This window comes from Hippoglossus stenolepis, chromosome 8 (assembly GCF_022539355.2).
Source record: "Hippoglossus stenolepis isolate QCI-W04-F060 chromosome 8, HSTE1.2, whole genome shotgun sequence".
NCBI lineage: Eukaryota > Metazoa > Chordata > Actinopteri > Pleuronectiformes > Pleuronectidae > Hippoglossus > Hippoglossus stenolepis.
In genome coordinates, this window is record NC_061490.1 from 22,223,362 (window position 1) to 22,293,798 (window position 70,437).

Genomic DNA, 70,437 nt, shown 5'->3' on the forward strand with positions numbered 1-70,437 from the left:
CCAGATCCGCCATGACAGATCTAAAACCACTGAAGATGCATATAACATGTAAACTGTACTGAATTGTCTCAGCAGCACAATGGTAACAGCTTTCTAACCGTTTCTTATTGTACACTGGCTGAAAAAGGTTTTTTTGTAAATCCACTTGGCAAAAACACGGGTGAAACCGTAACCTCCTTGGTTGAGGCTAAGATCTAAAGGTAAACTGGTTAAGTTAATTCAAATTATGATAACCTGCCATCTCATCCTTTCTACTGCTCACACGAATACAACAATCTCCACGATGTTAAGTGTAAATATGGCTTCAGGAGTGTTTACACAGTTACATGGTGCTGTGAACCCCCCCATCCCTCCTCCTCACACAGGAGCCATTGTCTCCCAAGGCCTTCTGGGAAAAGAGCAGCTCAGCTCGAGCCTGACACCGCGCCACACTGGGAAGTCGATGTGCACAGATAATTGTCTTTTAATCACAACAATCCCTTTTTCTCTGGCCCACACTCGTTTGTCTCTGGTTCGACCTTTGTCTCACGGCTGTAGCTCCTCCGCTGGTTAAAGTTCCACCGGCCACAGACCGTGAGCCGGGGATTTTGTGATGGCAGCTCGCGAAGGGGCCTCATAGAGGGAGGAACTTTATTAAAACAGATCTTTGTCCACAGCTCAATGACGTGCAATCATCAAGCCTGTCCCTGAATTTCCAGCTGCTAATTATACGATTTTCGTTGGTTGATCTTGTCTAGAAAATCCTCATCAGCGAACCCACGTGCAAATGGGGAGTTTGGACCAGCTCTTTTGTTCTGCTGCTGCAAGGCCTAGATTGTCAGGGGCCACATGACACATGGAGCCTCTCTCTCTCTCTCTTCATCACACTTAACGTCTCATGTCATGTTATTCACTTGACTTCTTTCCCTGAGTCCTCGTGCTCTATCGTTCGCAGATCCAGGATCACGGCTGCGGCCACATCGTTCATCGTGGTGGCCGCTGATCCTGGATTATGATTACAACAGATGCCTGCTCACTAATTCTTTTAATATTAAGGACGGAGGATGTTGCACCTTGTTAAGCCTTATGAGGCAAATTATGATTTTTCGAAATTGGGCTCGAGAAATACAATTTGATTGATTTACTCTCCTCTTGAATCTGGTGGAAAAACCAGCGGCCTCTCAGTGTCAGAACCACTCAGACCCTGGAAACATTTAAATCCTCGATGGAGACCCACTTCTTCTCCCTGGCTTTCAATTCAAGTTGACTTTGAGACGTTTACTTCATCTGCTACAGTGGAATATTTTTAATTCTCAAATATTTATGATGTTTCTATTTTTTTTTCTATTTTTAGATTTGTTTTTATATTCTTTAGGTTTGGATTTTACCTGCTGTGTGAATAAACTCTGACTTTGACTTGACACTTTGGTCTGTAATACAAAGTGACTTCAACATGAAACAAACATCCTGTCTCCCTCTATCAGTTTGGCTTCTTTTAACATCGCCATCCTCTTGTGAATATTACACATAATTAAATCTTTTAGAGGCCTCATGCAGGACTCCTCTGAAATATATTACATGCATTGTCCAGCAGCTTAACACACGACTGTTTATTCTAGTTTATGAGTTTAATATAAATGTTTTTTTCAGTGATGATCTGCCGCTAAACTTAAACGAGTAAAGTTGCAAATTCAAAGCAGCTAAATTTAAACTTTGTAAGACTGAGAACTTTATCACTGTCCGGGGGCAACAACTTTCTAATACACAGCATCTGTTTGCTTTTTCCAACACCTGGCAAACCATTATTGTTTCTGTGGTCGGAGTGAAACATTCACAGTGTGAACACACACACACACACACACACACACACACACACACACACACACAAGCTGCTTTTCCAGTAGTGTGGCGTAGATGTGGAGCGCTGTGTGGGGAGAGAGGGTGTGTGGGTGGGTAAGGGGGCGTTGGGATTGTGCTGGACAGAGACGGGTGACAGAACAACACAATGACAATGGATCCATTGTCCCTCTGCCTCCCTACTGGACAGAAGCAGGGGATTGGCTGCCATTTGCAAACAGACCAACAGTTAGAGAAACGCTCAAACTTGGTGTTTTTATTGTTCACACTTTTCTTTCTGAAGACAGGATCTCGATCTCAAGAACTTAGTCCTGAAAAGCTTTTACTGGTTGTGTGGAAAGGGATGGATAGAAATGACTAACCTCAGTTGAATATTAGGACAATGTTCCTGCTACTTAGATTTTTAGTCATGCGCTTCTTTGCCTCTCCCAATCGGTGCAGTTTCAGTCTACATACTTTTTTTCCAGCCCTTTATGAGGTCACTGTGACCTTTGACCTCTGTTCATCTTTGAGTCCAAGTGACAACTGGTCAAAATTTGAAAAAATAAATCCCTATTGGCAGAAATAAGAGATCATGTTTGAGGCCAAACACGTGTTTGGTGAGGCGACAGTGACCTTGACCTTTAACCTTTGACCATCAAAATGTAATCGGTTGATCCTTGAGTCAAACTAAAGGCTTGCAGCAAATTTGAAGAAATTCCCTCTAGGCGTTCTTGAGATATCGTGTTCACAAAAAAGGGGACGGACTAACAGACAATCTGAAAACATTACGTTTCCGACCACTGGTTCTTTGAGGAATGAAAAAAGAGGAAAATAATGTCCTGAGTTAAATTCCGTCCCAGAAACTTAGGAAAGATACGTGAGAATTTACAACTTATACTATCTCAAGAGATCTTACAATATTAAAGAAGAACCCAACAGTTCCCACAACGAGCAAAACATTGGAAATGATTTTATTATGTTTAATTAAATTCAGATTTACCATTAAAGGGAATATGATGGAGAGAATATGAAGTATCACGTTAAAAATCTATAATGAGCCCATTAAGGTCATTGATCCACAGCCGCCTCCTGTCCTGCTGCTGTCCCTGTGTCACATGGGGCTTTTATTCCCAAAGGTGAAACTAATCTGAAGTCTGTCCCACTTGGCTTTGGTTTCCACACTGGACCCCAACTGTCATTGTGCGGTTTGGATTTGTGAGTGTGTTTAATATGCAGGTCACTTTGTGTCACTGCAGACTTTGGATTTAAATCTACTCTCAAACCACAGAATTTTCCAGTTATATTGGATTTAGCATTGTGCTTTGAAGAAGTTGGTTGTAATCGCTGAAAAAAAACAGTGTTTGGATAAACACAGCCACAAACTGCAGACTGTTAAAACGTCCGTTGACGAGGGTGTGATATAAAAAAATGTGAATGATTCGATGATAATTTGTCAAAAACAAAATGAAACCCAACGTTTGTGTTTGTTTGTGCAACAAATTCTGATTTATTCTAGTTACTTTGGGTTCTTATGTCAGTTCACATTCAACTGAATATAAAATGCAGTTATCAAACCAAACGGGCGCCCATTACAAATATCAATCATTACCTGCAATCCTTTTAAATCTGTCCTAGGACGATTAAATATAAACTGTATTAATAGAACGATGTGGAGGAGCCAATAACAATTGTCCAGTCACTGCCATTCTGTTGCAAATAAATGATTTTTCAGGGAACATTTTAACACCAAAAAGCAGCATGTTCAGGGTTTAAATATGAAGTACAAGTATGAATATATGAAGTAAAGTAATAATAATCGCAGATCAGACAGCAGCAGAGCTCTTACCTTATCAGCTGATCTGGAGCCAGTGAGGAGCTCAGCCGTCTTCTCTCAGTCGGCATTTGTTTCCTCTCCTGCTCTCCCTCCTCCCTCCCTCTCAGCTGATTGGATCTTTGGCATTCAGAACCTGTGATGTACGGCCAGTCGACTCTTTCACACTGCGCTCAGGCTTCAGATTTTCATTTCTGTAATGATAACGCATAAATAATCAGTTCTCCTTTTTCTTTAAATTTGTAGTTCGGTCATCTTTTTTCATTATCACAGGGTTTTCTGTGATCTGGTAACATGGAGAGCAACATTAAAGTGACATTAACGAAGACACGATCAATCAGATGATCAGACAGCTTCTAAACTGTTCTGCCTGGTTATCAAAGGCACTTGGAGATAAAACTGAAAGTACATCCGAAGTGTCCCCGGCAACCTTTCATCTGTGCACAGGCATCACTGTTCTGGTGTCATGGCGTCAAGTTCTGGCCAAATATTAATATGAATATTGGTGAATATCCAGTCTTTAACTTCTTTAACGTTAAAAATGAACTAAAAAAAAAAAGGGATAAATCTAAATAAAATTAGATTTCAGCAACTAACTCAGAGCTTTGGAAAGAGGATGGAAACATTGTATTATTGATTAGATCAGTAAGTTAATACTTGTTTGGCCTGTGGCCATCGTTTGGGTCTATCTTCAGCCAATTAATACATCACTGGTGCAATAACTTTCAAAGTGGGATGGTTGAACTTGTTTATTGAGCTGAAATGTCTCACAGGCTGAAGTCTTCAAAGTTGGCTTCCTTATTACTCAATGAGAAACCAAATTTAGCAACAGATTAACTTGTAATTGCTACATCCACCTTTGTGTGGGAGTGTGGAGATGATTTGCACAAACCTCGGTCACGGTCACCGCCCTGAGGACGTGCAGCTGGAGGAAGGCACAGAGAAGAAGATGGCCTTCTCATGTTAATATACACCCTTAATATTAGTGAAGTACAACAGTTATTAAATTTACCCTTAAACCTTTTGTAGAATCACACCTCACACTCTTTTATTAAACACTGTATGTAATAGTGTGCAGTGAAGCCAGTGGAAACACAAACATTTTATAAAATACGACGTAGTAAAAGAAGGAAGAAATCACCTCAGGGAAGTTTACAATTATTAAAGGTTTATGTTGAAACTATCATGGAAGCGTTGATTGAACTCAACAGTAGTTTATGAAGCTGTAATTTATTATTAGGATATTTGAAATAAATCCTTAAAACTGAACTCTAAATAACAGAAATACCTCTGAGTCTAACTAATCATGATACACTCAGTGGTTTCGTGCTCCAATGAATGATTGTTACAATTTCCGTTTCCCTGCTGACACAATAAATTGTTCACTGTTCCATAAAATCACAGACCAGCATGATGGTGTCCTCTAGTGGTAAAACTCTGCAAGTCACATACAGTAAATGACCTGGCAAAGGAGGCATTTATTGTAAAATCAGATTTCATCACATTACAATTCACATTTGCATATTACAAGAATACTACTGCTGGGCTGTACAATAAACTGGAGCTTAAAACTGAAATTCAGAGTAAAAAGGTAAATACAACTATTTTGTTCCCCCAGTTTTCTAAAAAGACTGAATGAACAAACTAAAAAACCACAGGTTTTCTTATAAAAACTGTTTTTTCACAATCAAAAAATTAAAATTAATAAGACAAAACCCCATTAACCCCTAAAATTCTACATCTCTTCCTGTATCACGGCCAAAGTTGAAACAAATCAGCTTTATGTGTTAACATTAACACCTTTACACGGATTTATAAATCAACTCAAATCGACATGTTAAATTCTGTACACGCTAAGGCACTTGTGGCAGCCATAATCGTTTATACATGAAAAGGCACAAAGTATTTAGTTTGTTCACCTCTTCCCTTCTGGAAAAGTATACATACACATTCAATTTGTGATAAGTTTGTTAAGCATTATAAAAATCAGCATAGCAAATTAGCGATGTGACTAATATTTACAGTTTAAAAAAAAAAAAAATCAACTGGTCCTTTTCTTAAGGCGGATTAAAGCTGCATTATCGGACACGATGTCCACATCATGGTTTACACGACCAGGCTCTCCCGACTCACAGCTCCATTCTGTAAGACAAGAGAAGTGATGTCCAGTTGAAAATGAACTCATAAATACAAAGATGAATCTTCATTTTAACTCATTTTAGGTGCTTCACTCAGGGTTTAGGAAAAAGCCTGGTAACATTTTGTATTTTTCTTATTGACAAGGCCCACACGTTAATAGGTGACCTGTCTGTAGCACTCTAACGGATGATATCTTAAAGCTAATGACAAGTGACAAAATAATCTTTTTTAAATGGCAAAAACATCATTGGTGCACTAAGTTTACATTTAAAGAACCTGTCTCAACACAGACAGAAAACACAGAAACACTTTCTCTTTCACACACACGTTGTTTTTATGTTGAATGCAAGATTCATAAAGTTGATCATCTATGTCGATCATCATATTCTCAGTTGGCCTAGCTTTACTCTGATACAGTTTTCATAAATGAAATGTGTTTCTTTTTTCGCTGTGACTCACTTTACGGAGGTTGCTTTTCTTTGAAGAGGACACACTTTCATCTTCGCTGTAAGGTGGAGGTGGAGGAGGAGGGTAGTCATCACGGCGACCAGGGTACCCAGAGGGCGGGCTCACAGGAAGAGGTGGGGGCCCGCGAGGTGCCCTCCCCCGGTCCGAGCGGTCACTCTCGCTGTCCAGGCGTTCCCGGCTGCGTGCCCGCTGCTGCTCGCCCATCTTCTTCCTCTCCATAGCCTCTCGCAATAAGCCGTCATCGTAATCCTCCCGACCGCCCCTGGCACGACCAGCGTAATGCCGATCCCTCTCCATGTCCATCAGATCATCGCGGCTGCGGCTGCGTTTCCCAGATAGGTCACTGGGAGCTCCTCCCGGTCCTCTTCGCCGATCTTCAGGGGAGTAGTCACGACGCCTGCGGTCATCAAAGTCGCGGCCGTGGCCACCGCCGCCGCCGCCGCCGCGGGCACTGGTGCTCCACTCATCATCCGAACTGCAGAGACAAGGCAGCAAATTTAGAGGAAACAGAAGATACCAGGGCTACTGTGTCATTTGATCTGCTACCGAATTGAGTTTAAGACAAGTTACAGTTGATATTAAAAAATACCAGAGCTCTTTATTTAGCTGCTATTTAGCTAACTTATCAAGCCAGTTGTCAAACTCCCTCAACATGACTGTGTTCACAAACATCATTTGTTGTTTGAATGAAACATGGAAGAACTTTAGGTCGTTTCTAAAGAACATGCTGTAAATGAGGTGATGCTGATAATATAGAGGTCTTGTTCTTACAGGACAACACGTCAAATTAAATTCTCTCTATCATTTATTATGTTTAATAAAAAATGAACTAAAAAGGGTGGTAATGAGAAGATCTGGGACCTATGACTCACCCTCTCCTTCCTCTGGGATCACGGTGGGGGGAGTTGTTGTCTCGGTTGTAGTGGCGTCCGATGTCGTCGAGGTTGTCCATGGAGCGGGCACGTGTATGATCCCCCATGTATCCTCCACCGTGCCGTGGGTAGTCGTCACGGCGACGGCCTTGCTGCGAAACACTGCTGATGGTGCTCATGGCTTCATCACGGTCGTAGACCGTGGCCAAAGGTGGCGGCTGGGATCGACCCCCGCGGCCTCTAGCCTCCACGCTATCATGCAGGGAAGTGACTTCACTCATATTGTCCACTGAGGAAGGAAAAGAAAGAAGCAGAGATGATAAGAAGAACAGAATAAAAGAAATGGTGTCTGGTTGAAGGATACATAAACTACGGCGCTATCTAAAAGGCACTAGAGTCATTTAGTCTTTATTTCTCTGTGGGCGCAGCTGGCATGTAACTGTGACGTGAAGAGTGTGAAGTGATCGGTCACTCACTGCGGTTGAAGTTTGATCTGGATGGGTCCAATTTTGCCAGCTCCCGCTCCATGTAGTAAATGGCACGTGTGGCGTTCCCATCAGGGTCCACCTGGATACGATACCCACTGCGAGCTGAGGAGCGGAGGAGAGGGGGTGAGATTTCTGCAGCCTCATGTAAATAAAAGTGAATCATTGGGATTCATGCAACAACATTTTAATGTTAACTTATCCTAAACCTGCTCATACGAGTGTTCACAGTAAGATTCACCAAACCCGGCTGGTGAAACTTCTCTTTAGCACAAAATACCTCACTCATACAAATACCACAACCATGAGGATGTGGCTGTGTTTTTACTCACTGTGGTCCCCTCCACCATCTTGGTCATGCAGCAAAGGCACCTGGGAGCCGTGTCCAACTGCACAGACAAAACAGAGCACATTTTAACAAGTATTGAACTATTTTCAAAGTAGGATTTTATGAAACTTGGGTTTTCAGTTAAGCTGGTTCTCTGGATAATGGATGAGCGCTGGGTGGATGATAGAAATGATTCATCAGGCCTTTTTTTAAGTAAAGTTCAGTAATTCTCACCTGAGCTGGCACCATCGTAATCCCGCCCGTAACCGTTGTGTAGAGGCGGGGGTCCAGCTCCATTGGGAAGAGGAAGCATGGGCATCGAAGGCTGCATAGGACCACCGTACGCTGGCTGAGCATACATACTGGGAGCGTAGAGGGTGGGAGCATAGTGATTGGAGATGCCTTTCTTCACTGCTTTACCTGCCTCATACACTGTGAAATAATAGAAGACAATTAGTTGCAGTGGAGTGAAATGTAAAATCTTACTCTTAAAAATTAAATACACTTATTAACTGTAATCATTCTGTTGGCTTCATGAACTCTGTGGGTAGCTCTACTGCACATGCTCGGTGCTCGAGAACAAAAGTACAATCTACACATGGTGATATACTGTCGTTATTCATTGTTAATTTGCAACAGCACAACAATAAAAAAAAAAATAGAGAATGCAATTATCTCGGGATGAAAAAGAGGTGCCATTCACGTCAACACTATCACCGTGCATTCCGCAATGTAATTATACATCATGGCACGCTTCCTGCATGCTCTACCCAGAACCTGTCTGAAAATCTCCTGCTACATTCTACATGTGTGAGAGGAAAACAGTCCGGAGTTCATATCCCAAAAAACGGCCCAAGTATGTTTCAATCTAATCGATCGAGTTTAGCTTGATTAAAATCCATAATAGACACTACTTTGACGATTATAATTATAGATTGTTTGCTAAAAAAAGTATCAAAATTAGCCAAAAGCAAGCTGCACTAACATTAGCACAATTCAAATTTAAATTAGATTCGATGTAAACCTTTGGTTGTAAACCTCAGTTTCCACTGCTACATGCTTCTGGCACTTTTCTTTAGTAGTGGTACTTACATGCCCGTGGGCAGCAGCAGCGGTCGGGGCAGCAGGGGCAGCTGACGTAGCAGCAGCAGGTATGTGGACAGCACTGACACCAGCAGATCCCAATCATGAGCAGCAGCAACAGGAACCCCAAAACCACCAGTACAACCAAGAGCCAGTCTGTGTGGACCAAAAGGGAGTGTATTATTAATATTACTATACATACATATATATTATCCTATATATTACTACAATTAAAGAACATAGGCATTACACTTGTGTTAGTTTTTTGGACCAGAGCTCTGTTTCACTAACTGGGTCTGTTGAAAACGTTTGTGAAGCCAGACATATGTGAAACTCTGGGTTTTCTGTTCCAGACACTGACACAGGACGTAAACTCTGAGTCTGTTACAACAGAAACTAATGTGTAACCCTAACCAGCTTGTTTCTCTCTGTCTCCTCGTGAAGAAGCTGCCTGACACGAGGCTTTATTTCCTCGTTCATACTGTCGATATGAAACTGCAAAACTGTAAAACTGTGTGCCTAAACCTGAAGAGGGCACGCAGTGTCGACATGCTGACACGCGTCACAGCTGCTGTGATCCCATCTCCAGATGGTCTCTACTTCGATGTTTTGTCAAACCGGTAAAGCCAGTTCATTCAAGACAAGATTTCACTCTGCATGTTCGCTCAGGCAGCTCATGCCACAAACATAAAATACAAAAACAAAAAGAGCAAAGAGAGAAGAGATACTGTGTGTTTAACCGTATTAACTCTAATGGAAACTGGGTTAGCAAAGCACAGGAAGAAAAAGAAAACAGTATTTGGCTGTGTATACTGATATGGAGTTATGTGCCGAGTGTTCTTTTGTTGCAGCTGGACATCCACACACTATCTGCAGTCACTACTGAAAGTCACACATGGGAGCCGAGCCATATTAAAGAAAGATAAACAGAGGTATAGTCTACAATGAGAGAGTGTGAGGAAGAGAAAGTTAAGGATGGAAGTGAGCAGAACAGTTTGGTTACAGAGGGGTGGGACGTGACAAAAATAAGACTCCATTACATTTTGGGGCAGATCCGGATCAGGGGACTGAAATTATTTTTTTTACTTTCTTTAATCTGGCATTTTTCAACATTTTTTGTCGATTTCTCAAAGAGTATTTCCTGGACCTTGATAACCAAATCAGATGGAGCTTGTTGAATTAGATTAATTTTTTACCCCACAACAGGATATTTAGCTTATATTCAGGGGATAGTTCATAGCTACTTCTTTGTTATTGTGCATATAAAGTACAATACTGGCCTGTAGTTCTGATGTGTAAGACACGTTTGCCAATTCCACCGCCTTATCAACTAAATCTCACCCACCCCCATTCCTGTGGTAAATCATGGCTGAGCTATATCAAGGGGCTTGTAATACCTTCCATTACCAGCAACTCAATCCCAGGCAGAAGGTCAGAATTATTTGACTTTCTCTCTGTGAAAGAAAGATAAAGCGACAATTACTTTAAAGTGCCCCGTGTTATCGGTCTAATTTTTACCGCCTACAAATTATGACTTAAGATTTCTTTAAAACCGGCTGGTGGCTAGTGTCACCTCTCTTGACTGGAATTCTGCCCACAAGGGAGTTCTGCTACTTTCAGAATGTGTCATGCCAAATGTAGCTTAAACAATCGCTCTGTTGTTTTAAAAAACAAGTGTGTAATTGCAGGTGTGCGTGAATGGTGTAAACGAGAAGAAAAGAGGAAGCACAGACAGGAAAAGAAGCAGCAAACTGTCACACTTTCATGCCACATCCGTCGGGTCTTGCACTTACCAAGAACAATTAGCTCTGTGTAGTCTTCACCATTTCCTGAAAGGTCCTGGGAAGAGATCACAGAACAAACGTAGACGCCGCTGTCGCCCCATGCCGTCTGTGCGATGTTCAGGTCTGCATCTGTGACAAACAACAGATGAACGGGTTTGATACAATCTTATAATGGTGGGCTCTTAAAAGTACACTGGTTAAGTATATTAGACTGGGGCATCTTTGCCCTCCAACTACATTGCAGCTTAACTACATATTAAATACAAAATTGTGGCATCATTGTGGTGCTGGTCTTGATGGACTCTCGACTCACTTCCTCGGTTCTTAGCTTACCTTTATTTTGATAAATAAACAGTGATGAGCAATCCAGAGATCATGTTATGTGGCCTCGTACAAATCTTCTTTCACAACAGTATTTCTTTGCTTGGTTCACAAAACAAAAAAGCCATTTTTAACAAATTTGTAAAAGAGAATTTTAATTGACGCGAACAAACACTCAATCTGATTCAGAACCTGACACTTGCACACACAACAACTCGTCCTAAACCCACTGGTCTCTGTAGGTCGCCTCCACATTTTGCTCCATGCACTGAAACTAGGAGAGTGACAAATAAATCATTGAAGCTTGACTCTTACATCTTTATTTATCAAGCATAGATTTTATTTAAAGATGGATGACACTTCTCCACTTCCTCCCACCAGCCAGAAATGAAGGCCTAGTAATTACCCCAGCGTCTGCAAAGTAGCCATCTGGGGAATTGAGCCTTGTCAATAAGTAAGTTTCAACCCATTTTTACAGCCCTAAATAACTAATTAAAACCAAACTTAACTGATAGAAACCATCTCTGAGAAAAACCCATCAGGGTTCATGAACTATACTGCTGCCAACCAGCCAGAGGGAGGGGGACGCTTTTCACCTCACGGGAGTTGTCATGACGTCCATCTTTAAATACAGTGTGTAGTAAAAAGTCAGAAGAAGCTCTGATTTAGTGTTAATTGTTAAACTGTTGACTGAATAAAAAGGTGCAGTTATAATAACTTTTACGAATATCAATTTGTTTTTAGATTACAATAACACATTTTAAATATATCTGTCAATTCAACACCCAGTTGCTTCCATTCATGTGAGTGGGCCTTCACAGTGTACGTTTGAGTGTAACTCACTGTTTATGATGCTGATCTTGCGGCCCTGATACTCTGTACCGAGAGTAACCGCATTGCCTTGTTTGGAGGCCACTATGCGCACCGTCCTCTGGCTGTCGGCACACTCGATGTTGGCGTCGTAGTTGGGGTTGTTCTGAGACAGGATGTTCTCTGCGCTGCTGGGGTTCATCGCGGCCTGGATGGGGTCCCGGCAATACGATTTGTACTTCCATGTGATTACAGGCGGCTGAGTGGCGGTCGTCTGGAAGTTACAGGTGAGGGTGACAGGCTGGAAGAGGATAGCGATGTACCTCTTGGTGGGGCACTGGACAGAGATGGCCATGGTGGACTCTACAAAAAAATAAAAAACAATGAAGATTTACATGAATGAGACTTGGTGGTAGATGATTATTATAACTATTATTAAAATGTTACTCATATTTATAATATTGGGTAAAGGCTCATAATTAGTCTGAAATACCCCTTTGGGTGTGGTACATGACAAACAATATTTCTTCACCACTACTAGTATCTACGAAGAGTGGGTGTGATGAGTCACCTCAGACAGGCTTTGTGTTTTACAGCCAAGTAAATAAAAATACTTGAAATTTTCTGAGAGTGGAGGAACAATTTGAACACTTGAAACCAACGACTTTGGACCGGAACAAAAACACACTGTCTCCAGGGAATCAGGTCACTGGAGACGCTCCCCTGTGACAATTTATCTGCTCTGATTTAACTAACCTTACTCACTAAGCAACTTTGCCCATGTAGCTATTTTTAAATGTAAAAGCCCTAAAGGAACCATATGACACAGCAACACAAGATGTGCGATAAGTGTTGTTTCAAGGTGGAATGTTCATCTTGCAAATTTGATAAATAACTTAATAAATACATAAATAAAAAGGGACAGGAATTAAGTTTGACACTGGATTAACTACAGATATTTGTGTAGAAATGCATAAATATTTGTTTCATTTTCACTAATTGCATAGAACTATTTTCAAATACTGAGTGAGTTGGATTATAACAGAAACAAAACTATAAATTTTGTTACTATAACATGTCATTTAATTCACAAACATTTATTATCTATGCTTATGGGTATTAGTTATAGTTTGTGTTATATATATATATATATATTTTCATCCAATGTCAATGTCCACAAACTACGATTGTAAATAGTTTTATAGTAAAAACTTGTAAATTGTGATGATTGTTTTTGTGCTGCATTTTGTGATTTATTTTATTTAGATACTGATATGATCTGAAAAAAAAGTCTTAACTAAGTAAAATTACATTTGTCTGTAAGAAAAACAACTATCGACCGGAAGAAGCGATTTTATTTTGAAGTAACAGGTGTTTACGACGTGTTTATTTGGTAATTGCATTAATATCCAAACCAATAACTTGTTTATAAAAAAAAGTTGCGCAGACAGTGACTCTACAATAACAACAGAGTCAACATTTAGAGAAACTGGAGAAAACGCAGCGGTGTTTATCAGCGGACTTTTCCCGGAAGCGGGCCCACCCTGTTTGAGAGGGCGAGAGAAGAACAGGCGAACTTACCTGTTGCCATTAAAGCGGCGACTATCAACGTCCAAAACATTTTAATCCTCGTTTCTCTTGGTCTCCGTCGACGCGACTACCGTTAATGCATCAGATACACGAGCGAGGTCTTCAGCTGGAGCAGAATATTTCATCACAGACGCACTTTCACCTCAGCCAGGTAGCGTCGCATCCATTTTGTGTCCGTGAGCGCTGCGGGGCGGAGGGCGGGGCCTACCTGAGCGCGTCCCCCTCCGCGGAGCAGCCCACAGGTGAGCGACCACAGGCGGGTGGAGAGATCCAGATGTGGGCGACTTGTTTCGGTCCATGACGGGTTTATTTTACCGTACGAACCTGGTGGTAAGAAAGAGACGAGTCCTGTGATACAGAAACAAAAAACCCGTCGTCGATATAGTTTCGTGTGGCGGAGTGGTTTGACGGAGGAACAGCAGCGTGTACCCCATAAGTTGGTACGATCCAGACAGCGATATCGCGATCGAAGTACTGTTTGTTAATGTTCAATCCGCGTGCATGTGTGTGTGTGTGTGTGTGTATACTCGTTTCTGTTGACTTCTCAGGACCGTTCCCAGTAGAAACACCTGCCTTGTCAGGACCAGTGGACCTCGTGGGGGACAAAAGATCGATCCTATGCCTCCATGCGAACAAGTAACCACTACACTGTTTGTGTTCCTTGGCTGCCACGTTCCATCATCTGCAACATTCCGTTATCCCCTTCTGTGTGTATACTGGGTAATCTGGACACACTCAGCACAAATTCAACACAGATCATAACACCCCTAGGAGCCCTAACTATAGCAAAGAAAACCTTACTTCTCAAACTGGAAAAAGCAGGGTGGGGGGGAGAGAGAATCAGTACATCACGATGGTTGGATCTTTTAGCACAACAGATATCAATGGAACAACAATGAACAACAAAAAAACAGTTTGAAAAGTTCAATAAACTCTACTCAACAATCCTCAAATCTATTCTATTGCCGGTGAGTTAATGCCACAACATTTATGTGAAAAGTAAAGTAAAGAATAAGCATATAACTGGGGAGGAAGGAACTTAAAAAAATAAATAAAAGGGAAAGCAGAGGAGGAAAAGGGGAAAAAAGAACAGAACGGAAAAATATATACAAGTGAAATGTGTATATTATATTATATATATTATATAAAAAACAAAATACCACAACCACCCTGTATATGTATATATATACATTTACAGGGTGGTTGTGGTATTTTTGTGGTATTGACTTCCGTTCATTGTGGAAGTCAATGTCCCAATAAGGATAGCTGTGCAAACACACTGTGTGTGTGCATGCGTGATACCACTATTTCCCAGAACTGGCAGCAGTTAAAAAGTGGTTCAGCTTTTGCATCTGCAACATAACAATTATGCTTGTACATGAATGCATGCCTAAATATAATGCAATGATGCAAAGTATAATGCAGAATGAGTATTTGTACCTTTTACTGTTGCTAACAGGTCTTTATTTTACTTGTTTTAAATGCACGACAACCTCAGCCCGTTTACAGCAATTTTAATAAAACAAACCAGGACACATACTCGGCCAGTTATGCAGAAAGTATTGATTATATAATCATGATTAAGCTGAGAGCCATCTAAAATAGCAATTGAAAGAGAAATAATACATGAATTAAGTTAAAGTCTTTGAGTGTTGATCAGACAATAAATAAGAATTATGATGACCGGGTATTAGACGGTATGATTCTTTTTTAAATTACATGATATTGATTAATTGATGAATGAAACAATTACACTGCAGATTAATGAAGCCTTGTGATCAAATAGCAATTGTCCCACATAAAACAATACAGTGTGCAGTTATGTTATCTACATGGCAGCTAAAGAAAGTTTAAAAAGAAAGACTTGACATCAAAAGTCAAGAAAAAAAACATTAAAATGAAAAGAGCTCAATAACTCATCAGAATGACTTGGTGAGCGAGTGACGTGGTGATAGAGTGACGTGGTGAGCGAGTGACGTGGTGAGAGAGTGACGTGGTGAGAGAGTGACGTGGTGAGAGAGTGACGTGGTGAGAGAGTCGCCTCTTCGGTTTCCTTTTTGATCCCACACTTCTTCACTGTCGACCACTTTAAATCCTTTTTCAAAAGAAAGTGTGTCACATGTAAACCTATTCAATTGAACACATTCAAAGCCCACTAGTGGGACCACAAGCCCACTCCTGTATTTTTGGAATTAATATTTAAAACTAATATTTTACAGCTGAGATTGAAGTTAGACATCCTGTAACCTGTAACTATCAATAATCAATCATAATTTTGCACCAAAGACTGTTTATTCAACTATGGAAACAGAAATGCGAATGAAATATGGGGTCATTAAAGAAATGAAAGTAAATAACTTTTAAGAAGCATTAAAATAAAGAAGGATTCAAACTTACTCTATGTCAAAAGCACTCCGAGCACAGTCAAAAAGAAATCTGCCAAATGAAAAAAGATGGCTGTCATGCAGAATCAAGGAAAAACAATATGGCCTCTGGCAAGTTAACTAGATTTTAAAGCCATTAACATCATTGTTAAATTGAAACGTGAGTTAAATACATACTGCTGGTAATCAATCCTACACAACTGCGGGGCTTCTGGTGTTCATCTGGAAAGCTGTTGGAACCTGAAGAAATTAAAACAGCATCAGAAAGAGAGACAAATATTTCATGTCTTAATACATTAAGACATTTTATATAGAATAAAAACACTGAAATTAATGATTCCATAATGGCAAAAGCTTTTAAAAGAGATTAAAGGTTGCGGTCACATACAATACAATAGCACTTTTATGGAATAAAAGTTTAAGATTAATGGGTGGTGCTTCACAGAGAAATAAAGACTATATAACTCCACCAACGAGGTTATGTTTTCACTGAAAATGTGAGTCCACGTGTGAGTAGGAGTGAAGCTACCTAGAAGTAACAGAGACAAGCGTGAGTATCAAATTAAAAAAGGTAGTAACATAGAACATGCAACAGGAAATGGTGTGTCTGTGTGAGTGTATCCATGACAAAAAGTTAGTTTGATCTAACTGAATAGTCACTAATGACATAAGCATGGCTTTGATGACCATGATGACAACACTTTCAAGTATGTTATTATGATAGATTTAGTTTTCATAGAAGCAAATGACTCAGGCATTACTCCATTTCATTCTAGGTGTTACTAACCGTGCATTTTCTTCACTCATGGTATTAAAATGCATCGTCTACAACAGCAACTGCACCTAACGCATTTGAAATAACTGAAATACAAATGGGATGAAAGTAACGCGTAAGAAACCCCACTAACCGTTTCAATGACTTAAACATAGAGCCGTTAGAAGTGGTTGCACAATATCACCAGGGAAGAATGCGAAGGATGGTGTTGTGGTTGAAGTTTATTTTGACGGACGATAAAATATGGGGGGTACTCAAGAGATAAATGGTGTGAAAGTTAGAATATTTGATGTATTTGTTTGAATTTAACATTCTTTTTAAGTTGATCAAATATGAAGATACCGATGTTACATGTGTGGAGTAAAGTATGTTGTGCATGGTTTTTCCTGTAATAAAAAAAAAAAAAAGACTTGCAATTTAAATGTCATGGCGGATTTTTTTCAGCATTAACCTCGATCTGACCCCAAACTGCAGAGCTTTGTGTTTGATTTGTTTGTGTCATACTCACAGCCAGAGGAGATGTCTGAAATCTGGGCTCCATCACTGGACTCCACCTCTAGTTTCCCTACTTCCCCTGAGCAAATGATCCTGATGGTGGATTGGACGTGGCACACAGAGCAATTCACAGGAGGCGGTGAGGAGATTGCAGAGCATTCTGGAAATGCTTGACTGTCTTTATGGTACAGATTATTGTCATCCATTCCATATATGGCCGTCAACTTTGAGCACTGCTCCATGTCCATGCAGGTAAAGCACTGAACTGTGAAAGAAGAGGAGAAGATTGATGAGTAGCAAATAACCTCATGTGTAATATTTTTTCATCATCATGTGTAATATCCCATATTACTTACTACCATCTATTTACTTACTTAACACTTGTTTAGTATTAGTTTTACTGTTTCTTCTCATTTTATTCTCATTTCTATTGGTATTTACTATCAGGCACTGGTTCTGCATTACTAGTCTGTACACACTTTATACTTTAATTTTTTACTTTAGGCTTAATACACTATTGTTTTAATCGCTGTATTCTATTATAAATATGTTGACGACACTGTAATCTTGGAGCAAGCTGGCACAAGAATTTCCTTCTGGATTAATAAAGTCTCATTTTATCTCATCTTAAGAGTTCAGATCTAAATGTGAGGGGAAAGTAGGGCTGGGTATTGCCTACAACGTCACGATACAATACGTATCACGATACAGAGGCCAAGATACGGTACTTATCACGATACACGTTGCTTTTGAATAATGACCATGTCCTGCACAGAATTTACTACAACAGCTGTTCTTTATTATTCCATATAACAACAAAGGCAAAGCCTTAAGGATCGCACTACTCAAAACACTTAAAATTCTGGCCAACAAAGATCTTAAAAGTAAAATAAAATAATTATCTTTCTAATCCCAGAGTTATTGATAAATGCAAATAAAATATTCCTTAACTTTTAAACTTACAATAGCCATAATATTCTGGTTTCACTTGAATTATGTGCACTTCTATTTGCTGTAAGAATGTCCACAGAATATATCAGTTCTTTTATAAAGACAAAATTATAATTAAAAAAATTTTAATGTCCCTCGTAAGTGCAGAGTCTGTTGCTTGGGCATGCAGCGGTGCTATAACAGACAGTGTAGGGGTCTTTTCTTCTGACATTACGGGTGTTGCAACTTTTAGCGGCTTCAGGGCTTTAGCCACATCTTCAGCACAGGCCAGGTCCGCTTCAGGTAAGGTCCACAACTCCTTGGCATTCTTCCGCACCTCAGTGGAGAGTAATGCTGCTGCTCTAAGAAGCGCTCCAACACATCACAGGCGCTGTTCCGTCTCGTAGCTACATCTGTCATGAGCTTGTGCTCGGGGAGATTAAGTAGCTTCTGCTTTTCATTCAGGGCATGGCTTGCAATTGTGCTTTTCCTAAAAAAAAAAAAAAGCCATGATGCTGCGAGTTCTTCCCAGTTGACGTGAAACAGTGGCCGTCTCGAGTGCACGTTGAGCGGCCAAAGTCAGACGGCGGGCAAAGCATCTCACGTGCAATAACTCCGCCACTTTGTCACTGTTTCCTTCCTTGTTTGTTTTGAATTGAGACGTGTGCTGTTTTTCCCTATGCTGCCACCTATTGTGTGGGCATTATTGTGCACCATAGATGATGTTTCGTTTTCAAGACTGCCGTCACAGCATGTGATTCCGTATCGATACAGTAACATCTGCATCGACGCATGCATCAGCAAGGAGGACGTCACGATATATTGCCATATCGAGTTTTTGAGCACAGCCCTAGGGGAAAGTGCCAAAAACATTCTTGCAGTGATGTTATTTGAAAATTACAGCATATTTGTGTAATTAAGACTTTTACAAAATGTCTTTACTTACTCTTTCCAGGTGGAGGAGTTACTACAATGTATGGAAAAATAAAAATGAAACAGTTTTTAGCCAACACTAAGTAGAAGTAATTTTAGCTTCCATGCAAGACAAAAAATATACAAATAAGTACAAGGCTGTGTAATAGTTGTGACACTTAATATATTGTAGTATATACATTTTTCAATACATACCAGGAAATCCCCCAGAGACGGGAAACAATATAACCCATGCCAGAAGGTACACTGGAAACACAGACAAAGAAAATGTATAAAAATCCATTTTACTCATGAAACATGTTCACTAAATTGAACTTTCTGCATTACTGTAAATAATAGACACATACAGTAAGTAACATGATAATTATACACTGAGTGACCTTTTCATTAGGTACACCAGTACAACTGTTCTGTCATGGAGTCGAGTTAAATGAAGCCCAGAAATATATATATATATCTTAAAGTTTGTGTTGTTTATTGGACTTTATCTATTGAAATGTGGTTTAATTATTCTGCGCTCTCGTGTGCCATAGATCTCTCACAGGAGAACCCGCTGACGTACTACGGCAAGCGAATTGCCTCATTTCCGGGTTCCCTGCAGCTGTCTGAAGGTCACTCTCTCTCGGAACTAGCTCCACTGCTAACACTGATATTTCTCTATATTACTACGGCTCAATCGCCGATCTATAGATAAACATCCCCACATGCCATCCCGTACTCTCTGGTGCTTTAGCGACTCGGTGTTTTTCCATCTGCGTTTCACCGGACGTTTCTGTTTGAGATCACCCTCGTAGGCGAACAGGCTAATATATCACCGATGGCTTCTCTCCATCCCTCTTGCTCCGGGTGTCTCATGTTCACTGACTCCTCTGCCTTCACTGACTCCTCTGCCTCCTTTAACAGTAGTGGCACACGTAACACGTGTAGTGTGTTGGTAGCGATGGAGGCGAGAGGCTCAGCGGCTTAGAACCTCCGTTAGCTGAGGTTAGCCACCCAGCTTAGCCGCCGCTAGCACCTGTTGAGAAGCAAACTCTGGTCCTCGGCCACTCGGTCCTGATAAACACCAGGTTAGCGGAACCAGCGGCAGGCGACATCGAATCCACCTGAAGCTGCTGAGCTAAAGATAAACCTAAATACAGTCGGATCGTAATTCACGTCGGCAGCAGCGACTCCCGGCTTCGCATGTCGGAGGTCACTGAAGTTTATGTGGAGTCCGTGTGTGTGTGTTCCTTTGCAAAAACGTACTTTTCTCTGGACCTCTTCCTAACACGACAGGTGATGACATGTTTAGCCGCTGGCTGTCGAGGCGCTGTCCTGCAAACGGTTCCGCGCTTTGTAGAAAAACGCCCAAAACTTTTTGGGAGGAAACCTGTTCTTGTGAGGTGGGGTACAACTTGGGACGGACTAGTGATGGCGATAAGAAGCTTCAAGGTGCGTCATGTCTTTCTCTGCTGTGTCATCAAGTGGACTAATGTAAAACAGGCAGAGTGATTATAATGACCCCATGGCTTTGGTGTGTGCAGCTTTGAATTGAACGAATGAATGATGTTTGTGATGCCAATACATCAATTATGAACTTATTAATATGGTGTCTGTCTTTATGATACAATGGCGGGGTCAAAAGGGAAAGTGGAAACAAATTGGGCAGAGGGTTGTGATGTGAATGTGTTTGTGTTACCTGGTTTGTGACTGCTTATTTTACTAGGGACAACATTTTTTTTTTTTAAATGACAACCCAGAGTTGGGACCAGGACGCGGAGCTGCAGTGCTACACACTTCTCTGCGCTCCCTCGGGATCAGTCACACAACCACTACCCCATAGAGACTGTGTCTGTCCCCCGTCCAACGAAACTATTTAAATCATACGATGACAGAAGGATAATTCCACACAAAAAAACTAATACAAATTTACACAACCTCTGCAACAACACAACAACGAGAATTAAATGTGGACTCTTAAACATAAGATCACTGTCACCAAAGGCTATTTTAGTAAATGAACTAGTCTCAGATCACAAAGTTGATTTATTGTCCCTCACTGAGACCTGGCTGCATCGTGATGAATATGTCAGCCTAAATGAATCCCCCCCAGTCATATAAATACACACGTTCCCCGAGACTTTGGCCTGAGGAGGTGGAGTTGCTGCTATTTTAAACTCCAGTCTAACCTACAACTCATTTGAAAGTCTTGTTCTTAGTCTTCCACATCCATCAAAGGAATCACAACAGCCAATCATATGTGCTCCGGGGGCTTATTTTGAAATTTTAACGGAATTCCCTGAGTTTTTCTCAAGCCAAGTCCTAAAGACAGATACAGTAATTATTGTCGGTGACTTTAATATTCATGTTGACAGTAATAATGCAATTGGTTTCAGTCAGTGTGTATGTAGTAGGGGTATATTGTTGTTGCGCTATATTGACGCCACTTCCGGGGTATAGTGTGTGCGTGTCTTCTTGTGGGGTGGGATGGCGAGGAGTTAGCGTCAGAGTTAGAGCGAGCGGTTTTTGAAAGTGCTAAAAATCGCTCCCTCGGGAAAGGTACCCACGTTCTTTGCTCTCCCCACTTTTGTTGGTTAAATGTTGTAAATGGTATAATAAGTGACTATAGATATTATGCAACGTTGGATAAGGAGGTGTGTCGTGACATGTCTGCTGCGAAGCTGCGGTGCACATGTATCATTAACCCACTGATGACTGTTTTTGTAGGGATATGCATATTTGTACAGGCGCTGAGCATGCAGCACACGCCTGACGAGCACTGTTTTGTGTTTTCCACCATTGCAATAAATAAAGAAATAAATCATTCGTGAAAAGTATTTCTTGGAAGAATGTCCTCATTGTTAACCACAGAGTGGAAGACACTACATGCGCACCAACCTACTCATTGTTGTAACCACACACTTAACTTTGTACTATCATACGGTGTCAGAACTGAACATCTAATAGGCCCTCCACAAAGCAAGAGCTGCCGACTACTCCACATTAATAGAGGAAACTAAAAACAACCCCAGGTTTCTCTTCAGCACTGTAGCCAGGCTGACAGAGAGTCACACCTCCACCGAACCCAGTATTCCTCGATCCCTGAATAGCAATATCTTTATGACCTCCTTTAATGATAAAATTCTAACTATTAGAAATAAAATCAACCATCTCCTGCACTCAGTTGACACTAATACCCCAGCTACTAAATTCTGCTGTAGTCAATCGGTTAAATCTGTCTTCATTTGATAAAAACTACTCACAGTAAAAATCTTTGACAATGAACCACAGTGAAGAGCAGCAGGAGTGAAATAAAAGTGCATACGAGCAACATTACAAGCCATGTAGGAACCACATTCAGTCAAAGCCATTTTGTCGGCTGAGAATCAATGAACGCCTGCCTTCTAAAAGTCAAATAAAAACAAATAATCACACTTACTACTTGGCCGAGGACAGACAGAGTGATCTGTTGGGTGGGTCATTGTTGTCACAATGAGCTACAGCACTACACAGACATTTGAAACCTATGACAATAGGAAAGTGGGCTGATCAAGTAAATGGGTGGTACCATAAGACTACATTTTACCCAGAAATGCAGCTTCCATCCACAGCACTTGCACTGTAGCTATGCATGTTTCATAATCTGTGAAAAACAGGAAGAAAAGGAGACAACCAGTTCACCCTGTGTGCACTGAAAAAGCGGCAACACACCACTCCTTATCTTCTGCTTTGTCTTGGCCCACTTTATTTAAATTTCTTTCAGTTGTTTGCTCAGCATGATCGTATTCTCCGTATTTGTCTAGACGTGGTTGCATTTGCTGAATGAGAATCAGTGGAGGGAAGTGAAACATGTGGTCCCGTGAATTACCTTCGTCGTTATGCGCAAAGACGGTAACCGATAAAGAGGAGCAGATGAGCCACGTTCAAATAATCAGTCTCACTTCCTCCTGTTAATTCAACAGACTGTTTCATTTGAATCTTTGGTTAGAGGTTTTGTAATTATGTCACGTTCCAGATCTCAGGGGATTACCGTGCTGCCAGGCAGGGGTATAACCAGGATTATAAGAAATACTGAGGTCAAATAAAAACAATTATAAATCATAAAAAAGAAGAAAAATGAAGTAGAGCAAAAAAAAGAATTATTCTTATTTTTACAACAGTACACACAAAACAGGATTGTTATACTTGACATATAGAAAAGGTATTTAACTCCTACCCAGTTTGGATTTCTAACATAGATTTTGACTATTTGAGCAGAAAAGCCCCAAAAGACCAGAATCAGGAAACATTACAGAGGTTCAGAAACAGCAGCCATTTTATCCTGGGTCATTTTTGGAGCTTGTTCAGAAAAGAAAGTACACCGGTTTTTCTTATAGAGATGGATTTCTCTGAAGTGCCTGCAGTTAAATGTTATATTTAGAAAAAGGTGGAGAGCGGGTGGAGCTTGTTTCTTTTTGAGTCACCGTGGTATCTACAGCTGGTGAATGATTCTACAAATACCTTGTTTTACTGTAAATTGATGTGAAGCAACGTAAACCAAAAACCTTCGTGGTTAAACTGAAACAGAAATGCCAGGAAAAATGATCGTTTATTCGTCTCACAATGGGGGAAATCTGACGTGTTTCAGCAGCAAAGGGGGGTTGTAAAAAAAAGAAAAGAAGCATCAGTAAAACATGTAATATAAACATAAGGAAATATACAAAAATAGGATCAATATTCATAGGACAAAATATAAATTGAACTAGTATAATAAATATTAAATATTAAATTAGGATCAATATAAATACTCAGGAAGATAAACAATATAAACATGAGGATAATATAAAACACAGGAACAACAATTATGATTTATAACAATAACTAATGCATACAATCATTAATAATGAATATGAATGAGGATTATAGGGGAGGGGCTTTAACTGTGTGTACCCTGGGGTCTTTTCCATCAATGGTACAGTATATCATCTGGATATATTGTAAAGTGTAACTAACCACTGCGTTAAGGCCATGACATTATATTATAGGTTAGCTGCTATTGTGATCACCAGTATTTTAATGGTCGAAACCCCAATCTTCCCCTAATTAAAGCTGCCTCGGTCCCACAGTCACATGTCATCCTCCTGTTTATCAGACGCGTGCTGCTCCAACTGGTTCTACCTTTTCCCATTGGTGCGTGTGCTTCCCCTTTGTAACCTCCAGTCAGTCACGCCTGATTCAGTGGAACAGCTAGAAGGAGGCGTGGAGCGGCTATAAAGAAACAGAACTATGTCAACTCGTGTTCAGACCTGACGGAGCTGCTTTCCTCTCCACAGCAAGGTAGGAGCTTGGAGTTATCCACATTTATTCACAGTATTTTAAAGTATTGTAGTCAGGAAATCACATATTAATCTTTTCACTCATTGTTTCCAACCAGTCAGCAACGTGTCTGCACTCTGGATTATTCTAGATTACAGCATTTCAGGAGGTTGTTATCAAAGTAAAATATAGGCTACGTGCTAATGAGTCTTTCATATGTCCACTGGTTATTACACTTTCATATTTTAGTCCTTTGTGAGTATTAGTTGTTGTAAAGTTGCACTCTTACACACTAGGACTGTTAGTTCTCGTGCTATTAGCCAATGAAATGTAAACAGCACAGTATTTTCTCTAAAGATCCTAAATTACAAGTTTCCAGCTTCATATTTCAGCAGAGCAAAGGAATGTTTTCTTTAGGCCAGTGGATTTACCTGTTAGTCCTGTTATACAACACACAGCTCCGAGTATGGGTGTGTGTGTGTGACTGCAGAATGCTGACTGGAGGTCAATCTTCTGTCAAAATTCCTAAAAACAATAAACAGGCCTGTTTAGATCAATGCACAGGAGCTGTTATTTAGTCAACAGGCTCAGATAAGGTTGATTTGTGAGCTCCACCACTGAGGTGAGCAGCCACTGGCATGTTCTATTCATTCACTTCAGGATTCAGGATATCCTGGTTCCACACTCTCATCACCTCCCATCTTCGATTTTGTTCACATTTTGATCCGCATGTTTGGCAGCGAGGCATCTCAGATTATCAGATGACAATCCCTACCTGAGAATCCTTGCTTCTATTTGTTTGAACATATTTGCTCTTTATTTCCGCCAGACGCTCGACGGAGACGCTCGCGCTGAAAAGAATCCTTGATGAAAGACATGACTTGTAAATTCCGCACAGTGGCTTTGTGGTTAAAGAGCAGTTTGGTGAATGAGTTAGTTACATAACGTGGAGTGAAACAAGTACTCTAAAAGGGGCTTGGGTAAAGTACTTGTGTAAATGTACTTAGTTACTTTAGATGAGGTTGTGAGAGGTTTTAGTGGCTTAAGAATAACCTTGTGCTTAAATATACTGAAACACTCTGCTAGTTAGAATTTAACTTAATGAATAGCCTCCCTTGTTTAACAGCCGTTTACCCAGAGTTTGAGTCATAGTCGAAAACTCAAGGTGACTAAGAGGAAAGTTTCGTTAATCTCGTTAGTCTCCCCCCCACACACACACACACACACACACCGATCGGCCCGATCATAGTTGATGGAAGCCGACTTTTTCGTGACTCGCTCCTAACCTCTATCGTCTCTGCTTCAGTGATCCCAATGAAATGATTTGTCGTGTTTATTACAGTCCTGCGAGGGCCCAGTCAAAGTTGTCAGGGCCCCGACAACTTTATTAATTGATGGCTATCGGGCCATGAAGAGGATTTCAACAAATACCATTAAAAAAATGGTCTCAGAAACCAGTTACCAACTATACCTTTAACATTTTGTGCCTGGTGGTGTCACAGCAAGAATGTTTCCAGCTCAGTTTGGTCTTTCTGTGGAGTTTGCGTGTTCTCCCCGTGTCTGTGTTTTCTCCAGGAACTCTGGCTTCCCCATAGTCCACAGAGATGCAGATTGTAGTTTTGTACCCCACCTCTCGGCCAATATCAGCTACAATCGGCTGGATACGCTTATGAGCTACATAGATAATGGATGGATGCGTAGAAAAATTGCAAAAAGCAAAAAATTGGTAAAAACTATGGTTGTCGCCATTTTCGGCAGAAACTATATGTGGTTTTGTGCTTTTTTGTCTATATGTATATATATACTGTATATATAGTCTGGGCTTCAACATGAATGTCAAAATGGCCTCCCTCTCACTCTCCAGCCTTCACGACGTCCCCTAGATGGCGTACTCCACCAGCACGCTCGCACAGGGCTGTTTCGGGAAGGTCTACAAACAGAAGTACAACGACACCTGGGCCGCGATAAAGAAGGTCCCCCAGCAACTCATCAACAGGAAGGACCTGGAGAGAGAGTGCGATGTGTACAAGTACGTAGCAACGTAGAGTTTCAGGATCTACAGGTGATATCTGTAAAAAAAACGTGCAGGAGATTTATCTACTCCCAAAGGATCCAGGTCATTTTGATTCATTTATTTTCATTTGTCCATTTCTTTTTGACATGTGTTACCGCTGATCTGCAGCAAGTTGAATCATCCCAACATAGTGAAGCTTCTGGGAAACATCAATCTGAAAGACGGGAAATGGGTCATTCCTCTGGAGTTCATCTTCGGAGAGGACCTGGAGACGACCATCTTCAAAGCTTCCAAGTCTAAAATACAGGTAGGACAAGATATGATGTGACACCAACACTTGGTGCAAGATGAAATTAAGGGCTGGAGTTAAAGATAGTAATAATAATGAAACTTTGAATTTCCTGCTAATCCAGCTAAACTTGATCTGAAATTCTCATCTCCACAGTTGACTCCATCTAATCGAGGAACTATTATTATTGGCATGTGTGAGGGGCTGCAGCACCTCCACTCCAAAGATATTGTCCATCAAGACCTCAAGCCTGAAAACGTAATGGTGAGTGGAGAGGGCGCCGCACTGTGCTGAACTGCTCGGGTCAGATATGAGCTGCAGCTCCAAGAAAACTCAATAGAAGAAAAAAATATATAAATGCTATAATTAGTAAATGGCTTATGCTAGTTTTATTGCCTGGATTTCTAATAATATTGGGATAATGCAATCAGAAAGATAAAACAAAAATAATCGTCAATGACAAGTTCATATACCTCAGGAATATTCAGCAAGTTTCACCAGTTTCTGTCGCTGAGAAAAATATTTTTTTTGTGGTAAAGATCGTTTCTCTATTTGCTTGCGTGTCAGTTTTCATACATTTTAGCCATGTTAGCACATAGACTGTCAATAAAGACGGACGACACCTCCCATCTCCTCCCACTATCCAGAACTTTAGCCTATTTAGAAACTATTTCTCACAAACTAAACATTTGTCCTCCAGGTAGAACATGACACCAACCGAGCGGTGATCATCGACCTGGGACTCGCCAAGTTCTTCCGACGTGGCCTCAACTCTGCCATTGACATGGGCAACGAGGCCTACTCGGCCCCTGAGGTGCTGCAGAAGGGCAGCCAGCGGGACCAGCGCTCAGACGTGTGGGCCATGGGTAAGATCATCACCGAGCTCTGCGCCCGGATTCGGCTGTACACACCCTCCGTCTGCCCCGCCAAGATCAAGGATACCCTGCACGATCAGCCATACTGCCACGCTGTGTGCAGGATGGTGGAGCCCGACCCTTCTCTGAGGGCCTCCATGGGGGGGGTCATCAGTGAAATACGAAGGGCCGGGGGTGCAGGAACCGTCACCAACGCACCTACACAACAAGACCACCTCAAGCCACCTTCAGCCAATGTTAATGCCAGAAACCGGTCTCCGTCCCCCAGGAACAGGGATCCATCTCCCCAGAGAAGAGATCCATCGCCATTTAAAAGAGATCCATCGCCATTTAAAAGAGATCCATCGCCCTTCCACAGGGATCCTTCCCCATTAAACAGAGCCCCATCGCCATTCAACAGGGATCCTTCCCCATTAAACAGAGCCCCATTGCCATTCAACAGGGATCCTTCCCCATTAAACAGAGCCCCATCGCCATTCCACAGGGATCCTTCCCCATTAAACAGAGCCCCATCGCCATTCCACAGGGATCCTTCGCCATTTAAACAAGATCCTTCGCCGCTAAAATGGGAGCGATCACCCAGACCAGACCCCACAGCACACCGCCCCTCTCCCCCTGTCCTTCGGAGGACTGAGGACAAAGACAAAAACCAGGCTCTGGTGCCGACAGGAGGGGGCGAACTCACACAGGGCCTCATGAAAATGAGGCTTTACCAGGAGGCCGCCATGGATCTGCCCTGCAACCTGCCCACGACGGGGAGGGTGGTGGTGCGGCGCTTTGAGGAGAAAAACGGGGAGGTGGAAACTTGGGAGCAGAAGGAGGTGGTGACACGTGACGGGAAGATCGTCAAGTTCGACAACGTCAAGTTTAACAGCAATTAGGACAAGAGTTTAGGGATTTGTTAAATGTCGTCACAAAGCAATTGAACTGGTTTGTTCAGGGTCAGATCCTCTTGGGAGAGTTTGTAAAAACACATTTCCAAAGAGTAAACTGAGAAACTGTAACAAAAACATTCTCCGGGTGTTTAAAGCTGTGATAAGAAGAGATCTTGACAAAGTTGGTTGGTTGAGCCTGAACATGATTTTCGGAATTTGACTGAGCTGCTCATTTTCTTGCCAAGATAGAAATGTCCGCAGGGGTGAGCAACCATTTTGTGACACTTTACCATGACCGCTTGACACTGTGAACACTAAATTTGTATAAATAAATCAGAAAATTCTGTTTCAGTTGCAGAGATGTTTTAGTTTTGTTCAGTATCGTTTTTTTATTGGTTTGTAGCTGTTTCTCTAATCTTAAAATCTGAGCATCATTTGAATTAATTGGTTCGTACAGAGGAATATTCAAAATTGGATCTCTTGCTTTTTTTCACAGCAGAAGAACTCTGGTCAGGATCATTTGTCTTAGATTCATCTCGTTTCCTTATTCCTAAAGAAGGGGTTGGCAGAAAAGTTTTAGATCTGTAGTCATCTTCAAATTGTCACGATACAAAAGAAAGACGATTGTGAGCAGCAGACTTTTCCTCAGGGCTCTGGTCCATTCCTGAGTCGAGGATGGTTCAGACTCCAGACAAGAACACATGTCGATGGCTGGAAGATGAAACGAGTGGAGTTTATTTGTGTAAATTTATGTTTGTAAAGCGCCAAATCACAACTTGCATTATCTCAAAGCACTTTCAGGTCGGGACCATATGATATTATAGAGAAACCCAACAGAGAGAAAGAAAACTCCATCATTAACAGGAAGAAACTTCTTGCAAAGCCAAACTCAATATGATCGAACATCAGCATCGCTCGGTGAAGGGTAATAACTCAACAGATTTCAATTACATTTGGTGGGAAGTGGGATCAAGGACCGAGGACATGGGTTTCTGGCATCTGAGCTGAATCTGGATGAAATATCACCGTGATGAGGCTACTGGTAAAACCTGTAATTGCTGAACTGTTGAGGTGCAGAATCAGAAAAGGAGACAGAAACAGAAAATGCACCAACCAATTCTGAGAAACCATGTAAAAATCTGCCATTGTGTATCCATCAAAATAAAATCCAAGCTTTGTACAATTTGCATTTTAGATCTTATAGCATGTTTCAATCAGAGCCTCTGAAATGAGGTGGTGACGATTCTGTGGCAGATAAATATAACGTTAATTTACCAGGGGAAACCGAAAAGGACGTTTTTAGCTTGATAATGTAAAAACAGAAATATGCAAGTAGGGCTGCAATGTAAAACAATTTTTATTATCAATTAACCAGCTGAAATAGTTTGAAACCATGGAAAACAGAAAAAAATGCCAGTTGCAATATTGTCAAAGAAGAAAATCACTTAACTCAAGTCTACAATGACACATTGAATTCACTACAACATGAGACAGGCACTCGTGTGGTAAAATTGCTAATCTTTGTTGCCTCATTCAAGATTCACAGTGTAATAAAATCACTTCACGTTTCCTCCTCCTCCTCCAAAACAGTGACACAATCTCATGCTTCTGCTCATGTGGTTTTTATGATCAAGTCTAGCTCAGCTTATCTGAGACTCCACACATGGAGGAAGTCGGCCTTGTGGTTTCCTTGGCAGAGTTCAGTCGACGTGCGTGTCTTCTAGGCTGCAAGCAGTCGACTGCATGTGAGTGAAGTGCAATGCTTCAGTGTGGAGAGTTGTATGGTGAATGTAGTGAAGTGGTGAAGATGCATGTTGCAGCAGGTATTCACCTCACCTCACCTCGCCCTCCGCTTCCAAACATGTGGAAACCTGTGGTAACCTTCATGTGTCATAAAAACTGAACAGATGTTTAGTTTGTCCAGTTTGGGCTACTGTAAAGAACATGGCGGCCTCCGTAGAGAGGAGCTGGTGTAAATATAAAGTATTTAAATGTAAAGGGTCTATTCTAGGGTAAGTAAAGCAACAATTCATACAATTTAGATGAAACACGAGTGAAAACATCACTAGGATTATTTTATATTCAATTTCTGCCAACAGATCCCTTTCACCTAAATCTTACACACGGAACTTTTAAAAGTGAAATGGTTTTCTCAGCGCTAACATGACGACATAGCATTTCAGTCGTTAGTTTTGCAGGTATGGCCAGAAACCGAAGTGGTGGAGAAAAAGGCTCACCTGCAGGTGGCGCTGTGAGGGTGGGGCGATGAAGAGCAAGGGCGGGGCCATGCAGGTAAACATTAATTTACCTCTGTTGCGATATGAGGAAGGATTAAACCATTTTAAGACCATGAGGGGAATTTGTTAAGACAAACCTTTTAAATATGCAATTTGAAAGGAGAGTTTTAGATGATAATTGGTAATAAGCTACTATGGACGACTTTAATTTGGTCTTTCTTAGCCCATTTTGACAAACAAACCAACAACATATACAAGTGAAAACATAACCTCCTGCACAGTTAAAAATTAAAAACCAAAGCATTTGTTTTGAATTATCCGTTTATTAATGAATTTAAGGCCACTCTGGACTGTGCAGAATTTAGAGCAGAAGGTTCACAAAGTCACGTTGCCCTTGGTTGTACCAGTGCTACCCTGCGGTGACTGATTTCTAGTGTTGCTGAGCTTTTCCACATCAGAATGGAGTCGAATCAAATAAAACCTAAAGCAGCTAAAAAATAAAAAAAAAAGGAAAAGAGAGACAAACAGGTCAAGTGTTAAAATCATAAAATGTGACTTTGGACACACAAGCTTCCGTTTGTACATTTTGCTAAAAAATGCCCTTTTTCTCATTCTCTAAAATTAAACAATAGTGAGGGGCACTCCGCACAACGGAAGTTTACATATAAAGTCACGACAAGTTTCTGGATCACAAAACAGACACTTCAGCATGCTTCACATTTTCTAGGCGAGCACTGGTATGAATCACCGTGTGCCCCGTACATTCCCATATCCTCACTAATGGGTTCTCTGCCATGCATGTTTAGTCTTGATATAAAAAAAATTTGCGCAGTGAGCAAGTGTTGAACCAGTGCAGTGTGTCGCTAAGGCCATAGGAGATGAACATGAGTTCATTTTAAAACGCTTATAACGTATTTGGGCGTCTATTTTAAGAAGAATCACAGGCAACTGTTCTCAGACGTCATCTCATTCGCGTCAGCAAATATCACAATGACAAATAATGAAGAGAAAAATGATCATGAACTATCCTCAAACTTTCACTCATAAAACATCATTCTTTTCATCTGTGGTTTGAACAGTTTGGGAACTCCTGCAGGTTTGTCTTGATGGACTGTAAATAAAGATGGACGACATTACGACAGTGTCATAAACCCCAAGTTCTCCATGTTAATGGGTGGAACATGGATTGGACTAAAAAAGAAATAAAACCCTGCATACATCGAATAAATTTGTCTCAAAGATGGTTTCTGATATTTTAGGTAGGCATGCTCAAATGCTAATTTCCCTGTAAGTTTGGTTCTAATTAGTAATTTGATGCCATAAAATTAGGGTGAACCATCATGATTGACAGCTGGGACTAACTCACTATTGATCGAGTGCATGTACTGGCAGGAGCCCCCCCCCCCCTAATGTCAGCGTTCGCATCTGGGATATTTTGTCTTTGTTTCTGGATAACGCGCGTCGTCCATCTTTAAACAGTCTGTGGTCTCGACACCTTTTTAAACACAGAACTGAAAGAGGTTTGAAATGGTGATAGGTCCATTAAGTTGGAGAATTACAGCTTTACAGAAATCATCGTGACATATGGAGCAAATCCTATACACACATTTTTATATCCATCATCACAGCTTCCGTGCAGTCGTCTTTGGTTTCAACTTGTCCGCCTGTCAGCACAGACGCTCACTGGATAAAGGGACTGTTTCAGTTTTTTCTCGTCGACAATCAAATCTGTCAGAGTGAAGGGGGGGGGAGGAGGAGGAGGAGTCGTCCAGATGCAGTATGAGGGCACAGGGTGAAGGGACATGGCAAATGTCTCCAAACGGTTTTCAGAGTCACATTGTGGAGACGAGACACTGGATCAATATTGAAGTCAATGTCCGCAGCAAAATTCAAACTCCAATAATTTAGAAAAACTTTCCTCATCAATATGTCACCATGACAACGGTGCATTTAGACATTATTGTGTGGCGTTTCAATTCACTAAATCAGTCCAAGGGTTCGCAAGATTCCCTGAAAAACACAGAAGACGATAAAATCCTTTAACTGAACCAAAGGAAAACAGGAAAATTGAAAATGTTCTTTTGCGACTACAGCAGCCGTAACCATGGAGATTTCACCAGATGAAAAATAATTTGGCGGGAGTGAATTACATTTGATGTAATCAGGGGAAAACTCAGGTCGGAGTCAGACACAAAAAACACCATTGCTTCAGTATTTTCTTGGGCTCATTCAGGTTCCGTCCTGAGCCACAATCTGATATTTACTGTGTATACGTGTGAGAAGGTAAAGCAAAGAGACTCCATTCTGATGTGAATCACAAGCTCTGCTGCTCTAATTGATGAAGGCAAAAACACACGCACAAAAAAAAAAACACACAAAAATAAAAAGTAGATATTTGACATGCTGAAATAAAAGAAAATCATTCAAAAGGCTGAACTGAATGCACTCGTTACTGCTAAGATAAACGCTACAGAGGAAATGTACCTCGGGATCAGAGCCTCGTCTTCACTGGTGATTCTACTGAATATGACAACAGGCCAAACCATGTGCAGCTCTGAAAACAGGAGAAAGCTTCAGCCTATATTTTCATGTACGAGCTAAACTGAAACCGAACGGGATCTCTGTTCAGGAACCATTTCTAGATAAAAGTGCAGAGAAAGATATATAGATATGTGCACAGTTATTATAGATTTCGTACTCGCTGTAGCAGCTTCACACACTCGTTCACTCACGTATTCATTGGCTTTGAGACAAAAAAAAATAGGTCCGACTCTGTTGTGGCACAGTGTGACTGCAGGAAATCGCAGCTACTGCTCCATCTAAACCCAGTATTCTAAGATAATGTAAAATACGAGTGAAAAGACAAAAACAAGATTCTAAGGCATCGCAAGGTTTAACCAGCGACCGCAGCGCTGTAGATATACAAACTCATAGAGTCCAACTTTTAGCCTTCTCTCTTTGCTTTGGCTGCCGTGGAAGAATAATCAGCGATCATCATCGTGGAGAGCCGTCACCCAAGGGTGGGAAAAAAAAAAATCACGTCTTTAGTTTTTATTTTCAAAAAACCAGGGGCCGTATTCATGAAGCTTCCCAATACGAAGAGCTGCTCCTAGTGGTGAAATTCAAAAGGAAACTCGTAGAATTAAGATGGATTCTAACAACTTCCCCCTTAGTTAAGTCTAAAGTTTTAAAAGAGGTGGGAGGAGGACTTTTAAGAAACTTTTTTAAAGTACACAGTATTTTAATAAATCTCAGACAAGTGGCAACCTGCCGCAGCGTCACACATTGGTTTGTGAGCTGTTTTGGAGTTTGGCATTTTGTCCAGCGCCGGGAGGGTGGAGCCTGACTGAGCTCCAGGACACTGCACGCCCACCTGCACCCATTGGCCGGTACTAGCTGTCAATTACACGGTATCCACGCTGCAATGCATGTGGTGCTTAATCCTCTGTTTACTGACGTCATCAATCAAGTGAGAATTAGTCATTTTCTCAGACTTCTATAGAAACTAGTGGAGTTACCCTCTGCTGGTCATTTGGGAAAATACAGATTTCAGGCACTTCTGCATTGGCTTCACTTTGCGGAGCCAGAGCCTACTTCTATTCGTTTTTTACAGTCTGACTGCAGCAACACAGCGACCACCGCTTTCCACACTCCTCACTGCACCACCAGGGGGAGTGAGGCGTTAATCTGCTGGATTTTATTCTTCCTGCCTTTGCCTCTTGGTTTGAGCTGTGACATTGAAATGATTTTACACTTGTTGACAAACAGAGCGGATAATAAATATGGATTGCGGTGCAAATGTTTTTTCTGGTTCCTTCATTTCCTTCCATTGCTTGTTTGCTGGTTTACGTTAAAGTTACGCGACGACCATCGCTGCAACAGGCTGATCCACAATCGCTGGAATCAATAAAAGCGGGGATATTTTCCTCCCTTTAAAACAAATAGGTTAGATACTGAAATCACCAGCATGGTAAATAAACAATTAAATAAATAAAACTACCAGCATGTGAGCAGGCGATTGCACAGGTAGGCCTGTGTAACTAAACATTTTGTGGGCTACTTTAAAACTATAGCATATTTATTCAAAATAGATTAAGTATAAAACAATTATAATCTGCTATGTCTTAATGGAGATTAAATTCTATGATTGCCCCTTTGTCCATATTTCAGTTTTATATCTGTTGATCACATCTTATAAAAAAAAGCATCCGCTGGCACCAGGGTCCACCACACCTCCTCACTAAGGTCAAAGTTTCTGTCCCTGCTTTGCTCAGAGTTGCTTTGACAAGTTTCGTAAGTCACTCCGAGGTGGGAGTCCTCGCTACAAATGTTCCGGCAAAGTTGGGAGCTTTCTGGGAATATAATGTTTGTGAATACGGCCCCAGGTGTAATTATCACTTAAATGACAGTATCATGTCTATTCTCCACAAACAGACAAAAAAAAGTTTGAAATGAGCGAAAGGCTTCAGGCCACTGAGAAGAAACCATCCGACAGCGTGTGCTGACAGGATCATCCTACTGAAGTAATGGCAAAGTGCAGCACTAGCTGTCTTTTGTGAGGGACTCCTTCTTCTGTTTGACTTCCGCTGGCACTTTAGCAGCAGGTTTTCCCGCAGATGATGCTGGAGGACGTGGGTGTAGACCGTCCTCAGTGCCGATGTTGACCGTGATGTTTGTGTAGAGGGGCAGGTATTGCCGTGAAAGGATCTCATATTCGGCTGTGTTCATCCCATCCGACTTCCAGCTCTGACGCGTCTTGGCCAGCATATTGAACCTTTAAATGGAGAACATGGAAAGCAGAGTTCAACCTCTTATCCGCATCGCTTTATCCAATTTTAGTTTTTTTTTTATTCTGCATGCAACTGCACATATGAGATTAATGTGTTCACTGCACCTCTTTGGGTTCACATCATTTCCTTTGTCCAGCTTGTGCTTTATCATCTTGTAACGGCCGACTTTCACCGATGGACGACTGATGTACATCCCCCCCAGAGACACCCTGAGAAGACGAGACACAAAAGGTCAGTCTTTCACACAGTCTAACAGCTGTTGGAGTTGGAATTGGCCATTTTTGTAAATAATCCAATCAGCAGTATTTTCCATTTTTATAGATGTTAAAAACAGCTTGATGAGGATCAATGTCATATGAGTGATCTATAAAAAGTCAAACACTGGGAGTATCAACGTCTTTCAGGCTGTGGATTCATTTTTACCACAGTACAATGTCTCATTCCTAAAAGAAACTATTCTCACCTGACTCCGATATCATCGTCCTCTCCACCCCAGCCCCAGTAGTTGTTGGGAAAACCGTTCATTTTGAGGTAATGCAGTGGCGTCAGAGCTGACACTCCACCAAAGTACATCTTGTATGGAAGCCTGTCGATGATTAAAGATCACAAAAACCCAGATTAGTCTCTCAAATATAGATGGAGCACACAATGTGATAAAAGGTCCATCTGGGAACCCTTCAATGGAACGCACTTGTAGCCAAACTTGTCCATGGCGATGGCGGAGTGCTTCGGGTTGCCATCGCAGACGTATGTGTTGCGATCGTCCTCTGGAATGAGGTCCACGTCGTGAAAGAAGAGACAGTCCCAGTCCTCCTCCTTCATGGCCTCCCGGAAACCCACATTCATCAGCTTGGCTCTGTTAAACGTGTAGTTTCCAGCCTGCGGAGCGAACATACACACTTAGTATCTGTTTGAAGGTTTGACACAGTGGTGAGATCTGAATACGGCTGACCTTACTTGTCTTAAAGTGTTTATGTTTAATATATTTAATTGGGCACTTCAGTTCAGCCTGTGACAGTTTGAGAACTTTTTACTCATAAAAGGAAGTTAGGCTTTACATTAAATAAATCTAAAATACTTAAGATCGCACAATTAATGGTTAGTAATTAAGTGGACCAATTAAACACCGTCGCCAGATAAAGATAAGTGTGTAATGAATCATATATTCAGACCTTATTCAGATATTATTTCCCCAACTTATCCTTAAAAAAGCAGCACAACAGCTGATGAAGTGTTTATCACTTGCTAGGTTAACTTTAAGCTTTTATGTAAACAGAGTGAGAAATGTGGCAAATCCAGCTCTTGAGGTGTAAGAGATAAGAAGCTGAGGAGTAAACATCCATCCACTGTTAAAGAAGCTCGGGAGATTACACCCTCTAAACCACTTGAGTCGTCTTATACTCCAACATGCACTACCAGTAACGGCACACAGGAGGGCACTCTTCAGCTAACCTCAACTGTAATACCAACCAAAAAAATCAAACTGCATACAGAGCAAATTCAGTAGATGAACAACACCTTGGGTTTCTAACAAATGTAAAAGCACTGCCTTGAATGTTCCGTCAGAAAAGAGTTTCACCTGATGAATGATGTAAATTCCATAGTTGAGCTGCTGACGTTGCAGAAAAGGGTGTAGGTAGTAGAGCAGGAACTTGAGGTGATGTTCCCTGTGTCTGTGGGGAATGATGATGGCAGTTCGATGCCTGGCCTCACAGTCAGGTGGCCTGTAACGTCCTCCCCGAACCACCAGGGGATTTTTCCTCTGTACCTCTGCTAGACTGAGCCCTGATGGGAAGTTGACATGGATTGGCCCACCTGTGAACAGAAATCAGTCTGCTGTCATCACTAAGTTTAATAGAGGGAAGGAAATAATCTGGTAACACTATTAGAGCCTGCTTTATGAATATGACATCACAGTTTACAATGACCTTGACATCCTGAACTTAACTTATTCCTGGAACAACAAAAATGTTGATTCTGGAACAGGATACGTTTTCAAGTGTACCAATAACAGTTCTGGTACGTGGTATTTGATACCCACAGTGTATTATAGTCCCTTACACATTCTTATCTAACTAGCTTTCAAACAAGAAATATAAAAACTGAGTTTTGTACCATCAGCTCAAAAGATCTAGTTACTCTGTGTACCAGTGTCACAGACAGGTCAATGTGTTTGTGTGTGCGTGAGCATGTGTTTATATGTACATAGTGTTTTTAAAAGTGTGAGATACAGTTTTTGATCTGTAGTTTTACAAACAAGTGTCACACGATGTCAGGGTTTTGAATAGTTGCCTTGACCATGGCAGTCCGCCATGGATTTTTAAAACTATTTCACCATGCAGATTGACTGACATTGCGTCAAGTAATCTACACCAGTCAAACCTGTTAGAATAAACCTGTGTGGGGTTTTTTTCACTACCTGTTGCCTAAAAGAGTGCAGAGTCATACCTCAAACACCATTTTCCATTATTTTTTCAAAAGAATAGTCATCGGATCTGGCAGGCTCAGATATCAACATGTAGTTTAAAATGACCGGCTGTCATCTGGGAACAAAGGGGCAAAGGGCAGAGCCTGGAGAGCAGAAAACTAAGCAGGCTCAGTTGTACTGTATAAACATAAAGCAGGAAAAGTTTGTGGAAAAGGATCAGACAAATAACAAGGTCCACTTACTACACCCCCAAACCTTTCAACGGAATCTCGCTTTCTACATTAGCAGATGAAGTTTGCTGAGTTGTAATCAAAATGGTTCATTTGATAATTGAGCAACAAAGTTGAAAAATGGGGTTAGGAAGTGGGGCTAAAAGCTCTGGGGGTAGATTTTAAGTTAAGATTTTTTTATTTTCAATTTCCGAGGCCACAAATGAATTATTTATGCTCAAACACACTACACTCGTTGTAGAAACGGTTTAGTAAGTTAACATTCATTCTATGTTATAATGAACAAAAACTGAAGTCTTTAATAAGGGTTGAATCCATATGAAAACAATGTATTTACATGCCAAGTTGCTCCTGTATCATTGTCCACATTGATCCCATTCAGACCTGGTATTATCATGAGAGATCTGCTCACCCTTCAACAGTTCTGAGTACATCAGTTCGCACCTGGCATTAGAATGTATAAAGTTCAATCTTCATCTCTCAGATCACATTGGGAGGTGGTCTGAGACGCATGTGGTCACATTCTATTATCAGCGTGAACAGATATGTCCTTGGTTACGATGAAGGACCACCTACACATCTGACCCGTTACAGTTTCAAATTATGTTGTTTTTTTTTTACACTTCTCAGTGTTTCCCCACACACTGATTTATTTGTGGCCACCGCTACAATATTAACACCGAGCGCCACATACTGATTCTTCATTATTTCAAATGGGTAAAATCTTATTTAACGGTAAAACTGGGCGCAATAATTCACTCATCCCACAGACAGACACAAACACATCGACAATGGACACATGTGGAAACTCAGACTGACAAAGAACAACATCATTGGGTCTTTGCAAACTGACATGGGAAGTGAGATCACAGGAGACACTTTCAGGACGTATTCTAATGCCATGTCTTTAATTGATGTGGTATTCTACATTATTATCATTATAATTATATTACCTGGTGTGTCAATCATACTGAGCCGTATTTGTGCTGCCTTTGTTGTGTGGTGTTGTCCCACTATGACCTGTTCAGCTCATACAGATCATCTGACAATCAGTACAACAATACCAGTCAATATCCCTTTGTTGAACCAGCGTCAGTGAAACTCAAGGTTTCTGTTTAGGGGATCAGTGGCAAGAAAGTATATTCAATATCCAAACGTAAAAAGGTTTGTTCAAGTTACCCAACCTCCATAACCAACACCTGATACACCTGTAACACAATGAAACTCTTCCCCAGTACATAAGAGAGATGACAACCTACAACAAGCAGCAGCAGTGCATGTTAGTGGAAGATTTAAAAGTAAATTTCAGAAATATTCAATGTGTTTATTAAATGCAGGACAAAAGTGCAGCACAAACAAGTGCAGATGTTTAACTTTTAAACTGGTGAAGTAACCAATTAAAACTGAAAATAGCTTAATAATCCATATAAATGTGCTGTGTGAAAGTCAAAGAAAATCATATCCATGCTGGGATTTGAGATCTAACGTAAGAAGTGAGATATTTTCAGTTGCACATTGAGGTATATGATGAAATGACAAAAGTAAGAGAGACCACTCACCTATCAAAGGGGATATCTTGGGGCAGTAGGGCATGTCATCTCCATGGCTCGGAGTTCTGGGTAGGTGGGAGAGGTTGGCATAGACATCCCCTCCAATGACGCCGGCTGCAGTGTGGTTGCGGCCTGACACGGCAGTGGTGTTGGCCTTGCGGAAGATGCGGATGAAGTAGTTGACCCTCTTCTGGTATCCCTCCCGGGACAGCAGTGCCATGACCACCAGCTGGATGCCCAGGAACATGAACATGTAGCGCCATTTCGACTGGAAAGTGACCATGGCGACGGCTCCGTGTCGTCAAAAAGCAGCGATCAAGAGGAGGCAGTGCAAAAAGTCACCTGACGCTCAACACGCTCGCCCCACACAGAAATTAAATTCGGTAAGGTGATGATTGTCAAGTGTGCATTTGATGGAAGGTGCTGTCGTGGCTGTACTTTCTCTAAAATATGGCAACGTGTTTAATGATTACTGAATGTAAAGTTATTACCAACGATCTGGTAAAATGTGGAATCTGAAAATGAAGTCAGATGAGTAAAAAAAAAAAAATAATAGACAAAGGTAAGACAAAAAGGCACTTTTGGTAGGCGGTAATGGAAGGAGACCACCAAGGAAATGGAAGATTTAAATATTCCTAAATATTAAAATATTAAAATTGGATGTGGCAAATATCTCCAAAGGTGATTGTTGGTCCAATTCGTGATTGGCGTGGGAGAGTAATGCCAGTCCCTCATCATGTAGCTTCACCACCACTGAATCACATCCGTTGCCCCGTGAAGCTCATGCTCCTCCGCTCAGAGAAATGGCAATGTCAGTGTCTCTCACTCGCTTTCTCTTCCTCCCTTTGTGAGCTTTATGCTGCCTCCTGTTCTCCCTCATGCTCTCTTCTGAGGGAGGCCTCTGCAACAACAACAACCGCCATGACAAAAGCCAGCATATGCAACCGTACAGGCCCTTTACTTCACAGAGGATTACACTGCTTCCACTGACTCACTGCCTTCACTGACTGGAGAGTCGGGGTGGGGGGGAGTGGACCATGACCAGCGTGGGAGGAGCGGTCAGATTGTTGCATGTGGGTGGGTGACTCTGTATTTGCTAGGGGGAGGGTTCCAGAGGAGAGTCAGGCTGAGAGAAGAAGAAGAAATGGGGGGGAGGTGGCGGAGGAAGAGGTTCCCACTGCTATTGTTCCATAATGAAGCAGCTCTGAGAGCCCTCACGCAGCTCACAGGGCCGACAGCCACTTGACTCAGAGGATGGACAGGACCTGGACCAATCGCTCCAGCTCTGATAGAAGAAAAAAAACACAGAAGAGGAGGGACGATTACATTGACTGACACTCTCTGGTTAAAACTGTTGACATCAGCAGTTTTGAACTTGCAGCAGAATGTTTTTTCCAATACAAACAATGACTAATTGTGTGCGGCACAGAATGGACTGCGTTGGTTTATTTGAAGAGTCAACAGCACAGTTGGATGGCCTCGACTAATCAGGCCCAGCGTGGGCCCCGGTGCAGATGCCTCCCCAAAGAGAGGCTTGCTGCACACGGTGGACAGCGGACGGGAATTCATGTACCACAGTGCAACTTTCCTAATAGCAACCACAAAAACTCCCAATAAACTCAATGGCTCTGCTCTGATGCAATGTTGTGTCTTTGCCGACCTTGCAAAACCCCCTACCACGGCTCTGGTGCTGTCGGCAGCAGCATCCAACACATTCTTAGCTGCAAATCAATTAGTACTTGTTAAAGTAGCCTTCCTCAGACAGCTAATCCTAATCCCACTAAATGCTACGAGCGAGCGAGCGAGAGAGAAAATAGTTTAAAACAACTAGAGCAGCTGTCAACCTCTCACATACACATAATGCTGTTACTAATTTGACATCTTAGCTTTAAGTTGGTTACGTCCATGACACTGAATGAAAGGTTTAAATTACCATTCGGAGTTAGGGCTGTGCAATATGACCAAAAAGCTCACGTCCTGGTTGAGATCATTTCACTTCCAGATAATGATACCGATCGCAACTCGTAGCCTTTCTACCTCCTTCCATTTTCATGATTCTTTGCCATATGGTGTCCCGCTGGCAAAAGCCTCTTGTAACGTCTGAGTCTGGGGTTTGTTCTGAGCACTTAACTGTACTAGACTTGTGGTTCTCATCCGTAGATTCTCCATGTACCGTTTGACATGATTCTTGTGTAGGTGGTAAAAAATAGGTTAGTTGTGGGAATGGTATAGACACACATAAATAAATAAATAAATAAATAAATAAATATATATAAATACACACATACACTATTTATACACAGTTAAGCCCTGGCCCAATTGAATGCTTGCTGAACAGATACGTATATGAATGACTGCCTTCTCTTTATGTTGAGTTATATATCAACTGAAACATACAGCCTTCTTGATCAACCACACGATGCACTAATGACATCTGACAACTGCTTGCAGAACATGAGTGTTTATCCATGTATGCAAACTGCTTTGACAGCTGACTGCAAGGATTTTCAATGCAAGGATAATAAAAGGTTTTTCTCTCAGGAGATATGTAGATCAAAAGGGAGAGCAAGCTCTGCTTCCCGCTGCAGATGATTTTCATCTGCACGTGGAACTGTGAACAGATGGGGGATTGACCCCTCTCACTTTGCCTGGCCCCTAAAATAACCCTGTAGATTATGGATATGGTTTATAGAGATCATGCCATAAAGACTCTGATTAATCTTACAGGCAGGGAGTTCAGCTCCAGCACTCAGAGATGTGATCCGGAGCACAAAAACTGGGACAACACCAAGCTTTTTTCAAAGTAATTACTAAACAGGTTCATGCCTTTCCAGGCTCGCTAGATTAATATAAACCTCAAACGTTTTCAAGGACGAAACATGGCCGGTAAGATCATTGTGGTGTTCGAGTTTGATCTGCAAGATGACTAACCATCATGCACAAGGCATGGGGCTGAATTAAACCTCTATGAAACCCCCGTCATTGTCTCCTATATTCCAGTATCACTTTTATCTGTAATGAAATATATGAATGTCTTTACAAAGGCAAGAAAAGACAAGTCTCTTTACTGCTTGTTTGCCACGTTGTGATTAAGCTGGCTAGTACAGTGAAGGAATTTGGGGGAAGGAACCTCTTTTACTAAGGAGCAGGCACTGACTTAACTCGCTTATAAAAGGAGACCCAGTGACTAGATTGAGACGAATCTTCCGGTGTTAGCTAACAGGCTGAGGGGTGAACTGAAGAGACAGAAGGACAAAGTGAACTGAGAGGAGCTGGAGGGGGAGATGCAGAGCAGCCTGCATTCGGGTTACGCTGTGTTTTTGACTTCATTCTCTCCTGCACAGATATCTTTCCTCTCCACATTTAGAACGTGTAAAGAGGCAGGTTCGGCGTGACATAACAAACTCCAGCACAGCAAAGACAGACATTCGTGGCCATGTTCCCAGCACCCCCTCCCCACTCTCCTCTTATTTTATTTCACTGTGTTATAAACAGTGATGGCACATAACAGCTGACAAATGGGACACTTTCTGTTCTGCCCATGGGGCATTAATATTACATATACTGTATATGGTATGTCCACATGCATGCTTTCACACACATGAATGAATGCGAGAGGAGCCAAGAGGGACAGCATGGGGGCTATAATAAAGAGCAAACAAGGAAATAAAAGGGGATGGGGGTATAGGAGTTATATATTTAGACCATCATCTGGGGAATGCGTTTTACCCTCAGCACTGCTGTTCAAACCCTAAAGGGACTCATGCACAGCCCATCGACAGCCACAGCAGTCTCAGAGGGAGAGAACGAGAGCCAGACCTAATCACAGTGTGGTTCATCCACTGAGGAGGTTTACCCAACCAGACATTCCAGACTCTCTACTGGCCCCACCACCACTTTTATTTTTCCTCCTTTCTTATTCCCATTTAATTTCTCTCCAATTGTCCAGGCTGCCTCTACTAGAAATTATCAGCGGCACCAACATACAAATCATCATGTCTGTAGCAGCAACAGCCTTTTATTGCCTGTTGTTGGTATCTTTACAGTTGGTAGTTGACTGAGCCAGAAATTCCAGGAACAGCTGGTTCACATCAAATGAGCAGAGTACAAAGTGTATTTCATATCAAAAATTGGCTGCAGCTGAGTTCAAAGCTGTTGGGAAGTAAAGGGAAACAAAAGCTATTGGGTACAAAAGCATTGCCAATTGATTTTTAAATTCCTTGTTCGTACCTGGCATTGAACCAGTGTTACATTTTATGGATAAAATGTGTGATGCAGAATTGTGATGCAAGGAAGAGAGTTAAACAAAAAGGGTAGAAATGCTTGCAACAAAAATCAAGACTAGACCGAGTTGTCTGGTAAAGACGTTGACCTCTTAACCTCATTGAGGCACATAGCAGGGCTCTGCACCGAAGGATGAAGCTTTCACATCTGCCTTAATGTGTCATCAGTTCAATATAGGCCAGCCAGCGTTCTTCAGACCTTCCTGCAAAATCTGCTCAACCTCTATTTGTGTTAGTGGTTCGTTGGTGGTGGTGGGGATTTTGTTAGTGGGAAATGCTTATTTGCTGAACAAAGATTAATCAGCCTGAAAACATTTAAAGAATTCTTTTAAGTTTATTTTGGGGGGAGTGGAATAAATAAAAAAAGAGCAAAGTCCCCTGTATTAATGTTTGACTACACTGATAAAAACTCTATCAGGGAGCATCACTGCTGTTGGTTATCATAACTTTAGATAACACACAGGTGACCCAGACTCAAGCTTGGCATCTCATTGCTCTCAGTGCAAGAATGGTACAAAGTCTGGAGTAACCGCAATGACATATTTCCTCAGGAGATTAGACCCGGGTCTAGGTCTCCTTTGGCCCCGGCAACTGTTCAGCTCTGCAATCAGTATTATGTTACAAACAACAATTTGTGAATTGTGAAAATAATGAAAGATTTCAGGAACTGATCGCTCACAGTGGCAAAGAGGCTGTTCCATGTTGTGTTTTGTAACTGATCTAAGGAACTCCGACCTTGCCTCTGGACTACAGGGTTAAATTCCTTAGAATTTAAGTAGCAAAACCCTGACTGTGCTCCTGCTTTGGGACTAAGTGTAGAGATCATAGCCAAACCACTAGCCCAATGAAAACTTTCAATTTACAGAATAAACCAGAGTGGCCCTCAGTAGAGCACATATCTTCACCAAGGACCAACAGTCACTTTAAATTCAATCAAGATGCACTAAATTGTTCACCCTAGGATATTTTTTTCCCCCCATCAAGATCCATGAATTATTCCCTGGGAAATCAGTAACAATTTCAAAAGATGCCCCGTCTCACAGCAACAAAATGTATTAGATCCTTCCACAAAGTTTTATGGCAATCTGTCTAATAGTTTGTGTAATTGCAAACACACAGATGGTGTAAAACATAACTCCCCCCAGCGGAGGTAACAATGCAGAAAAGCTGTGCATTTGGTTTGTATTTTCAAAAAATGTAATTGTTTATTTTCAAAATTCAAGTTCTGTTGGTTGTAATTGTATTTAATTTATTTATATGAATAATAATAAAGTTTATGGTTCAACTGTAAAATATCAAGCGTGAATTGTATTTATTTGTCATGTGGGTTTGATGACGACATCTTAGGAGCAATTGCCAATCATTTTAATGTGTACATCGGCGGATATATCAGTATTTAAAATTTTTTTACTCCCCTATATTCATTCGGTCCCCAAAAATTCATATTGGTAATAGAAATACAGCAATGTCAGGCAAGGACGCTGGCTGTATTCCACAAATGGACAACTGGTCTATGTCATTCCTCAAAACCCACAGTCAGGACCTGGTGTTTAAAACAACATGTAGAGCTGAAACTGATGTGGACAGATGTGGTGAGCAAACTGCAAATCACTCTTATGCAACACCATGGTATTTCCTTTACCAGGCTGACCAGACATTAGGCAAACAGGGTGTGGGGCGTGTACACCCAAAAAACTTAGAGACACTTGGAGCTACTGGACCAAAAACAGACGGAGGGAAATATTCTTTACACAAAGTAAAAAATGTTATTCACATTCTGTATACGCAGGCAGTCCTTTTGTCTCAAGCACTAACCAAGCAAAACCGGCCAATGGAATAATGTGCAAACATGCCCGGAGAAAAGAGGTATCTGCATAACAACGCGTGCCAGTGTCCTCGTCATGGCAACCCATCCTGAGCCCTGGCCATTAATCGCGGGTGCAGCTGGTACACGTCTCTATGGCTGTTCCCTCGAGTCCAAACCCACTAGGACCAACTGCTGAGGACAGGGGAAGCATAAAAAAATAGACCATCATCCTCGGCCTTCCTTCCACTTTCTCTTCTCATCCTTCAGTTGCTCCTACCGTTTCAACAGTGTAGTGTTCATGCTGTAACCAACCCTTCAGGGACAGTCCCTTATCCAATCAAATATAGCAATGACAACCATGGAGACAGGCAATCTCCCATGTGACCATGAAACCACAACAAAGCTGGAGCAACAAGTTAGACAAAAGAGCTGAGTTTAGAGTATTCACACAAATTAGCACGAACACATCGAAGCAACACCTTTGTGACCTTGACCTTTGACCAAATCGAACCAGGTCAGCCTTGAGTGCGAGCGTTTGTGCCAAATTTGAAAAACCATTCCTCAAGGAGTTCCTAACAAATCACAACTTGCTAGTGTTTACCTGAAAAAAATGGTTTTGATGTTATTATATTTTTCTCATTCAATTTCACTCTCATAATACGATGACTTTCTTCTCATAACATCACAACTCACACAAGTACACAAAGGCTGCCCCGGCTAACCTGGTGCACCTGTGCCCATTTTGTTCCTTTCACCTTCTGTTATGATACAGAAGTAAATGTTTTATTGTGTATGTGACAACGTATTGTGGAGAGTATTTTTTATTATGTTAAAATGCCCTGCGGCGCTGCTGCAAACTAATTTCCCCATAGGAACAATAAACTATCCACTACTGCTACTATCAGGACGCTATTCTGTTCTTCAACATGGCCGTGATACGCTGGCGCAGTTTGGTAGTAAATTAATTTGCAGGTCTTATATTCATGTTTTACCTTTTAACATCATATTCCCACCTGCCTCTTTACATTGTCTTTAAATGCAAACAACTACTGCAACTTTGCACATTTGTCTCTTGTCTTATTCTTTGTTCTACTATATTTTAGAACTTTACTGTGTATTGGAAAGGGAAACCTTTTACTGTCCGCAACCAACTAAAGAAGAGCAAGTCAAGTGGAAAGTTTACATAAAACATATTTGCTTTCACATCTCTTAGCTTTTCATATTAATAAGTCAGATTTCAAAGAATAAACTTGTATAATCAGTTTCAATATGATATAGAGAGTATCAGGGGAACTTAAAGGGGAAAATATCTGCGATTTCAAGAAAAAGGTCCCAATAGTACGAGTATGAAATGAAATGAAACCGACTTTAGGTTACATGTCATTTTAGAGGCATTATCAGACGATCAGCCTGTTGCTTCAGTTAGAATGAGGAATGTGGAGCATCTTGTTAAGTTGTACTTCAGAATAAGTTTTACGAAATACTTGGCTCAACAGCAACACGTTATTAGTAAAAGATTGTTTTGTTTTGGGACTGCTGTTTATTGGGAGGAAAGAATCACAGACTTGAAGGAAGTTTCCCTCTTTCTCTTCGTAACATCACAACTCACACATGAACACAAATGCTGTCCCGCTGCAACCTCGCACATTTTGTTCCTCTAACGATGTGTTTTGATATTTGATTATCCTTAAGCGTTTTATATCTACTTCTCTCTATGTGCAACAACGCCCTTGACATGTGGTAATTTATCAATCTGGGATCCATAAAGCACATATCTATCCAAATCTGTATATGTGACAACTAGTGGTTGGAGTTCCCCCACGAAAAACAGAAGTGAATTTACAGAGAAGCTTGAGGGGCCTGGGTGTATCATCCTCACCACAGAGCTGGTGCGACGTGACTGTGAACATCCTGTTGCTCCATGTTCTGGTGGAAATGGAAAGAGTGGTAGCAGAGTTTGCACCTTGCACTGAAGCCAGCCTCAGGTCTTATCCATCAGACAGCTGAGAGGAGGGGGGAGGGGGGGGGGAGGGGGGCGGCCATGCTGAGCCTTTTGTTCTGTGTACATGAGAAACACTATGAAGCCCTGAACCTTTTTCTGGAACTGCAGCTAACAATGGCGACCATCCACCCCGGTGTGCTAACAGTGACAACCCAGCCCTCACGAGTAGTGTAGCTACCAACCAGCCAGGTCACTTACAGGTCCCAGCTGTCGTTGAACTCACGGGAAAAGTTGCCTCGTGTCGCGGTTGTGTGCGTGTGATTTGTTTGAGGAGAGACGCTACAACCGGTTCCTTAAGCAAACTTTCAAAAAGGGGGTTTAGCGAAAAGTTGCGAAACCGGTCGGGGGGGGTGCAGCGAAACTTTGAGCTAATGTTCCAGAACGTCAGCTCAGGCAATGGCTGCGTTACACGTCAACTTGTTTAACCGACTCACAACTCCCCGCTGTTCGGTAACACTTCGAAAAGCCTCCGGGCAACGCGACATTTAACGTGTGATTCAACTTCAACTGCTCGCGTGTTTCTCCCCCCCAAGAACACAACCGTTAACTATGTCCGCACCGTTGTTTAACCGACGCTAGCGTGTTTACCCAAAGCGAGCAGGAGACAACCGACCCCACTCTGAAGCCTGACGCCGCGGACACGCTGCCCTCCCCCGGCCTCCGAACTACAGCCGACTCCTGCCAGCTGTGACGGGGAGTGCGGGCCGAGCCGAGCCGAGCTAGCAGCTGCGGGTTAACTGCTTAGAGTCGGTTAGCTTGCTAGCTAGCTACGAGCCGCACAAACACACGCACATGCTGTTCTGGCGCAGTTTCCCCCCTCCCCGGCCTGGTGTTCGCAGCACACGGGACCGTGTCGTTCTTACCGGAGAGGCTGGGTGTGTTCCCGGGCTGGTGGACCGGCTGCTCACGGTCGGTGATCCCCAACACGCCGCTGTTCCTCCGTCGGCCACACGGGTCTGGAAGTTGATGCGGAGAGGGAGTGCGAGCGGCGGCTCCTCTCTCCTCTCTCCTCCCCTTCAAGGAGCTGAAACGCGAGGGGAGGATGGATTCACGCACCTGGAGACAGCCCGGGGTTTGAGCACTACTTCCAAGTATCATGAGGCTGTACTCTAGTGGTACTTTGCGGGAGCAGTGTCCAATGTTCAGTGGTAGTATTTAATTAGCACTATTAGTACAAACATGTAAACTTAATATTAGGCTTAATATCTATTTTCTATATATAAAAAAAGCAATAAAGTATAAAAAAAGTCAAGCTCAGCTATTATAAACACAGCATATTAAGGCACAAACTGGCTGCGGGTCAGAAACTCTTGTTTCTCTTCAGATCGTGTGAATCTTTCACTTTTGCAACAGTCTTAATACATCAAAGGAATCTATGCTCACTGACAATGTGAAACAAACTGACAACAAGGAATTCTTTGATTAATGAATCCTTTTGAAGTGTTATTTTGTATAAAGCCTGGGTGGAGTTAATTGGTAAGTCACAAACAAGTGTTATTCTTTCAACCCGTTGATACACAACATGTATCAAAAGTGACCCTGGCTCAGTTTTTATTTTCGATCTTTGCAGTGAATGAATTTCATCATTCAGTATTTCAAGTATTCCTTAATAACTTGTTTGTGATCACCACAAATCCTTATTTCAATTTTTCCTTTGTTACTTTTTAAATAAATAATCATTTTTGTATCACTACCCTTCTAATGCACAACATGGGTCAAAAATGACCCGTATTCATTTATTGTGTTATTTCATGCATTAGTGTTACTTTGCTATACTTTTCAAAAAAATGTATTTTATCATTCAATATTCTAAGTATTCATTAAATATCTTGTTCATTACCGCAAATCATTATTTTCCTTTTCCTTTATTACTTTTTAAACAAACTTACACTTTTACACCCATGGGTCCAAAAGTGGCCCATACAGTATGTATACATTACGGAGCACCTGCCATTTTGCCACGCCCATCTCAAATTACTCCAGAATAAGTAAACTGTCGGTGCTAGGGCCCTAATTAGAAAAAAAGATAAGACTGTACTTACAAATAAAAAATTGTAAAGTAGTAAAGTTTAAGTGCAAACCTCCACCACTATCCCAGGCACATCATTCACACATTTAGACATTCCAGTTTCCAACCAAACCTTGAAAATGATGAAGCTATTAGCAGGAAGTAGAGGACATGGAGCGTCATTAGGGGGTTTCCGACCATGGTGTGGCTGCTTTGCCTAAAGCCTATTGCATCCCTCTGCTTTGAAAAAAATGGTTTGTTTTTTATTTGATTATTTGAACATGTCGGCTGTTTAGTTTAAGCTGTGACTTCAGTAGAAAGGGCCTGAGGACATGCTGTGACCTGTGGATTCAGGGTAAAAACATGATCTGGTTTGACCTGGTAAAATGAAACACGAGACAGCTGCAGCCAGGTGCAGTGGCTGTGCCACAAACTTTGTGTATTACATTCAAGCTCATCACTCAGAAACTGGAGCAGTAAACCTAGTTTCAGGTTTCACTGATAGAGTCAGTGTAAAACATTTTCTTTTAAAACTTTGTGATCTTTTGGAGCTAAATGTAGAATCATAGATGTGTTATAATAAATACTCTGAAGTAAGTGTTTGTTTTTTTAAACATCACCTGCTCTAGAACAGGGCCCAAACTATTTAATGAAAACAGAACACTGCACATTTCATACAGAATACATTTCACTGTTTAAAAAAAAAAAGCAACATAAAGATTTTAATGCTTAAAAAGAGCAAATGTGTAATTACATGAAATTATCAATACATCAGTTCACTGAATTTGATCTCTTCCCTGTCTGAGATGGTACAGAACTAGCACTGCAGCTTTGCCCCTTCTTGACCACTTACAACCTTCCCACCAGTGAGCAGAGTTCATGTCTGAAAGCAACAGATGAAACAAATGTGGGTAACCATTCATTTCATTTCCACATGAAGCTTTCATTGCACCCTTTACTTTGTCGTTTGGTAAATATTTAACAGGAGGCAAAGTTGAAATGCCTGATCGATTCTTTTAAGTTGCTCCTTATTTAACCTCAATAGAATCTACTATAATAAATTCCAAGCTTTTTTCCCCAACCCATGTAAATCCTGAATATTTGTGAAAAAGGGTCTGTTTAGCTGTGTAGCTTGGTGTGTGTTTGTTTTACAGACAGTGCAGCTTGAGTGATATAGTGAATGATCTTCCTCCCACTTGTGGCCTGTAGGGAGAGCTGCAACCTCAGGCTGCACTGCAGTGACTCAGAATAGAAACAGCAAGGAGCCACTGTGCCGCTTGGAGAACAGGATCGAAGGGACTGACCAAGAGGCCAGGCCTGACCCCAGTCCACTGTCAACTCCACCATCAAATCACTGCGTATAACTGCAGCTGAATACAAATATGAATGAGCATGTGTCTGATGTTGTTATTTGATACCATAACAAATATGTGCTGATATGATTTTAGACAATTTTTTTCATATTGATTTAGTCCACGAAATCAATTTATACCCCGAGGGCAACATTTCCTTTCTCCACTACCTCAAAATGTTGTGTTGAAGTGTCTGAGTAAGTGCTTTAGCAGAATCTCCCCAAAGAACATTTTGCTCGCAGGAAATATGACACCATTACTCAACAGTGGGGGAGAAATGTGTGGACAAAGGCCAAGCAATGAAAGACTGTTGCTGAGGTAATTGCCGACTTACTAACATTAACCCAAACAAGGGCTGTTACTAAGGATTATTTGTATTTATCAATTTATCTGTCGATTACTTTCTTTGTGAATAATTTTGTCCAAAAAAATCCATGATTTCTTTTAAGCTGACACCTTCAAAATGCAAATTTTATCAGACCAACACTGTGTTATATAAAACATTGAGATAATCGGACAATATTCACAATAGACAAATGGAACCAGTGTTTTTCTTTTAGTTTTGCTTAAAGACATCGTTTAATCAACTGATGCCAAATTCTTTACTTTTGACAAACTTGCCAATGAACCCATTCATCATTACAGCTTTAAAAACACAACCGAATCGGGTATCTTCACTTAAAAGACACATATTTCAAGTCAGAGACACAAAGACGTGCACCTTTTTTATGGAAAACTTTAATTGATTTTTAAAGTAATGTCTTGTTAGTTGAGTACATATAAATGTTCTATCCTAGCTACGGTCGAGGCCAGATATCTTTAGGAACCAGAAGAGTGCCTGTATAAAAAACACTCCATCACATGGTAGTGTGTCTTCTCAAGGCTGTCGACACGGGGCTAATCTGACATCAGGCCGTGTGCTGAAGTAAATTTAGTCCAAAAATCGATGTTGTTCAGGGACTACAAATCCACAAAAGACACACTGTAGATACAGACACAGACGTAAATCAATAATAAACTTGTGTGTCTGGACACGGTTGTTTCCTTGATAGGGTTTTCTCTCTACTTGTAGAACTCGTGCTCCTGCTCATCCTTTTTGATCACGGTCTTGTAAGCTTTTTCGAAGTCTTTGGCCAGGACGATATACCTGTTCTCACGCACTGCCAACATGCCAGCCTGAGAGAGGCGAGGAAGAGACAAACAGAAAGAAATATAAAATAATTCATCTTTAATTGTTCGGTACATAAAATAAAAGTGTATTCATTTTCATCTGAGTTTTCATATTTAAAGCTTTAGCTTACCTCCTGGCAGATGGAGTTTATATCAGCTCCAGAGACCTTGTCTGGTCTGGCCACGTCTTTGCATCAATTAAGGATAACACAGAAATGCAAATATACAAGAGATGCATGCTCACTAAAAAAATGTTTTAATTGCAAATGAAATAGCTGTTGTATGTTTTTTTCCCCCCTTGCTTTCTGATTCACTTTTTGTATGGTTGAGAGTTTGAGTTTGAGAGCAGCACATACAGAGTAACTACACTGTTGTCAGGAACAAAGTGTGGTAGCGCCAGCAGAGCTGTTAGCACATCGAGTGTGATGTCGACATCTCTGCAAACACCAGATTTGACACTGCAGAAGATAATCAACAACTTATCCAAAGGTCTTCAAGACAAAAAAACTTAGAGCTGTGTGTTAAATGTAACACTGATGCAAACGAGTGACTAAAAGCCAAAATTCACAGGTAATAAAACTCTGAAATAAGCTGGACATGAATGACTTATTTTTAATTATAAACAGGAAAGAGGCAGCAAGCCTCAGTGAGCTAAAGATTATATGAAGTGCTTTTCTACACTTGTATGCTTTCAGAATACAATTAAACAAAAATGATAATTCTTATATCTAGAGACCAGCTGAGTGTGACTCAGATATTTAAAATATGACTAACTTCAGTGGTCCTGTCTCAAACTGCTTCACAATAAAATATATCTTATAGAAATAAAACGGTATGGATGATCATTGGTCAAGAGTAGATAATGTTGACAAGTTTTAGTCAAATTATCTTAATGGCAAAAATATAGTAATTTGTACTATGCAAAAATACCCTGTAAAAGGATAAGTTCATTTCTCACCCTGTTACAAACACACACACACAAACACCACTGCTGTTGTTGAGCAAAAGGATACAGTCCTCCAGGTCAACCTCCTCGGAGAGGTTCATTTTACTGGTGATGGTGGAGAAAATGAGACGTTTCTGCCTGCGGTCAGGCAGGGGGAACTCAATCTTTCTGTCCAAACGACCAGGGCGTAGCAGGGCTGGGTCCAGTGTGTCTGCTCTGTTGGTGGCCATGATCACCTAAGGGGGGTTCAAATGTCAACAGAGATCATGTGAGCATATTGGTAAACTGTAAACATATCGTGATACAACTGTTGCTTCTGGTTTACTGAAGGGATGAGAAATTAGCTCAACTTGGAGCTAACTCACCCAGGATACATTAAGGCAGTGATTTTTGACAATCCTTTGAAACATTAATCACTCACCAACTGCTCAAGCTTTGATGTAAGATACAAAGGTTTGTTTTTCCTCCAGAAATTTACTTTTACATTACCTAGATTGCTATTTGCAAACGGAAACTCAAGGACTCCCCCCCCCATGTTCTCCTTCTATTGCACAACAGTATCCATCTGTTCTTCAACATGCTCTCTGATACAAATCAGACACTAAGATCACGCATGATCACAAACTGCTGCCTCACCCAACCTGTCTGAACTCAATTCTAAGGCCATTACTTGCATCACAACCTAAATAGCTCCAACGCCACTTTACATAATGCCGTCAGGACAAAGTACGACGAAAGCCTAATACTTTTAGCCGCCGCAGCACTAAATAATACATCCCACCACCAGCCCAGCTCTTAACTCCTGTTTGCTGGGCCGTCACTCTGTTCTATTTTACGAGACAGATTCGTAGGGAAGATTGTGAAATGACATAAATAAGAAAATTGCAGACACTGGCTGTAGCAAGGAGACTGATGCAAAGTTACAGCTATACAGTAAGCTAACTCGGTTCCTGGAAGTATAAAAAGAGCTCCCTTCAAGTCTGAGCAGTGATGTGTGTGCAAATGGCTTTTAGGCAAAACGTCGATTGAAGGTTTTGAAAAATGTCAACATAAGCTTCAGGGGTGTTTTTAAAGCTGAATGACAGTGATGATGGTAGAGTGAATGAACGGCTGGTAGGGGGGGCAGGGCTTTAGTGGCTCGGATGACTCACAGTGCTCCATCACTGGCATCATGACTCGGCAAATATGCAGATGGCTGAGTCTCAGGGGAAACTGTTAAGTTCGTCACAAGGGAGATGGATAGGACTCACCTTGACGTTGACGTTCTGGTCGAAGCCGTCCATTTGATTAAGCAGCTCAAGCAAGATTCTCTGCACCTCCCTGTCAGCTGCAGAAGAAAACAACAAACAAGTTACATCACCGTGATGTTACTTACAAGGATGTAATCAGGGTGAATCTTGACTTCTCATACAGATAAATAATCGCTATGTGAGACACACAGATTCGTACCTCCAGTCTGTGCATCAAAGCGCTTAGTGGCGATAGCATCAATCTCATCAATGAAAATGATGGCAGGAGCATTTTCTTTCGCCAGCCGGAAGACATCACGCACCATACGAGGGCCTTCACCCAAATACTTCTGAACAAACTCAGAGCCAACCACACGGATGAACGCAGCTGGAGAGAAAGACAGATGATATTAGGTATCACTTGTCAATATTTGTGTGTTGTTTTGAGTCATGACATTTGAGTATAAATAATATAGTTTGAATTCATCTTGTGTTGTCAACACAAAAGAGGAAAATTAAATAGATGTGCCTACAGGCCTCCTCATGTGCTCCACTCTCAGGTCACCTCCACTGTCAGGACAGGAAATATCAAACCTACTTATGCACTTTGACACACACATAAATATAAAAGTATATATATATATATATATATATATATATATGAGTGAGGGAGAAGAGGATACTAATATTATTATTATTTCACTCATAAAATAATCGTTCATTAATCGCAATCGAGGTAAAAGTTTTAAATAATTGTGATATTCATTTTCTGAAGTTATATCGCCCAGCCCTAGTACAACTGTAGAATGAATATATGCTGCTACAGCAGCAAAGATGCCTTCATAATACGCAATGTGTCTACATTGCATATTATGAGGAAACGGAAGTCTCTACATAACCTGTGTAGTCGTTTGTCTTTGTACATTTACTGTTCTGAAAGCAGAGCTGGCTTGAGATCTGAGCCTGCACTTGAAGTGACCCCACAGTTGAATCCTGCAAGTAAACTGTCTTGTGGGGAATGGCTAATTATCTAATTTGGTAAAAAAGCAAGACAATACCACACTACAAAATAAAACAAATCCACAGATGAAGTCCAGTAATAGAATTCCAATGATGTAATTCCTGTGAAGTGAGAAGAGGTGTCTGGTTGGGAGGACTTACCTGTAGTGTGGTGCGCCACAGCCTTGGCCAACATGGTCTTACCACAACCGGGAGGTCCGTACATAAGGACACCCCTGGGTGGGTCAATACCAATCTGAGAAAATAAGCAGACAGGGATTGAAAGATTAGTCCTGTTTCTCCGCAGCTGCTTCTCTGTGGTTATGCAAATTGTTTCATGCAAAGGATCTATTTCTTCCATTTCATTGAGCCAATCTATGATATTATCCTCCACTTTGTTCATTGAGCTTATAAATGTCTGTCTGAGCTGAAATTACACATTTCTGTTGAATATCTGACCTGTTTGTAGAGTTCAAAGTGAGTAAGTGGCAGCTCCACTGCCTCCCTGACTTCCTGCTTCTGGATATCCATACCACCAATGTCAGCATACATCACATCTGGCTTTTGGTCTGGGAGCAGAAACACAGAGAAAAGCAAAGTTATACCATCTCTAATATTCAACCAAAATAACGAAAATATCCTCTTGAGCATTCTAGTTGATAAAATACCGTCTGTGGATTAGGAAACAAAATTAAATGACAGCTTGATAGTAAATAAATATTAATAAAATCTTTTGACATGCTACTACAAAATAAATAAGCTCAACATAGCTTATAAGACATAATCACTGTCACACTCTGTTGCTGTGTTGAGCTTCTGGGGACTTAAACAAGTCTACTGATCATGCAACCTGAAATCCTCTGGGATAGAGTGACACTGAGCGTTTTACCTGACGTCAGCATCATGATGCTGCTGTCAGCTTCAGGAGGGAGCACATCTACCAGGGCATTGCTGTGTTTGTGCAAGGCCACTGAAGCGTTGGGCTTCAGCAGCTCTCTGTCGATGGTGCTCAGGATGCGCACATAGTAGTTGGACCCTAAGAGGGAAACAATGGTGAGTAAAAATGGAAAGAACACAGGAACAGAACACATTACAGATTCAAAACATGTACTTCACACTGAATAATTAAAATCTGCCAGCACACAGTTCATTTCATACAGGAGTCTCAGAAGACTGAAAGCCAGAACATGATAAAGCATTCAAATATACAGCTTGCATGCATCATTTGCTATTACATTAATATTTAATTCATATTCATTACTTTCACAGTCATTTGGCGTTTTAAAGAGGTATACAACGTTGTGTTCCATGAATCTCTTGGAAATTTACCACTATTAAGAATTTAATTATTCCTTGCGGCAGAAGATCTTCCCTTATAGCTTCTATTAAATCAGTTTGAGTATTGAAGTAGCAATACTAATAATATATTAGGTCCCATTTCCGGGTACAGCTACACACAGTTCTGTTAAGGCATAGGCCTAAAGATGTTTTTTTTAGGTTTATAAAGTCCATCTTGGGTTTGTGTAAAAAAGTCATGGGTCCTTTTTGGGTCAGACATACAGAAGCTTTGTGGAGCTCTATGGGACTGGTCTTACAAATTTTGATCTGCATATTTTATTATAAAATTATGGCAGCAAATAATACAATTAGTTTTTTCCTTTTGACGATACCTGTAGTGGAGCCAACAATAGCCGTATTCTGGTCAACAGCTTCCAGGAACTGGCCAATGACGAGTGGGATGCTCTGTATCCTCTTCACCTCCTCCTGAGCGTGGAGAAACTCTTTCTTTAGGTTTTTCTGTTCATCTTTAATGTACTCCTCCTGCACCTCCAGGAACTCCAGCTCCTGCTGCAGCTTCTGCAAACGAACCGTGAAAAGAGAGCAAGAATTTAGTGCGAGAACCTGCTGGAGATTAATGTAAACATAAATCTGCTTGATGAATAATAGACCGAGGCTGCTTCGAAACTAAAACTGTAACTAAAAACAACATTTAAGGAAGACATTGACAGCACTTTTGGAATAAAAAACTACATGAAACAATCCTTATTTGATTGTATAATTTTGAATATCTCTAGTTGTATTTTAGCAGTTTCCACCTTTTAAATACATCTGCTGAACCGTAATTTTACAGCCTATGTTAGTCTAATGCACAACTTTGTTTAGCTTCAGTTATTTATCTTTAAATCTGTGTTTATATTTGGCTTCTGTTTTGTGTTCTACTGGTTGCCTGCATTTCCCTCGGGATCAATAAAGTATCTATATACCTATCTAAAATTACTAATATTTTCAAGATCTACAATTTAATCAGTTAATATCACTGCTGTTGCTGAGAGTGTGAATGTACTGATGTATTGTATGCAGACCATTAAACACATTTAATTATGACGCGTCCTCTGATAAACTGCACTGGACCCCTGGTTTATCTGTAAGCAACATATTGTATCAATCTTTTTCTGTGAGGCACCTTTAAGTATACGTTTTAGTGAACTTTACAATAATTGCTTTATGGTATTTTAGACATTAGGGCTGAGCTGAATGCTTCAAAGCTGCAACAACTGTCATGGTAACCTACGTCAATATGAGTCAGCAAATGCTGCGTTTCTTATTAATGCATCAGCTCAAAAATCCCAATGTCCAAGAAAAAGAAATGTAAGCAGATCACAGGCCTCTGTTTTCCATGGAGATGCCAGATAAAAGCTTCCAGTTTAGTCACAGCTACACATGTGTTGGTTCACGAGCAGGTAACTGACCTTGTATCTGCTGTACAGGTCCTCGAGATCCTCTGGCTCAGGTGCCAGGAAGGAGAGCCCTGTCTGGGGTCTGGAGCTCAGTGTTGCCGGCATGTCTTCCTGCCAAGGGGACAACGACACAATACATTTAACTAGGATCCAACTACTGCAGCCAACACCACACGATGGTGACGATGCTCCGCTGCATTTCAGAAGAGGAACATGACGTTTGAGGTGCAGACTCATTTTTCAGCCCAAGATGAAAAGGACAAGAAAACGAGTTTGCAGATAAACAACAGCTGGATGTTCGGTTAACAGCTAACGGGGACAAACACTAGCTTAGCTACCCCTTTAGCATGTTGACAGCTAGCTTACTTTAACGGTTCACAGGAGCAAAAACGTGACACGACACACACACGACAGCATCTAAACATCATCTAAATAACGAACATCCCTTCCAGGTTCAAATAAAACTCCGCCTCAGGCCGTTTTACAGCCCCACAAACACCATGCTAATGCTAGCGGCTAACTCCGATGACATAGCATCCGCACCGAGCAGAGAATGAATTGGCAGGTTTACGTTTCGTCGGCGGTAACGAGCGATCAGACGCGCTTGCACAACCACAGACGAACACGGACACGCAAAACGCACGATTTCACGCGTAAAACAGCGAACTGCGCAGAGTCAAACCCAATTTTAACCGCAAAAACAGACGGGAAACAATCTCTCTAATTCATACCGGGCTCTTCTCTACAGCTACGAGATCCTCCATGTTGGAATTTGCTTACCGACTGACGTTCTGACGTAGTACGGAGGCGAAAGGCTGTGTGGGTAATGTAGTTCACTTCAGGCTTTTAATTAGCTACACAGCTAAAGTGAAAGTAGCCAAACAATACTAGTATTTCTAAAATACTCCAATGACAGTAATATTCCTTCTTAAAACTCAAAGGTCCAGTGTGTAAGACTCAGGTAAAAAGGATCTGTTGGCAGAAATTGAATATGAAATCATCCTTGTGATGTTTTCACTCCTGTGTTTCGTCTAAATTGTACAAATTGTTGTTTTCTTTACCCTAGAATGGGCCCTTTATATTTAAATACTATATATTTGCATTGGGTCCGCTCTACGGAGGCGGCCATGTTTTTTTTACAGAAAGCCCAGACTGGACAAACTAAACATCTTTTGAGTTTTTATGACAACTGAAGACTACCGCCGGTTCTCTTTCATGTTTGGAAGGGGAGGGTGAGGTGAGGGGTATTCAGCTGCAACATGACACTTCACCACTAGATGTCACTAGATTCTACACACTGAACCTTTAAATAAAAGTAAGTATTATCAGAATATACTTAAGATTCAAAGTAAAAGTACTCATTCTGTGGTAACATATCCTTTGTTGATTGATGTTGGCTGTCATATTTCACTTTATTAGAGTCTTAATACTGATACAGGAACTATTATCAAGCTATTTTATTTATAAATAGGTAGAAAATACATCTGACGAGTAGAAAAGAAACAAAAATGTTCTCAAATTGTACAAAAGTTCTTTGGAGAAATTTTGGATGATCACAGTTATAGATTACAGTATTGCATTTTGATAGAACCATTACAGATTTATATTGGAAGTCATGGTTTCCGTGACAGATTAAAGTGTTATTATTTGATAAATTGCATTGTATTGTGTTTTATGATCTTACAGGTCTTTAAAAAATGTGGAGGTAAAGAAAGTACAATATTTACCTCAGGGATGTTTATTATTAATAATACAAACTATAAACTATATTATCACAAGCTGATACCTTACACCATTTTACCTGAGAAATATGTGTCGAGAAAAAAGTTGTTTGTATCCTGCGGCAGAGCTACTGCACTTCACACTTCTGCAAAACCCATGTGAAACCAAGAGACGTGTAGGAACATGATATAACAGCACGTCACCGACATTTCCATTCAGGGTGGAAGTGCTTATGCGAAGAAAGAAAGAAAGTAAGAAAGAAAGAAAGAAAGAAAGAAAGACCGCTGAGATCAGTTCAACTTTGAGTCCAGAATTTGAAGAAATTCCCTTAAGACAGACCTAAGACAGAGTTATCAAGTTCAAGAGTCCAAAAACATGTTTTGTGAGGATGGAATTCATAAAAAAAGCGTGTTCTCCAAAGCACTCAATCAAAAGAAGCACATTCTATCACTGTTCTTTGATTTTCACTTTTTTTTCCTTTCACTTTCAATTAATTTGTTAGTATTTTAAGGATAAAAGTAGAAAATAATTTGTTTTATTTCAAAAGAATCAATACACATGTTGTCATAAGTTAAACAATGTTATCTTTGCAACATCAGAACAATAATAAAATACTGGGGGTTGAAACACTAACCAGATCTGTAATATTGTCCGGCCCCAGAGGAAGTGGTTAGTCAAACTGTTCTGCAGTTATAGGAGGTAACATCGTCTTTTCACTTTTGTCGGTAGAGTCATGATAAAGATCATTTTCCCTGAGTGGCATAACAGCGGAATTTTGACGAAATGGGGCTGGAGAGCATGGGTGTTTCTCTACTTTATGGTCTCAGGTAAAATTCATAATCATAATTGTCCTCCAGGCTCTAAATGCATTTTTGCAGGTAAGTCTAATCCATTCATGAAACCTAATCTTGAGGTTTCCCTGTCAGTAAGTGACCTGGTTTCATTCAGGCCATTTTAATCTTTGTGTTGTGTTTTTTCTGCTTTGGTGTCGACACTTGTGTACACAAAGAAACAGGTATCATGCTAGTCACACGTGGCTCTCGCTGAGGTTTATTCCCCTGTTCAAAGGGGTTTTTTGGTAGTTTTCCCTTACTTTTGTTGAGGGTTAAAAACAGAGAATGTCGCATCTTGTTAAGCCCCATGAGACAAATTGTGATTCGTGAATATGGGCGATACAAATACAATTTGATTGATTAACTGATTGATTATTATTATTAATGATTATTATTATTCTTTCGTGTCCCATTCTAGGTCGTTAAACTTATTTTTCTATGATTAATCCAAGAGAACCTTTTAACTTAACTTATATTGGTGGTTCGAGATACAATTTTACACAGTTTTTTGAATCATTTATATTTCAAACATTGTGTTTTTTCATCAGTTTTTTTTTCTGTCATCAGTGAGTTTAGGGAATTTCAGTAGTTCCTGTTTCACAATTAATATTCAACAAGTTTCAAAAACTGTTCAGACTTCCTGAAACCTGTATGTTTTACCTTCATTCAATTTACATGGTGGACTTCAAATTCAAACATTTAAGATTTAGCTTACAATTTAAACTTCAAACTACATCATTGTGACTGCACATACAACTGATAGTGAAATATGACAGTTACCTACAAGCTGTCACTTTTCTCTGATCAGATTTATTATGGCCCTTTCAGGTTCCTGCTGCCTGGTCACAGTTCACCAGCCCCCTGTGATCACCGCTGCTCTGGGTCATGATGTCACCATGCCGTGCCAGCTCAGCCTCTCCCCCGATGAGACGTTGCTGACTGTGCCGGTTCTGTACTGGGTGTCAATATCACAGGACGCTGAGGAGCACAGACTGTGGAAACCTTCTGTGATCTATGAGGGACGTGTACAACTCCTCGACGAAAACCCAAACTCTTTAAACAAGTCCATACTTCTCAAAAATGTCCAGTGGGCAGATAACAGGAAGTACAAGTGCAAACTCTCCATCAACACAGAGAAGGCCAAAGGTTTCAGGAGTAAAGGAAACGAGACCTTATTGACGGTTTACGGTAATTTATTTTTATTGCTACAGTGGGGGTTGTGGAGGATCTGAAGAGTCCAATTAAAAACAGAACTCGGATAAAGTTTTAGTTTGTCAAGACGATTAAGGAATCAGGTTCAAGGTGAAGATTAGAGATGATGTATATGTCAGGATGGACTCGTCTTAGTTTAATTGACAATTTACAATTACAATTTTACAATTTATTGCAAAAAAAAAGATTATAACAAAAAAACAAACAAAAACTGCAGGTGACCAAAAGTATATATTTTGAACATGAAACCTTACTTTTAATGTCTAATTAGAAAAATGTTGACATTTATACTATACATGCTCCTCCAACATCATATTCAAATGTAATTGTCACGTTTGATGAGAACTTTAACAACCTGCAACAAGGGATTGTGTTCATGAGTGTGATTTCACGTGTGCCCATGCCTGTGTGTCTGTGTGCGTTTCATTTCAGACGCCATGACCTTTAACCTCACCGCCCCCAACGACTCTCTGCTCCACTGTGAAATAAACGTGACACGGGAACCTGGATTCGTTTTGTCCATTGTTCACAACGGACACAAAACACAATCTGTCGACTCGGCTCCGGGAGTCCCTGTAGTGGCTCGGCCCTACGTCACCCTCTCTGAGACCATCTCCCTGAGGGGTGGAGGAAAATACGAGTGTCAGCTGCACCTGAATAAAGATCTGATAACGAAAAGCATCTTACACCTGCTTCTGCCAGGTAATGATCCACCCTCCTCATCTATTGTGTCTCATATTCTAGTTTACAAGAGGAGTTCAGCACATAAACCGAACAGCTTATAGTACATGTTAATGAAAACATCAAGGGGCACTAAAACGTCCAACTTTGCCAGGCAAAAGCAATAAGGGTTGGGACGAGCCGGTGATGCAGATCACGGAAATCTTCTGTAGACCAGACCGTCTGATTTTGGTTCAGCCTTCGTAGTCCACCCGGCCCGAAGTTTGTCCTCCGGAGGTTGCAGCCCCTGCATTGACACACAGCTATAGACTCTATAGGAAGATGGACGACATGATGGCTCCCAAAAGTGAAGCCAAACTATATTGTTCCCATCCTGGTGGCTGACTGCAGAATAAATCACATCCATGTTAGTAGATGGGACATGGACCAAACTAAAAAGTTGAAGTATACGTCAAATTACATTTTTCGCAAAGATGTTTTCTGTCATTTTAGCTAGTTCTTATCCCACTGATGTGTATATGTGTATATGTTTGTAGTAAGTTTATCTACGAGCAGTCAGGTACAAGAACGTGGTGAATGATTCACAGCTCAGACTGACTCGCGATTGGTTAATTTTTTTTTTTACTCTGGCTCCAAAAGCATAAGATGGGGGCGTTCGTATTTAAAGATATTTAAGCTTAATTTTCTCGATAGTCGTCCAGGATCAAACAACATATTCATAGAGCTCGACATGCTTTTGTTTGAAAAAGAGTCCGTTTTCTTTTCTTTTCTCTATTATTTTATCTTTAAATTCTAATTTGCATTTACCGGATGACCAATTGCAGTAAATCCTAAACTCTATAAATGCTTTTAATCGATCTCATCATTGACATCAGTGGTTTTGTGTATCTCAGGTGTGGTGGAGTATCCAGAGCCGTGGCTCCTGTACGCGGCTCTCCTTCTGGTTCCTGTCACCTTCCTGCTGGTTCTGGTACCTGTCCTGCTGTGCAGATGCTGAGTCTTTGTCAACATCTGGCTGAACATGGAGAAGCAGCAGTGAAAAGGACACATTTCTCTCCTTTTACTTCTGACCCTGAAAAAAGTAAATGCATTCAAGGAGGACAATATTACAAATTGTGTATTCAAGGTGTGCAGTGGAATTATCTGCATCTATGACCTTAGTTAGGGGCGATTTAAAGATATGATATTAGAGACTAATTCACCACCTTCAGCAGAAATGTACATGTATACCCCTGCTTCTGTTTTCTCTATATCTTCTATTTTTCACAGTCTGCTCTGCTCCTTTGTTTTATTTAAACTAGTGCAGCACTGTCACGTCAAGCCAGAGAGAGACTTTTAATGGTGTCGTCAGAACTTCACCTCCTCTGGTGGTGAAGAAACGTAGTGATGATACTTTATCTCCCTCTAATGGTGAACGAGAGAGCTGCACAAAACCGCTGAGAGTGGCCACATCACCTCCCCACAATACACAGATTTCTCTTTCGTCCTGTGTTTGGTAGGTTAATGTAAAATCTCTGCAAGGTTAAAAAGCCCAAAGTCCTTTGTAATCAGAGCTCCTCTCCACCACAGACAAAAATGAAGCTCACAAGATGTGTTTATATGTGTGAATGAAAGAATAAGTTTTCCCTTAATGTGTCTTGAATGGACGATTCTTGTCCCCGGTGGTGTGGCTGCATGTGACTGAAGTTAATCCACACATTTAAAATAAATAAATAAAAAGGGATGTTGGTGGAATTATGGACAAGAAGGTCACTCACACACACACACATGCACACACACGTTGCATTCTGCAGGACGAGGACAGGGATGCAATCACCACAGTAATCCTCACTGCTGGCATGATGAAATGGCCAAAACGAGAGATCAGCGGACACACACCCACACAACCACACACACACACACACACTCAGTAGACTGATTCGAGGGCAGCAGTGTACCTGTGAACATGTAACATGTGACTGTTCCTGATGAGCAATTCAATGCCATTGATCTGTCAGCAGGATTACTCAAAACTACTCAGAGGATTCCATGAACATTTTTGCGTGACCAAAAGAAGAAACCCTAAAAATGTGGATCTGGATAAAAGGGCGTAGCCAGGATTTTTATTCTTATCTAACCATGGTGAAATAGGGCGTTAGCCATGGCGCTTTCCGAGTGAGTAAAATCCACTTGACAACATGTCTGGTTGTGACTTTGACGTTATCGCAAGAAGTTGTGATGAACTGCATCATATTTGAAGGATAAGTACGAATCTATAGTCGATGATTCTAAAGTCCAAACATAAAGACGTCCACAACATAAACAAGTCACAAGAGGGCAGAATCATAACAGCCAGTTACAGATGTTATTATAATAAGACCATTATTAAAAGATCCTGATTTTGATTTTGATTCCAGTTTCTGCGTCCTGCACATCACATGTTTTTTATGATGTAATGAATGTTAATAATAATAAATCTTAAATCTTGGGTCTGAGTTGTTTTTTAATCCCAAGAACCTGTTGAAAATAACTTTTTGTGAATCTCTTTGAAAATTATAGTTTCTAAATTCTCCCTTTTGACGTCATACGCATATAATTCACACAATATTCGCCAGTATTTTAATGTCCCTGGGGGAATTAACCATCACATTAAATCACTGTTACCATAACGTCGGCTCTATTCCTCTCTCCTCCTCCTCTTATTTCTCCATCCATCCCATTACAGCAATGCATCACTCCTCCTCCTCCTCCCTATGCACCTCCCTCCCAACAACCTTCACCCATCCCAAAGACTGATTAGCGCTGCTTCCTTCCCCTCACACACACACACACACACACACACACACACACACACACACACACACACACACACACACACACACACACACACACACACACACACACACACACACACACACAGACACACCACATCATTTCTGGAGGTTTCTGGAGGTTTCTTTTGTGTTTGTGTGCACACGTTGACGTCCCCACTGGCTCCCTGTGACTGTGGCGTCGCCTCCAGGATGAAGACGCGGTTCTGCAGAAGGTATTTTCCTCCGTGTGTCTCTCCTGGAGCTGGAAGGCGATAAAATATAAGAAGAAAGAGGAGGTTTTTATTCAATCTTCAGACGCCACAAGCTCTCGGATGGTCCCGGAGGAGTCCACCCATCGATACCCATCAGCTGGAGGAGACGTCTGAAGGATACCAGCGAGGAAAAGCGCGCATCATGCCTTGCGCACTTCTGTAAGCCTCCAAAGACGCGCAGAAGGCGGACAGCGGTGTAAACAAACCCTCCGTCCTCTGAACTGTGCCTTGCACGACTTCCACACTGCCTCCATGTGAGCAGCAGAGCCACCTGTGCTGCTGATGTGAGCACCATGCGCACGCAGCGGCAAACATCTGGCTCCAGTGGTGTGCGCGCAAACAGCGGATGGTTTCACTCGGATGAGTAAAGAAGCAGCCTTGGACCGAGAGAGCTTTTATCTGCAGAGACATGTAGTTTTGGAATCTGCAGACAGAATAAAGCAATAACACAGATTTTGAGGCAATAACGAGGAGGATAATTGTTCTTCCAAAGCCAAAGAAAGGAGCAAGAGGAGGATCCACACATGCTTCCATTTGTCATTTCCATTTTTTTTGGCTCAGGTCAAATCTGCAGTCATATGAGGGGAAAAGTCAGCGAGTGCAGCTGAATGTTTCCTCATGCATGCAGCATTTTGACATTTGAACAGACTTTTTGAAACTGCACAATCACCTGCAGGCGTTTTCCATCTTCCAGCACGAACTCCCTCGGACACCTCAGCATCGTCCCCTGAGTCAGATCAGATCTCAGTCTTCCTTTGGCTTTTAATTGTTAATCACTGACTGGTTTGCCAGTCAGTATACTGGCATTACCTAGTGCAAACAGCCTCATTGTGCAGGAGGCCTGGGGGTGTGCCGCTGAGTATAAATAGTTGAACAAAGGCCCCTTTGCAGTCGACAAGAGGCCGAAACCCGAAACTCTGAGTGATTCCTCCCTCTAGTAACTCTAAACCCTCACACACTCACAGACTCGACCAGAGAGAGATATAGACTCCAGGATGTGAAGAGCGATTGTCCACCCTCCTGTAGATGTGCTTGAGAAGACCAGACCAGCAAGAGGACCCACCCACCCCTTCCTCCTGCCTTTGTATCAGCTGAAAAAAGAAGAAGAAGAACCCTAGTGGACCACACCCAGAGCCCCAACAGCATCAGGAAGGAGCCTCCTCCTCTCACTTCTCAGACTTTTTACTCGCGGTCAGGACGGCTTGTGTATCTTTGTGCTCATCAGCAAACTGGAATATCTGCTTTGTCTGCCTGTGTGTGTCATATTTATCAGTGTGTGTGTGTCTGTGTGTGTTCTGACGCCACTAAGAGCTGCCACCAGTCTTATGTCTCCTGTCAGGATGTCTGCAGGACCAGAGCTGCTGCTGCTACCTCTGGCCCTCCTGGTGCTCCAAGGTGAGTGGTGGGCAGCGTTCCGGTTGCCATGGCGACGCCGTGGTGGCAACAGCTATAGGCATGCACATATGGGCCACCGTCCATTTCTCCTGTTCACTGTCTGCGTCGTGTCTTACTGCTGAGGTGTCTCCTGTGGATGGACACTGCTTGTTGGCAATGTTTGTGGGGGAGAGACTGTGTGTATGTGTGTATGTGTGTGTGTGTGTGTGTGTGTGTGTGTGTGTGTGTGTGTGTGTGTGTGTGTGTGTGTGTGTGTGTGTGTGTGTGTGTGTGGATGCAGATGAGTGAGTGTTGTCGTGTGTGTGTGGATGCTGATGAGTGAGTGCTTTGTGGTTCCATCACTGTGCTGGATTGTCTGCTAAAAGCCCAGCTGTTCAGTTTTTTTTTCTGTTCAGAGTAATGAGATGAGGGCACACACACACACACACACACACACACACACACACACACACACACACACACACACACACACACACACACACACACACACACACACACACACAAGGTTTTGTCTCAGTGACTGCACCTAGACCTAACATTGCCCGAACCTTAAAATATATACCATAAATCATATAGACACAACAGAACAATAGATATATATATAGATAGATAGATAGATACAGTAGATAGATATATATAGATAGATAGATAGATACAGTAGACAGATAGATAGATAGATAGATAGATAGATAGACAGACAGATAGATAGATAGATAGATAGATAGATAGATAGATACCAGTTCATATTCAGTTTACATTGACAGAGAATATAGTAATAGTCAATTATTAATCAATAATCAATCAATTATCGAAACACTCACTGATTAATTTTCCGTAGATAAACTAATAGATTAATCAAAATGCTCGAGATCTGCTGAATGGACGTTTTCCGTGATTCAATGTGGTGATTCCAGCACAAATGTTTCAGTTACTTACTCCATATAACAGAGTGCTGCTCATACACCTGCTTCTCTACATTGTGCTGCAGCTGAAGGTTGATGTGCAATATATGAGAAAACTGCTCAAGAAAAAAATGTCCTTCAAATTTTCTCCACTTGTCGAAATGGCCCTCGACCTTTCCCCTCCTCCCGCTGGGATCGTTTGAGATATCATGACTCAATTTCCCATCTTCACAAGAAGCTGTTTACTCCCATTTATCCTCCTGTAGCCGTAGAAACACCTTCCAGCTGACGTGAAAATAGCCTGAGCTCCATAATCCATCATCTTTAAGTTACTGTCAGTCCCCTGACACCCAGGAGGAGGAGGAGGAGGAGGAGGAGGAGGAGGAGGAGGAGGAGGAGGAGGAACACTCCATCTTTCACCAGCTGTCCTGAGAAATGTATGATCACAGCAGGCAGCTCTTTATTTATGGCATCTTGGCTGATTTGAAAACATAACTAAATGTAAAATAATCAATGGGCATGAATTTAAAATGACTAGAGGCAATTTAAACAAGATATAAATGGGTTGCAACCATGGCAACAAAGTTTTCACCTTTTAAATCCTTAAATAGAAATCTGGGTAGAAAACCCAGTCCACATTAAAGGAAAACAAAAAAGTAGTTTACCTAATGTTAGGTAACATGACAGGCAAAAGAAATGCCAACACTTTTTATGATGGCATGTTGTCGTCAAAGATTATTTTATTTTAAGCACTGAGATTTAAAACCAAGCACAAAAAGGAAGCAATGCATTAAAAAGAGAGATTTACTGAGCACTTATCTCCGTCAGCCAGCTGCTCTTTGTCTCACTCTCCGTCACTGGCAACAATACGAGTGAGAGCTCACACATGCAAAAGTCAACACACATTCATAATGTCAAAAATCATCAAAATCGCTAACGTCGTTATTCCTGTAAATGAAGAGGCTGCTCATTGGACGTATGACAGAGTCACAAAAGCAGGCGGACGCTGCAGAAAGAGTCAGAGACCAGACGAGTGAAGATTAGTTTGAACGACCTCGACGGACGGAAATAGACGTTCAATTAAAGGGCAGACGGGTCAGTTCAGGACTGAAGTGAGCGAGCACATCTGGAGCTGGACGCAGTGAGGATGAGGATACGAGGCAGTACAGGAGAGTGGAGGGAATCTCCCATAAGAAGAGGAAAAGGAACAGATTGTGGCTGATTTAAAAGAAAAAGAAACTGCTGCATGTGCTCTTTTTTTAATTTATTTTGAAATGTGTATTTTAATGTGCTAAAAAAATATGAGTTGGAGTTTAAAATGTCTCTGAGTGATGAGCACAAAAGTCAAAGTACACGTCTCAAGGATGGTGTCTGTCCCTTTAGGTTGGTTTCTTATCACACTGATGTTTGCTCAAATGCTGATTGTTCTCGATATGATTGACAGCTGTGACTGACTCGTGATTGGTTGAACACACGTATAGAGGTGGGACCTTGATACCACGGCTCCACACCGCAGTCACTACTGCTCTGACTCTGCCCGACACCAATTAACAGACAAAGTTCAACTTTTTGTGAGATTTTCATTTTCTAATTCTTAGTAAATAAGTAGGAATAGTTTGAGGCTTGTACATTCTTGAAAAACCTTTTGTCCCGTCGCTCTATCAGCCACGACAAAGTCACAGTGGGCCAACAGTGGTTCTACTTGTTTCTGTGGAAAGTCTCTCGCTTGTTTGGTGTCAAGGGAAATGTCACAGATGCATGGCATTTCCCCCGGTTACGTATGCCTACTGTGTGTGTGTGTGTGTGTGTGTGTGTGTGTAGTAACCCAGCCATGGAAACTGATGTCATCCTCCCTCATTTCTGATCCAATTTTCTCTCTAATCACCAGTTCAGCAAATCTGAACGACCCTTTAGTATTAGATTATAGAGTAGAGTAGAGTATTATTAGTATTTCCTTTAGCTCCCGTGCAGCGACATGCTAAGCTAGCTAACCTCAGTGGGGTGGATGGTCTTTTGTGGTGCTAAAGCTTTAAGTCAGTTTTTTAATTTTTTAATTTTACTTTGTAGGCCTCAGGGCTGTGCAGCAACTGATATGAGGGATTAACCAGCCAGCCCCCCCCCTCCCCCGTCAGGGAAAAAACCTCCTAATCTGCAATTTCTGGAATATCCGTTGCATAATCCTGAACCTCGTTCCACAGATTACACAATGGATTTTTGCATTTTGTGAGGCCCTGTGTGTGTTTGTGTGTGTTGTTAGTGAGAGTTGTTGCAGAGGCAGTTTGGAGCCTCTGACTCTGTTTAGTCAGGTCCTTTTCTGTCCGCTTGCATGTTTGTCTCTCTCTCTCTCTCTCTCTCTCTCTCTCTCTCTCTCTCTCTCTCTCTCTCTCTCTCTCTCTCTCTCTCTCTCTGTCTTTTTCGCTGTCGTCTTAACTTGTCGTCTCAGCTTTGGACCGTCAGCAGCCTCCATGCTCACCTTGCACAATCTC

General features: G+C 41.3%; 6 protein-coding genes across 11 annotated transcripts in view; 3 read left to right on the plus strand and 3 right to left on the minus strand.

Annotated features, from left to right (window-relative positions):
* Positions 1-5,062: 5,062 nt before the first annotated feature.
* On the minus strand, positions 5,063-14,613 carry lsr (lipolysis stimulated lipoprotein receptor). Of its 2 annotated transcripts, XM_035164840.2 has the most exons (11): positions 13,521-14,613; positions 11,973-12,302; positions 10,818-10,937; positions 10,422-10,478; positions 9,034-9,180; positions 8,176-8,373; positions 7,946-8,002; positions 7,605-7,718; positions 7,129-7,417; positions 6,248-6,731; positions 5,063-5,791 (listed from the first exon to the last, which is right to left on the minus strand). In XM_035164840.2, exons 1-11 carry the CDS (start codon positions 13,558-13,560, stop codon positions 5,756-5,758), a joined length of 1,872 nt encoding a protein of 623 aa, XP_035020731.2. In that variant the 5' UTR covers positions 13,561-14,613; the 3' UTR covers positions 5,063-5,755. The 2 variants fall into 2 exon arrangements, with proteins under 2 accessions (XP_035020731.2, XP_035020732.2); XM_035164841.2 differs by lacking the exon at positions 10,422-10,478 and having other exon boundaries at positions 13,521-14,606.
* A 5,725-nt stretch (positions 14,614-20,338) lies between these two features.
* Positions 20,339-28,738, plus strand: zmp:0000000881 (dual specificity testis-specific protein kinase 1). Of its 3 annotated transcripts, none has more exons than XM_035164842.2 (6): positions 20,339-20,477; positions 24,225-24,341; positions 26,185-26,349; positions 26,503-26,641; positions 26,780-26,887; positions 27,324-28,738. In XM_035164842.2, exons 3-6 carry the CDS (start codon positions 26,204-26,206, stop codon positions 28,377-28,379), a joined length of 1,449 nt encoding a protein of 482 aa, XP_035020733.2. In that variant the 5' UTR covers positions 20,339-20,477; positions 24,225-24,341; positions 26,185-26,203; the 3' UTR covers positions 28,380-28,738. The 3 variants fall into 3 exon arrangements, with proteins under 3 accessions (XP_035020733.2, XP_035020735.2, XP_035020736.2); XM_035164844.2 differs by having other exon boundaries at positions 26,204-26,349; XM_035164845.2 differs by lacking the exon at positions 24,225-24,341 and having other exon boundaries at positions 20,342-20,477.
* A 2,175-nt stretch (positions 28,739-30,913) lies between these two features.
* Positions 30,914-48,710, minus strand: si:dkey-199f5.8 (beta-1,4-galactosyltransferase 3). 2 transcript variants are annotated; one of them, XM_035164846.2, is made up of 7 exons: positions 48,564-48,710; positions 39,618-40,893; positions 36,980-37,215; positions 36,092-36,279; positions 35,864-35,986; positions 35,505-35,609; positions 30,914-35,384 (listed from the first exon to the last, which is right to left on the minus strand). In XM_035164846.2, exons 2-7 carry the CDS (start codon positions 39,889-39,891, stop codon positions 35,153-35,155), a joined length of 1,158 nt encoding a protein of 385 aa, XP_035020737.1. In that variant the 5' UTR covers positions 39,892-40,893; positions 48,564-48,710; the 3' UTR covers positions 30,914-35,152. The 2 variants fall into 2 exon arrangements, with proteins under 2 accessions (XP_035020737.1, XP_035020738.1); XM_035164847.2 differs by lacking the exon at positions 48,564-48,710 and adding an exon at positions 47,578-47,725.
* A 3,069-nt stretch (positions 48,711-51,779) lies between these two features.
* On the minus strand, positions 51,780-58,949 carry psmc4 (proteasome 26S subunit, ATPase 4). Its single transcript, XM_035164095.2, has 11 exons — positions 58,874-58,949; positions 58,155-58,253; positions 57,075-57,261; positions 56,294-56,440; positions 55,864-55,973; positions 55,567-55,660; positions 54,626-54,793; positions 54,427-54,503; positions 53,244-53,412; positions 52,362-52,417; positions 51,780-52,236 (listed from the first exon to the last, which is right to left on the minus strand). The coding sequence occupies exons 1-11, from the start codon at positions 58,904-58,906 to the stop codon at positions 52,123-52,125; spliced, it is 1,254 nt and encodes a 417-aa protein (XP_035019986.1). The 5' UTR covers positions 58,907-58,949; the 3' UTR covers positions 51,780-52,122.
* Positions 58,950-60,557: 1,608 nt separating this feature from the next.
* LOC118113445 lies at positions 60,558-65,057 on the plus strand. Of its 2 annotated transcripts, none has more exons than XM_035163170.2 (4): positions 60,558-60,691; positions 61,526-61,885; positions 62,342-62,611; positions 63,484-65,057. In XM_035163170.2, exons 1-4 carry the CDS (start codon positions 60,598-60,600, stop codon positions 63,585-63,587), a joined length of 828 nt encoding a protein of 275 aa, XP_035019061.1. In that variant the 5' UTR covers positions 60,558-60,597; the 3' UTR covers positions 63,588-65,057. The 2 variants fall into 2 exon arrangements, with proteins under 2 accessions (XP_035019061.1, XP_047197003.1); XM_047341047.1 differs by lacking the exon at positions 63,484-65,057 and adding an exon at positions 62,745-62,936.
* A 1,145-nt stretch (positions 65,058-66,202) lies between these two features.
* Positions 66,203-70,437, plus strand: part of LOC124852293 (sodium channel subunit beta-1-like) — a 13,614-nt gene continuing 9,379 nt past the window's right edge. The window contains exon 1 of the mRNA XM_047341048.1: positions 66,203-67,049. Within this exon, the coding sequence (XP_047197004.1) occupies positions 66,980-67,049 (70 nt within the window). The 5' untranslated portion in view covers positions 66,203-66,979. The remainder of the gene's footprint in view (positions 67,050-70,437) is intronic.

Excerpts from the sequence above, each read along its gene's own strand:
- LOC118113445 (XM_035163170.2), top strand. The coding sequence starts at position 60,598 with ATGATAAAGATCATTTTCCCTGAGTGGCATAACAGCGGAATTTTGACG. Across the intron at positions 60,692-61,525 it reads TCTCTACTTTATGGTCTCAG|GTTCCTGCTGCCTGGTCACA; the intron begins GTAAAATTCATA and ends TGGCCCTTTCAG. Across the intron at positions 61,886-62,341 it reads GACCTTATTGACGGTTTACG|ACGCCATGACCTTTAACCTC; the intron begins GTAATTTATTTT and ends GTTTCATTTCAG.
- zmp:0000000881 (XM_035164842.2), top strand. The coding sequence starts at position 26,204 with ATGGCGTACTCCACCAGCACGCTCGCACAGGGCTGTTTCGGGAAGGTC. Across the intron at positions 26,350-26,502 it reads AGAGAGTGCGATGTGTACAA|CAAGTTGAATCATCCCAACA; the intron begins GTACGTAGCAAC and ends GCTGATCTGCAG. Across the intron at positions 26,888-27,323 it reads TCAAGCCTGAAAACGTAATG|GTAGAACATGACACCAACCG; the intron begins GTGAGTGGAGAG and ends TTTGTCCTCCAG.
- psmc4 (XM_035164095.2), bottom strand. The coding sequence starts at position 58,906 with ATGGAGGATCTCGTAGCTGTAGAGAAGAGCCCG. Across the intron at positions 55,974-56,293 it reads CATCATGATGCTGACGTCAG|ACCAAAAGCCAGATGTGATG; the intron begins GTAAAACGCTCA and ends TTCTGCTCCCAG. Across the intron at positions 54,794-55,566 it reads TGTGGCGCACCACACTACAG|CTGCGTTCATCCGTGTGGTT; the intron begins GTAAGTCCTCCC and ends CTTTCTCTCCAG.
- si:dkey-199f5.8 (XM_035164846.2), bottom strand. The coding sequence starts at position 39,891 with ATGGTCACTTTCCAGTCGAAATGGCGCTACATGTTCATGTTCCTGGGC. Across the intron at positions 35,610-35,863 it reads GACGATGATATCGGAGTCAG|GGTGTCTCTGGGGGGGATGT; the intron begins GTGAGAATAGTT and ends TCGTCTTCTCAG. Across the intron at positions 35,385-35,504 it reads AATGATGTGAACCCAAAGAG|GTTCAATATGCTGGCCAAGA; the intron begins GTGCAGTGAACA and ends CTCCATTTAAAG.
- lsr (XM_035164840.2), bottom strand. The coding sequence starts at position 13,560 with ATGTTTTGGACGTTGATAGTCGCCGCTTTAATGGCAACAG. Across the intron at positions 9,181-10,421 it reads TGAGTTGCTGGTAATGGAAG|ACTGGCTCTTGGTTGTACTG; the intron begins GTATTACAAGCC and ends TGGTCCACACAG. Across the intron at positions 8,003-8,175 it reads TTACGATGGTGCCAGCTCAG|TTGGACACGGCTCCCAGGTG; the intron begins GTGAGAATTACT and ends TTGTCTGTGCAG.